Raw genomic sequence first — 68,705 nt, forward strand, 5'->3', positions numbered from 1 at the left:
GTCACCTGCACAGTGGGGTCTGTCCTGAGCCCCTGGGCTTCACCGGAGCCAGCCACTCCCGCAGGCTCAAGCACCTGCTGTACCTGCAGAGAGGGCTGGACTTTATCAAACCTGAGCATGAGAATGTGAAATACACCCACATCCTTCTAAGCATCCACAAAAGAGTTCAAAACACAATGTTCAGAGGCAAAAAACACTTGTGTTGCTTCTGTTCCAGGCAATGTAGGCGGGATGCAACATTTGCATGGAGAAGACCAAGCTGCTGTTTTGCTGTGTTAGGTACAGGGAGATGCAGCGGGGATCCTTCAGGCAGGCTGGGTTCCCATCCCTCCGCGGGCGGACGGGGAAGGCAGGGGTCCCTTCCCAGCCCACTGTCCCTGGCTCACGCCGACAGCACAATGAGATCCTGGGGAAGCAAAGGGGTTACTTCCCTCTAACCATCCTCCCTGCAAGCGACAGGCACTGTCTTTGCTCCAGAGTGGAGCTGAGGTGCCATTGGGGGAACCTCAGGACACAACTGAAGCACTTACTTGGATGATGTCAATGTCTGCATTGGTGAAGTCAATGTTGAGCAGCCTGGGGAGGGGAACCCCTGCTCCCAGCACACCTGCGGGTCACAAACCAGCCCAGCTCAGTGCCACAGGAGGGGGAATCACTGCCAAGCTTCTGGCTGGGGCTCGGTCCCCAGCTCCATCCTCTCTGTGTGCAAGCCCCTCCCTCCGCCAGTGCAAGGCTCTCCAGAAAGGCTTTGTGTCATCGGACTGAGTGGGTCAGCAAAACACATTGCCATTTGCTGCTGCCAGCAAAGCGGCAGGCACCGAGCAGCCCTGCAGAGGGGCACTGCTCCTGATGTGTGGGTTCACCACCTGGCAAAGCCCCACCACCCGAAATAAGCCCCCCCACTGTCAGTGCAGGTGGGTCCCGCTGGCTCCCATTTCTTAGGGCGAGGTGAGCTACACCTGCATAAACTCAGTGTTGAGAGTACAGTCTAGCACAAACGAATATGTGGACGAGGCGTAAGAGCTTCCTTACTGTTCATTGCAGGCAGGAAGGCAACATCTAAAATCTGGCCAACGAGCCCCTCCAGGAGCGAGACCTGTGACAGGGAGAGGGGTCACTCAGTGCCATCGCTGGTCCTGGTCCCGTGGTTGGCCCAGCCTCACCCTGCCCTCGGGCACCTGGGGTTGCTCTGCTCACACCAGCTAAACTCAACCTAAACCCTCGGTGTTCCAGCTCCTCACCCATCTAATGCAAACTCCCAGTTTCACAGCATTCTGTGGTCAATTTTTAGTCCCAAAATAAAGCCATTCCCCAGGCCCCTTCCTGCTGGCATTGAAGTTGCCTGTAGTAATCACCTCTGGAGACCAGATGTGCTCTATCTGAAGGTATCCTGCCACAGGGGAGCCCAGGATTCCTCCTGACTTCTGCCATCATCCCCTGTGAGGCACGGGAAGGAGCCTCCCCAGGCACATCCCCAGGGGATGTTGTGGGTATGCGCAGGATGCCCTGTGGTTCACCAGGGACCCAAAACTTCTCCCTCTCAGGGAGGATTTTTTCTGAAAATCACTCATGGATTATCCATGAAAAGAAATCCTTCCCCAGAGGTGAAAGAAAGGTGTTATTCAAAGTATGACACAACCCTTAGAATGTAACTGGCCCTTATTTCTCCTGAGCCAATATCTGTCAGTGCTTTGCTTTCTGCAATGGATTTCACATGTTGCTGAGGCTGCTCGTATTCTTACATCAAAACCACCGATGGATGAAGATGCCAAGGAGAGATCAGTCCTGTAGGAGGAAGCAGAAGTGAGTAAAATCCAAGCAGGGCCTCTGATGAACCAGTGCTGTAATGCCCTCGTCGTTGTGCAGCCCAGGAGGTCCCACATCCATGACCTCCCCAGCCACCCCCCAGATAAAGACCAATGTCCTACTTCTCCAGGTTGACGCCGATCTTCAGTTTGTTGTCCTCAACTGAAAACTGGGCCAGCAAGGAGGCATCCTGCAGCCAAACAGAGAGGGCAGGGCAGAGGTGGCTCCTCCAGCCCATGCCCTGTCTGCAGCCTGGCCATGTCACATTGGGTGCAGGTCCCATCAACTGGCACCCCCACACGTGCCATACGGGGAGGGGGAAACTGCAGGAGGAATATCTGTATGGGTTCTTCCTTCATACATACAATATTCAGAAGGCAGAGAGACTTCTGGATGTTGTCTGAGTGGATCACCATCACTTCTGCTGTAGCCATGAGCTGGATCATGCCTTTATTTTTCATTAAGGTCACTACTGGTGCTTCAGGGACTGCAATTTTCAGCAGCAATTCATGTGACTCAGGGTATGCCTTGAAAACCTGTCAACATCCAGAAATGGAAAGTCTCTGCTGGCAGGAGCACAAACAGTGCTGTGACCAGGAACCACAGAGCAGACTGCCTACGCTGGCAGCATTTGCACAGTGCTGTTCTCAGGGGGCAGATCTGATCCTGAATTGCTCCAGTCTGACAAGTCTGCATCTCAGCCGGCTGAAGCAAAGTTGAGCTAACTGTGAGCCCAGTGCCACGGATGCCCTGAGCCCTACGGAGAGCATCTCGCCCAGCTGGAGGAGCACGGAGAGCCCCGCATGCAGGCAGACAGGGCAGCTGCAAGGCTCATCTGTGACCTGAAATTGCTACAGAAGACAGCGACAACCTGGGCTCTGGCCTGCTGTGGTTTCCAGTTTTGAACCAAAGTCAGATCTCGTTCACCTCTATGGGACATCTGGAATGGTGCCTCTGAGGAGGAAGGGACAGGGCGACAACCCTGCCCCGCCTCTGGATGCTGCTCCTCTTACCAGGTTATTTGCAGTGCAAGGGGGAACCAGGACTCACCGCAGGAACCAGGGCTCCAAGCATCGATGTTGTGAGTGGCGGGAGCTCAGGAAACTGTGGCAGAGAAGAGATAAACGCTGCACATATGTGTGATGGTGCTCACCAGGGTCTGCTTTCACCGGTAATGAGGCTTTTACCATAGTCTCTCTCACTTGCATTTTTTGTCTAAGATAACTGGTATGGAGGTGCTAAAGCATCACTCGGTAGGACCAGCCTGCACGCCACCCGGCTGACGGCCCCAACTCCTTTCCAAGCCAAGCAAGGCAGTGCTCCCTGCTCACCATGCCGGTGGAGATGTCCAGGTCCAGGGCACCCTCCTTCTGCAGGGTGGACAGCACTGAGCTGAGGACGTTCACAGAGAGGCCCAGCTGGGAGGAGCTGGAGTCTGCCATCGGTGGCAGGGCGGGCATGGGGACCCGTGCTGCTGCAGGGACAGCTTCTGGCTTTCCTAGTGGGTAGTCCACCAGACCTCCTGCCACTTGCCCCACGACGGTCTGCAGTTACAGGGAAAGGAAGCACAGGCCAAAACATATGCAGTATTTGCCTTTACGGTTAACTTCATTTTCCTTCGGTGTGAAATCATTGTATGCACGACCATGCCAAGTCAGGACCCGTGACACTTCCTTCTCCAAAAGTTCACAAAATGCAAACCCTGCCGCACTCTCCCATGACGGCAGCAGCAGCAAGAACAGGGCACCAAGCTGGAATCTCTCAGAGCTCACTGCTCAGGTGTCTGTGGCCCAAGGAGACCTTCCCAAACCCAAGTGAAATATCCCAACCCTTGTACATAAATGGAAGGAGAAGGTCCAGGACTTACGTTCAAGTCTACCTCAAGGAACTGGCCGGTTACCAGGGGAAGACTAGACACAGTGTACTGGATACTGCCCACCAAACCCAGGGGCACCAGTGCTGGGGGGAGAAGAAGGGAGTCAGTGATTCCCTGTTGGGCTCAGGTGCAAATACCCCCACCCCTGCCTGGCAGCATTTTTTCCTCCAGAAGAGCCCTGGCTTGCAGGTGGGCTCAGGGTGGCCACTTGGCCCCAGCGCCGAGTGCTCTGTGGTAACGCTGCAGGAGATGTCACTTCCCTAATGAGCAGTGTGTGCCGCTGCTGCAAATGGAGGGGACAGCTCATAGCCCCTGTCAATGCCACCTTTATGGACCTGGGGGTCCTTCTGTCCATGATCAGAGGCAGGGAAAGGGGAGATATGGGGAGGAGAGTGTATCCCACAGCGTGCTGGGGCACTGCTCTCTGACCACTGCCTGGGGGTGATGAGGTCTGGGCAAGGAGCTGCTGGGGGTCCCTGCTCCTGGCACGGGGCAGATCTGGGGTCTGCGAGGGGTTTGCTTTTCTCACCTGGGGGTGCAGAAGCTGAGGGAAAAGCATCACAGTACTCATGCAGCCAGAGCAGAGGTGGCACAAGGGGCAAGGCAGGGCAAGGTGTGGGACCCACCATGTACTTACAGTTCACGAGACCCAGTTGGTCATTGACGAGTCCCAGGGCGATGTCGACCACCGGACAAAGCTGCAAGAGTTGGGCAGGGATGGTGAGTAACCAGCGTTTGGAGCCAGACAACAACACACAGCCCAGCTCAGCTCTGCCACCTTCTCCTTGGGTGCAGGAGCACCGGGTGTGTAGGATGGCAGTCCCCACCAGTGACTCTGCAGTGCTTCTGAGGCTGCATCAGCTCTGGATCTGGCCCTGGGCACCCCTGCCCTTCATCAAAGAAGTGGGGTTAGGACTGGGTCCCAGGAGCCAGTGAGATGGCCAGAGAGACCCTGGGGCTTTCAGGAGGGAGGAGAGATTCAATTAGCCCGTAGCACAGTCCAGGACATCACTAGAAACTCCCAGGCACTTGGGCAGACTTGCTGGGCTCACCAACCTTGCATTTGGAAGGAGGGAGCAGCTTCTCCCAACCAGACAGAGACATGGCACGTGTTCCCCACTAATCCCAGACCACTAGGCAGGTGGGTGGATGCAGCAGCCCTGGGACAGCGGCCATGCTCCCACACTGGGACAAGAGCAATGCTGCGGGGAGCTGCACCACAACTTTTCAGACTCACTCCTTTCTGGGGTGGAGGTTTTTCCTGACTTACCAGGTTAGGAAGAAGTCTGTTCAGGACACTTGCCAATAAATTATCCACAACTGGGAGCAGGCTGTGGAGAAATAAAGGAGCACCATCAAAAAAACTTGCTGCAAAGTAAATGGGTCTTGTTAAACAATTCCCTGTGAATAGCGCAGAGCGCAGACCTCCTGGAGTAAGGCAATTGCAGCAGCCAAGTGAATTGTGCACGCTTGGATTTTGCGTGAGATAAGTGTAATTTGCATCCCAAAATAGCCAGTGGCAAATTTATTGCTGCCTTTTATCTACTAGTGTATAGTCTCCTTAAATGAGCAGAAACAACCTCAGCCCAAATGCTTTGTATGATTTACATACCAAGTGCTTAGTCTGGGAAGACCCCTTGCAATGTCAGTTAAAATGACCCGTGAATGTGGCATGTGGCACAGAAATGTCCCCTGGGGCGGCTGTGAGGTTGTGCAGCCCTCTGGGACAACTCATTCATTTGTTGCCGCTGCATGAGGGGTGCACAGGGACCACCACCACCAGCAGCCCTTTGCTCAGCCTGGTGACATGGGCAGTGGGCGACTGTCACCTGCAGGGATGGCAGCTGACAGTGTTGCTGTCACCCACGGGACCGAGGGGAAATGCCCTTGTGTGTCTGTCATTCTGTGGGTGTGGGCTGGGGCTGGCAAAGCCCAATGGTGAGGTGGCTCACGCCAGCACAGGAGGACACCTCCATCACTCACCCTCTCAGAAGTCTGACTTTAATGCCACCGAGGAGGGTATTGCATCTTTCTGTCACCAGTTTGGGGTAGCCTGTGCTGTCCATGGTTAGTCTGACCCTTGATGTGATGTTCACTTCCACCGCGATGTCGAGCAAACCCAGGAGGCTGTGCAAGGGGAAGCAACAATGGCAAACAGGAACTGCGTCCCCCCTTGGAGACACCCCTTGTGGTGGTGCTTCCACCAGGGCTGGGGGCACGGCTGGCACTGCCAGCAGCAGCAGCAGCACCAGCCTGACCTACCTCTTGGCATTGAGGGCCACGCGGGTGTAGAGGTTGAGGTGGATGCCGATGCCAGGCAGGAGCTGCAGGGACACCCTGGGGAGTGTCAGCTCCACGATTCTCAGCCTGCAGGGACAGCGAGGGACATGGGGACACCATAAGTGACAGCTCTGGGTCCAGCACCTGCCACCCAGGCTCTACCGCTTGCGCAAAGCCACTGCTGAAGGGGTGGGCGAGTCAGAGGCCATTTAGACCAGAAATGGCAAAAGACACTGAGTTTTCTCAGTTGTTTTCCTGTTTTAGTTATTTTCCAGTTTTATCAGAAGCTCTGTTCTAGTCACCTTATTATTGCTTGCGCGTCTCCTTGGGGCTGAGCTTCAAATAAGAGTTAAAATGGGGCTGTTGCAAACAAGCAAGCACTGGCCTGGCAGCAGTGACAGGGGCTCTGAGGGCCAACGCGTGGTTTGGTGCACCCTCTATGGGCAAGCGCCTTCCAACTACTGTTTCTTTTAACTTTCCTTATTTAGCTCAAGAGGCTTTTTTTGCAGCCAAGCGATGCAAATCTGGTGCTGACTTCCAGGTAGTATTTATCTCAAAGCATCAGCTCCAAACTATCTGAGCATCTACTGAAGCATCACCATTGCTTCCCCCCCACAGCACTGAGGCTGCTGCCCCTGCAAGGAGACCAGATGGTGCTGTCCTTACCCGGTGAGCCCCTGGATGGTGCTGAGCAAGCCGCCTTCCCCAAGGATGCCGAGCACGCCGCCGCCTCCCAGCAGCCCTTCATTGCCCAGAAGCCCTCCTCTGCCAAGAAGGCCACCAGTGCCACCGAGAATCCCTGCTGTGCCGAGGACACCTCCATCACCTAGCAGACCTCCTTGTCCCAGTGCTCCTCCAGCAACCCCTGTGGGGATGCCATCTTTGGGGACACTGCCACCAGCTGTGGACCAGCCTCTGGGAGGGTTTCTGGTCCCCCTGATGTAGGCACCTTCACCACCCTCTCCACCAAGCAAGCCACCACCAGCATTGCCCCCTCCACCAAGCAGACCACCAGTAAGTCCCCCCAGCAATCCTCCACCACTGCTGCCCAGCAAACCACCAGTAATACCACCAAGCAGACCACCACCACCACCAAGGAGACCTCCTCCGAGGCCACCCAACAGGTCGTCACTTCCATCTGTGCCGGGACGTCCTCTCCCAAGTGGCACCTCTCCGAAGGCACCTTGGAGGGCATTGCCTTGCCTGAGCGAGTCTGTAAGAGCTGGAAACATCACCCGCTGTCAGCCTGCAGGCAGAGCTGCCTCCCCGGCCACCACAGCAGCTCTTGAGCAGGGGCCGGCAGGCAGCTGCCAGCCCCCTGCCCGCACCACTGCTCATCATGCTCCTCCAGCACAGGCTGTCGAGGAGTTTGCACTCTGGCTGCCTGTCCCCATCCCTCACTAGCGCTGTCAGTTTTTCCCATATACGATGCAACAGCAGAAGGGCTTTGGGATCTGGGCAGGAGGCACCATAGCAAGACTGGTGTAAAGCAGCTCAGGCGGATTTATCTGCAGCCGCTCCAGGTAGGACAGCAAATGGTGTGGCAGGGTCGTAGGGGCTGGGCACTGATCAATCCTGAATGTGAGATAGCTGAGGTGCCATGTGGCTCACACCTCCTGAGCGGTGCAGGCCCCCGGGAGGAGCGATCCCCCATGAAAGCGATGTCTTTCCCTTTTCAGGAGCCTGGCCATTTGAAATTTTAATTACATAAGAAAATGACTCCAGGTTCAGTTTGGAGCTGGGGGGCGGCGGGGGGGAGGGATTTGCATGCAAGCCTCATGCTCTTCCCCTTCCATGTGCAATTCCCCTCCCTTCCTCAGCTGATCATGCTGTGCTGGTACAAGGGTGCTGACCCCCAGGGACCACCACCATCGATTCCTGTTTCCCAGGGTCCCACTATGAGGTGGCAATGACTCACCATCACTTAAAACACCTTTACTGAGCCTGAGGATGGCATCTTTTGGCTGGCTTAGTGATGGGGTCATCAGGGCATACAAGAGGGCGATGCCCAGAGCCGGTGGCATGGTGTCTTCTGCTCAGCTGAGAGCTGTGGGTGCTGGCAGTACCTGGAGAAGGAAAACGGGAAAAGAGTGGAATAAGCTAGGTGAACCCCTGGAGATGAAGGAGAGTCAGATATTCGATCTGGGTGACATTTTTTCAGTGAATAGAAAGCATGAGCTTTAGGAGGACCAAAATAGTTCAGGAGTTAAAGCCACATTTGGCAAACAGAGCTGAACATACACAAAACAGGGGAAAGAAGGGGGTGCCTGTATCACATCTGCGGGGAACCTTTCAAGCCAGCTTCTGCACTACCCAAGCAGCTGTTTGCTTATTCCTGTTTATGGGCACCCCAGGCAGCCTGGTCCTTTCCATCCCTGGTCACCGTGACATAACTGTAAACTTACAGTATGAAATAGTTACTCATAACCTATAGCCTACACTGAGCTCCCCTTGCTAATAACCGCCCCATGAGTAGGTATGCAAATTAGTGCTGCAATTATACAAGCAACTCACATTTTGCATAAAGCCTTTCTTTTAAAATGGCATGTTTTAACCTTATAACAATAAAAATAATAGTAACCAACTTAAAAGGATATTGCGAAACAAAAAATCCCTAACTTTTCTTGTCAAATGAATGTGTTTTTTCTTCAGAGAAGGTTTTCATTTTGCTATAGCAACCACCTTTGCTGAATTTTTGGGCTGGTCACTATATATAAAATAGAATTTCTTACCTGTGTTTCGACCACTATTGGTATTATTCCCATGTTTTTTTCTTGCTCACCAGAGTACTTTGTAAGGCTCGTAGGTAAAATGGTGACTCTGTCCCTGGAGGCTTACAACACCCAATACCACTATTTTGACTGTCTTTACCTTGCAACCACCCGTACCAGCATTTTGATCATCTTTCTTTACCTGGCCTTATGCTGAGTTTCAAAGCCTGAATTTGGTCTTCAGCTCTTGGTCAAGGGGAGACCTTACAGCTCCTCAGGCACCTCTGCTGCGTACCATGTGGGAGCAGCGGGCCCTTATATAGCAAAGGTGATGTAGAAAAAGTGGAAAGATGCCTAAACTGTAAAAGCTGGGCTAGTGGATAAAGTGTATAAAGCAGCATTTGTGGTTTTAATATATTCCAATATAAATAAAGATTTGTAAAACAGGGAAAAGCATTAAGCAAGGGGTTATTGGATACTCCATTATCAGGCAGCGTAGTTACCCAAGAGCCCAAAAGCAAAGAAGGAGTCCAAGACTCTGCAGGCTGCAGCATGTGAGGCTGCTGCTGATCCTGAAAGAGCCATGCTGGAAAATCACTTTAGACTGGACAAATTCCTGCTAACACATGCACCCAGGCTGTCACACACAAACTACTGTATCAGGGTAATTTTCTAAGTTTCCAGCGAGCACATGGGGAGGCTCCAGAAAAGCTCTGGGAGACTTTTATCTCTTTTAATGCTCAATCCAAGAAGCAGTTCCTGAGGACCATCCCACCCATCCCAGCAGTTGCCAGCTGCTTCCCTGCAGATAGTATTGCCACAGCCTCAGAAAAGCCCCTGTGCAGTGGGACATCCACTCCCTGTTGGCTCCAGACAACATGAATGCTTTTGTCCTGGTGTCCTCAACACTTAATACCTTTGTGAGATAAAACGTGTTGGTAATGATCTGGTGCATCTTATGCAATAAGGGGATAATATGCTCCTAAACAAAGCAGTGTGGAGGCGTAAGCTCAGTTTATCTGTGCCTGGCTCTGTTACAGAGCCTTGCATGACAAGCACCACCAGGCTGCACTTGGGACATGCTGCAAAGGAGCCCCGGGCAGGGAGCTGCTCTACCTGCAGTGTCTGCGCCAGGGGCTCCAAATAAGTGGGGAATGGCAGCAAGCACTTTGCAAACCCTACGCCGTGGTTGCATTGCCAGCACCTCCTCTGCCCGCTGCCAGGCTGCCACAAGCGGCACCCAGGCAGGCAGGGGATGGGCTGCAGCAGGGTGCCCACGAAACCCCAGCTGCAGTGGGAGCTGCTCTTCCACACCTTGTGCCACAGACTGAGCTTCAGAAAGGCTTTCTGTGACATACCGGCTTGTTCGTTATAGGCACAGCCTCCCCATCAGCTGCACTGCCTGTCCGTGGGCATGTGGCATAGGCACACAGCGGAGACAAATGGGTGCTGGCAGCCAGAAACGCATATCAAATAAATATTCAGAGAGAGAAATGCTGAGGCAGTGAAAGATTTTATTGAAGGAGCAATAAGAGAGCAACCTTTATGCCTAAGAAATAGCTCTGCTTCCCAACTACAGATGTTAGAAGTGGCCACAGCAACTGCCCCTAACACCCACCAGCCCAGCAGCCTTCCCTACCCCACGCCAGGCCACCACCAGAGATGGTTGCCTGTCCCCCTTGGGCCTCAGCGAAAGCACAGGGCAGCACTCGAGGGAAAATGAAGTCAGAGGGAGCAGAGACGAGCAGGGTTCTGGGGCTGGCGGCACGTTGCCTGCCTCAGACAGTGAGCGGTGCCATGGGTCCTCCTGAGCAGAATCTTTTTAGATTGGTCTGGTCGGGAGAGTCATCTGCCTGGAAGAAGCAGCACAAAAACTATTCAGTTTTCTCATTTGGACTTTTCCCTGTATCCCATGGGAGGTTTTCCTGTGGGTCCATACTGGTAGAGGCACCTCCCAGACAGTGGGAGCAGCCCATGGGAAATGGGGCTGGCTGGAGCAACATGGGGCTAGGGGGTCTGCAGGTCCCTGCCCCAGGGTGGGAGCATGCCGCGCTCCCCGGGAAGGCAGTGCTGTGGGAAATGGGTCCTTACGTCGGTGATGTCAACCCTGGTGTTCCTGAGGCTGGTGTTGAGAATGCTGGGCAGGCGGACTGACACATGCAAGGCATCTGCAAAAGCAAGTGAAAGCATCTCATCATGGGGAGAACCCTGAAGGCAGGCAGCAAGGGAAGGGGCAGAGCCCCAAATCCGACTGAATTTGAGCTAAGAGAGGACCCAGAGCCCGGCCATACCGTTAATGGCAGGTACATATGCAGCTGCGAGGACTTGCTTGAGCCATTCTGCAATTGGGGAGATCTGCGGGGGAAGCAGATGGGTGTCAGTGTCAGAAGGAGAGCAATGGTTATGGCAATGAAAACAGCAATGTCAGGGTTATCAAGTTCTGTCACTGCAGGATGCTTGGAGCTATAAAACACAAAGGCTGGGCAGCTTCCTTCAGTGAAACTCCTCCAGGACTGAATGTGGGCAGATACACAGGGACAGGCTCTTTGGGTAAATTCTCCTCAATTATTCGTCCCCTGTTCCCAGCACCCTCGGTGCACTGCCAGCAGGTGAACATACAGATCCAAGTGTCACTGCTATAGGGCACAGGGGATCGACAGGGCAGACAGCAACTGGCCTCTGCCAAGAGCAGAAGAAACGTGAAGACTGAAGATTAATTGACGTTTTGGTTCTCTTTCCCTACACAGAGTCTCAACCCAAAGCAGCGTGCACTTACACTGAGGGGGTCAAGTCTCAGGGGTACCCGCGTCAGGTTGATGCTACAAAAGAGAAAAAACAAGCAGTCAGGTTGCATCAGATGCAGCGCTCCTCCAGCTCTCCGAATGCTGCCCAGACCCTTCCTTGGTCTGGAATTTGTCTCACCCACATGAAAAGATGAGGATTTTGAAAGCAGGGCAACTTTTTTACAACTCTTTCATCACTTTAGACGTGCACTTGCTTTGAGGTTGGGGCTGGGAGGAGGCAGGAAAGCTCCAGCACATCTTTTCCACCACATCTACATCACACTCCCTGATTGCTGCCATCAGCCCCATCTTGCCAGGCCCCCAGCAGCATCCCCAGGCAGAGCTCCCCTGCCCACAGTGACCGCAGAGCTTGGCTCTACCTGTCAAGAGCCAGGGAGGTTTGCAGTTTGCCACCGGAGACCGATGGCGTGATGTTCAGAACAATGTCCTGAAATTGGAACAACAGAAGAAATGAGGTTATTTCCCTGCATAGCTCCCGAGACTAAAAAGAAAACCCAGAGTATTTGTAAATAATCCATTCTGAGAAAAAACACCTGTCTGTGCCTAGAAATCACATTTTTTTGATGGATGGCATCTGTTTCTCTCCCAAGGGTTCACCCTTCTGTTTCTATTTTGTATTACTCCTTAAACATTTCACTTGCACTTGGTTGAGAGCATTTTTAAAGGCCTGGGCACCACTGTTCTGACAATGTAGTAAATTCAAAAATACAAAAATAGTAAATTCAAAAAACCCCAAAGTACAAGTACTACATGGCTAAGGGCAGGAGAAGCCGAGGGGATGCCAGAGAACAGCCAGGTTCACTCCACTCCCTGTTTCAAAGGTCTCATTCCCCGAGAACCCACTCACCGTGTCAAGGGAGAAGAGGGGCTGCTGGGCCGACTGCAGGGGAGGACTGAAGATGTCGATGGAGGCTTTGAGGGTGGCAGTAGCTCTTTTGTCCCTCACGGCCACCACTGGTTTGTTGGCCACCCGCACGCGCAGCTCCAGTGGCAAAGAGTCAGGGAGGATCTTGGCGAGCTGCACAGGGCAGAGGGAGGTCAGAGCAAGGGGGTGTTTGCATGGCCAGGGCGGTGGGGTTGAAGATCAGTGCAGGTGAAGGAGGGGGCTGACCTGGGGGATGAGTGGGAGAAGAGCAGATGTGGACAGCAAGACACTATCAGGCACCTGTGGGAACAGCACCAGTGAAATGAGCCATCAGGAGTTTGTGCCAAGCCCACGCTGGGCTCAGCTGGGCCCCGCAAACAAATACAAGCACATGGTGGTGAGCACCCTTGGGTCACCCGAGAGCATCCAGGACCCCACCTTGGACATGCAGAGGGGCATGGTGACCCACCATTGAGTTGGTGATGCTGAGGCTGAAGGCTCCCTGCCCCTGGACCAGCTCCAGCAGCTTGCCAAGGGCATGCTCGGAGAGGCTGAGCTGTGGTGGGCGACCAGTGGCCAGCAGCAAGGTGGCGGCAAGCGGTGGTCCTTGTGTGGAGGCCACCACACCGCTCTCTGTGTCCCCGACAAGGAGCTGCAGAGACAGAACAGTGGAGGGATGCTGGCAGGGCTCAGAGGGCTGTGGTCGCACTGGGCACCCTACTCGTCTGTGGACCTTGCGGAGATGCTCACGTGGGGTTAATCAATGTTTTAATAGACATAGGGCTGCCTCAGGCTGTTCTAGCACAGGCAACAGCTGCATCTGCTACAGCTTTCCCTTTAAAACACCATCACATCTCCCATCGGAAAGACACATTGCCAGTGTTTTTCGCCTGATCACGGTCCCCACCAATTACATGCCAAACTTTCACAAACCACTTATAAACAGAGCCTGCTTGTGAACGATGACCACTGGTCCTGTATGAAATCAAAATTTGCTGATGATCAACTATGAAAATGCTATAATTGTGCTTAATTAAGCAGCGTCAAGCCAATCTGGCTCATGCTACTCTCAAGGATTAGCAAGTGAAAAAACAAGGTAGAGCCCCAGTGGTGGCATTAGTACAGACATGGCTGGACCATGCTCAGCACCTTCCAGCGAACACTCTCCTGAAGACAGGTGGAATAAGAGGAGCCTTCGGCAAACAGTTGCCACATTCAGATGAATTACACAAACTCACTCACTCAGAGGTTCTTGGGCTGGGGAAGCAGTAGGACTTACGTTTAGATCCAGCTGGATAGCATCGCCACTGATGATGGAAAAGAGGGGCAGATCTCCCAGAGCCCCAAGCGGGACCGTGGCTGTGAGACACAGGGAGGAAAACTTTTAAGCTGCAAGGAGAGGGGGATGCTCGCAAATCCCATGGTCCCAAGAGATATTGGAACTGATGGCAGCTCCTGCCCACAGCATTCCCAGCTGGACAAGCCACTAGAAAGCACTGTTTTGCAGCCAAAATATTGTTTCTAAAAGCAACAGCTCCTGCAGTGGCTTTCTTCAGGAAAAACTGCCTGCTGTTGCTCTGGGGCAAGGGGAATTGAGTGTTGTGCTTGAGCTGAGAGTTGTGGTTTTAGGAAGTTGTTAAATTATTGTATGCACTCAATGTAAAAAAGCCAACAAACCCTAAGTGCAGGGGGTCACACAGGAGCAGAGGAAGAGGAGGGTGCAGCACTTACGGGTCCTGGAGCCAAGCAGAGTGTTCACTGTGCTGAGCCTGGAGTTGATGACGTTGCACCCCTGAAGAGGCAGAGGGAAGTTGAGAGTCCAAGGACCTGCAACACTCACGTGTGTGTGGTGTGTTAGCACAGTGGGGAAGAACTGGTTCTTCTGGGGTTGCACAGTGCGGGCAGGAGCCGCTGCCTGGCAGGGCTTGGTGGGACACTCCATTGCTGCAGCATCGGGCGGGCGAGCAGCCCCTTTAAGCGATTTGCTCACCACTTGTGACCACTAAACCAGCACATCTCAGAAACCTGCTTGCCAGCAAAGCCTGGCACAGGCAATGGTGCTGGTGCCCATCAGCAGGGAGGACAGGCTGACCGCCCTGGCTGAGCCCACAGCTGTGCAAACAGCCGTGTCCGTGGGGGCAACCTGGCCCGCTGCCTGCACTGCCTGCACTGCCTGCTCTCTGCCCTGCCTGCCCTGCCCACGCTGCCTGCCCGCCCAGCACTGTGCTGATGGCTCGCATGAAGATCGCTTTGCAGACTTACCACCTCACGCAGGACATCACTAAGGAGGCGTTTTAAAGGCTGATCCAGAAGTGGCATTTTGGGCCTGGATAATGGAAAAATAGGAAATAAAAAGTGATGTAGATTAACGGCTGGAAAATGAAAGTACTTTGCAGATGAGAAATATGAGGCCTCGCTTGTGCTGTCCAGGGCTATATTCAGTGCCAAAATATTGCCAAACACGAGCCCTCCGAACCCAGCTCAGTGCTAGGCTCCCAGCACAACCCAGAAATATTATTTCTTTAGCCCAGATTTTAAAAGAAAGTTGGCAGTTCTCTGAGGCCAGCAGCCAGCTAATTCAGCCTCTGAGGTGTCAGGCACAAAAGCGCTGCCTTCAATGGCCAACACCACCAGCACCAAGGTTTCCCACTGCTGTAAGGGCCACGTGCCAGCCATGAGCACCCCCCTCACACGGATGCTACCGCACACAGATGCCTACCTCAGACGGATGTTTATGTCAACAGTTTTGCAGACATTGTTCTGACGAGCCTCCCAGTTGTCCTGGACCACCATGGCCACATCTGCTTCCACCTGCACACAGAGCGCTTTGTCCAGAGCACTGCAAGGGGGGAAACACAGCATGCGGCTCAGGATATTTGCTGGCCATCTACTTCCCAAAGAGATGGTGACCTCCCTGCCCTGAGCCATGCCCATGACAGACATGCCATACCTGGTACTCTCTACCAGCAGCTGGGTGTTGAAGCCCACCTCGTGCCCAACACCTGGTAGGGAATGCAGACTTATTTTTGGAAGGGTGTTGTTCACAATTTTCAGCCTGGATGGTTGAAACAAGAAAAAGGCAATAAATAGCACATCTGTACAGTGGATGTCCTGTCCCCTCAGCCTCCAGCACTGCAGCTGATCGTAGAGCCGCAGTCTCAGGCCTTCACCCTGCTTGAGCAGGGATCCCTGACAGCCAGGAGCACCTTGCAGCACATACAGGACACCCTTGCATGACTGGGGCATATAGAAACTCCCAAGAGCTGAACCATCATTTATGAAGCTGCCCCACGAGGGGAAAGAGGGGGTCCATATGTTCAGACAGCAGGCTCCAGACCAGACCCTCCTTTCCCCAGTATGGCCCAGACTCACTGAGGGCTGCTCAGGGACATCCACCTCCCACTTTCACTCACCCTGTGAGGTCTCCACCACTTCCACCAAGAAGATTGCCAACGAGACCATTTTTTCCAAGAAGACCATTTTTGCCAAGAAGGATATCAATGACAGCATCAAGGAGACCATCAACAAGACCATCTTTGCCGAGGAGACTCCCAAGGACACCATCTTTGTCGAGGAGACTGCCAATGATGCCATCTCCACCGAGAAGACCCCCAAGGACACCATCTTTGTCAAGGAGGCTGCCAGCTACGCCATCTCCATCAAGGAGACTCCCAAGGACACCATCTTTGTCAAGGAGGCTGCCAGCTACGCCATCTCCATCAAGGAGACCCCCAAGGACACCATCTTTGTCAAGGAGGCTGCCAACGATGCCATCTCCACCAAGGAGACTCCCAAGGACACCATCTTTGTCAAGGAGGCTGCCAGCTACGCCATCTCCACCGAGGAGACCCCCAAGGACACCATCCTTGTCAAGGAGGCTGCCAGCTACGCCATCTCCACCGAGGAGACCCCCAAGGACACCATCCTTGTCAAGGAGGCTGCCAGCTACGCCATCTCCACCAAGGAGACCCCCAAGGACACCATCTTTGTCAAGGAGGCTGCCAGCTACGCCATCTCCACCAAGGAGACCCCCAAGGACACCATCTTTGTCAAGGAGACCATTTCCACCAAGGAGACTGCCAACAACACCATCTTTGCCACGGCCTCTGCCAACAGGACAATCTTTTCCAAGGAGACCACTGAGCAGATTGCCACCAAGGAGACCACCTTGAACCTTCTTGGGGTTACATTTGATTGGCAGATCTCCAAGGTCTAAAAAAAAAGGATGAGAGGACACTGTAAGCTATGTGAACTCAGTGCAAAGCATGTTGTGTCAGCCTGGCTTTTCCTTCCCCTTTGTTTCCCTCTTTATGCAATAGGGGTGGTGGCACCAGCCACTGTGAAGTATGTGAAGTGTCATTTCCAAAGTGCTTTTTAAATCCAACTGACCAACATTGTCCCTATGACTGAACAGATCTGGACCAGCTTCTGATTTCCTGAGCATGGTCAAGAGACAGAAAGAGTAGAACTGGTCTCAAAAAATAGAACATAAAGCTTTTCCATACACTTACCTTTATCAGCTTTGGCAACTGAAGAAAAAAATCCTGGTGAAGGGGTCAGCAGGCTGTAGAGAAGTAAAATAATCGAGAACGTAGTCATCTTCAGTCCCAATAACTGTGGAAAGTAATTTCCATCAGTACAATGCTGGGATAGCAAGTGCAAGCCAGTGGAGGGAGGAAAGAGGAGGATCGAGGACAGAAAAAGGAGGAATTCCTGTTAGAGAGGACAAAAACAGAGAGGAAGTTGCTGGCACCACTCTGGCCTCCTCGGCAGACTGGTGGGCATGGTAAAACTGCATTTTCCTGCAGGAGGAACCAGAACTTCAACAGCAGCTGCTCCAAAGACCAACCCTCATGGCAGCCAAGTGATAAGCAAGTGCTTGTTCGGTTTTTTCCTGCTTTAACCCCTCAGCGCCCGTGAGCAATGTTGGCGACTGATCAGGCTGATCTGGGGCACATCTGTTCTGGGTGGCAATTTCTCTAAGAAACAAGATCCTGTATCCTTCATGATGGGAAAACAGGACATATCTGACAACATGATCATCTCTAGTCACAGAAAGAAAAGCGATTGGTCTACACCGGGCAAACACACCAACATATCTAGGAAGAACATGTCCTTGTTTGAATGTCATGACCTCTGTGCAAACATCAAACATCTGAGGCTTCCCTCTTCATAAAAGCACCTTTTGGTAGAATTGTAAGAAGGAAAAGATAATTTTTAGAGTTTCAGTGTAATTGAAATATTTCTGTGGGTCCTACAACTTGAAGCAGTGGGTTTTTTTAAAGAACCATAATGAACTTCATTGCCCCAAATCTATTTAAATGTAAATAACACATCAAAAAGGGATCAAAACAAGTGTGAGAGGTCTAATTCACCTTAGCTAAAATCTAACTCAGATAACAGAGTTCCACCAAAAATAATTTAAGTGATAATTGGTTATGAAAACCATGAAATACCCTTTCTTCTTCAAGGACTGCAAGTACAATGAACATGCATGTCTGTTCTTGAGAAACTCGTAGTGAAAACCACCATGAATTTTACTTGTTGGAGCATAATTCAGGCAGGCAGCAGGCAAGAATAACAATTTTTGTTAAAAATCCAATACTCCCAAAAAACCCTTAAGGGTTCTCCTTTGGGAAGTATTCAGGTTTGCAGAAGCAGAAGCTAAGAGCACACTTTTTGAAGAATACGTTTGCTCTTACCTGACCACGCTCTTGAGTACGAGGCTCTCTCTAGCCAATGTGGCTGTCTTCTGAAGCTGACCTGCATCAAGCATCTTCATATATAGAGCTTTACAGCAGGAAAGAGGCAAGCGATGTCATCGAGGACACCCACGATAATTGATGGGGAGCAAAACAAATAATGTATGGTTTCTGCTGACTTCCACTGCAAATATTTCCTTAGAGATGTCAGGAGTTAGGTAAATCATTGAGCAACAACCCGTAGATGCAGAAGCAGACTCGGCCAGCTCTCGGTGCCAGTCCGCATGCCGCTGCCTGGTTTAGCGTATCATCCTTTTGGCCTTGTTCTCATGTCAAGATGCAAACATGGCTGAAATGTCATGCCCTGATAAAATACCTTCCCACCCCCCAATAAAATTGAAGTTTTGGCTGAAATATGTGTCAAAATGCTGACCACCCCTCACTGTTAAATATTTCTACAGTTCTTGGTGCTGTGGTACTGAGCACTTCACCCTCACAGTAAGCCCATGCAGTAAGGGGGTGCCACACGCTATGGGTGATAAATGAAGGAGCAGGCAGCACCTTTCTCCATGTAAAGACAGGCTGCGACAGTAACAGAGCCTGGTATTCACCAGCCATGCCCAGTGTTCCCATCCTGACTTGCCTACAGACTGTGAACTTACCTAAGAGTGGCCAAAGCCAACAGCACCTGCCCAGTGGCCTGAATGGCTCGTAGTCCATTTGATAACTGAGGAAAAGGAGGTATTGAACCAGGAAGGAACAGTGACATCATGACAAGGCATATTGATGGTGTGTCCCAGCTTTACAGATACCCCGAGCTGACAGACTCTTTGAGGAGACATCACCTGATTTGGAAGCACTGTACTGGTCTAACTGGCATGGCATTATATCCAGGTCCATCACCTCTGCCTCATGGCACTCCAGGAGGACCGGACATGGGATGGACTGGACATCTCATGGGGAGATACTATTGAGTGGGTGATGCCATTGACCATGGAGCCAGGGAGCTCCCCGGCTAGAGCTTGTCAGCTCTGGATCATTTTGAAGTCCTGGAGGGACTGTTTATCCCAGTGTGGGCATACCGGCAGAGCTACAACTGCCCAGGGTCTCCTGCCTCTGCATCACAGCTCTGTCCAGGCCCCTGCCCTTTCAAATTTCTGGGCATGTTTTCTCCATGCTGAAAAATCGTGTCCCACCTCGTCCATCATGGGTTATTTGTTGCCAGTTCATTTACTGCTGCAAGCAGAAGAAAAGGAGCAAAAATTGTTTCTGAGCCAACGTGTCATGTGCTCCCACAGCCCTGCTGGCTTTCCCCCTTTTGCCCTGCCTGGCCCTGGTCACCAGCACCACACGGATACATGGACCTGCTGCCTCGAGCTGCACCAAAGCAGCAGCTCTTTGGGGCAGGAAAAAGAAACCCCTCCTTTGTGGGCCACAGACCAAATGTTGTCCCTGTGTGCGGATCACATCCTGACAGGCACAGCAAAAGCTGTCCATGGCAGAGGGGAGGATGCATCAGCCCAGGGGACAGCAGTGAACTCTTCATCCCCGATGTGCTCATTAATGACAGGGGTGGAAGGGCTGCTCCCCAGCTCTGAGCAATAATAGTCCAGAAAAATGCTTGCTCAGAGTTAATACCTTCTGCAAACTTGGAAATAAGTATTTCCAGCAGATTAGCCAGCTTTTGTCACACATTAATTCCGGCTTTAAAAATTATCTTAGCTAAAGGCCAAGGAAGGGATGGTAAAAGTGCCAAAGTATTTAAGGAGTTGCCACTCTCCTTGCAACCTGATCAGCCAGGCACCTCGGGAGCACAAAGCCTTGCTGTCATGGCTAGATCATGACATTTGATAACTGGAAGAGAGTGTTAACAAGATGGTATTATGTTATCATCCCTCCTGAATCATTTCATACTTTGGACAATCACTACACAAAACCCAAATTACCATAAAGCCAGACTTGATAATGGTCAGCACACAGTAAAGGGGCACTCTGGCACCACAGAGAATAGCTTCTGTGCAGTGACCTTTCAGGCATGACAGTAACTTGGCCTCTCACCAGCTGTTGCTGAATGCAGAGGTCTCTGACAATTAAATATTTTGGATAAGCTGAAGCAGATTCCCATAAAAAGAATGACATTGTGATGTCCAGGTCTTGCTAAAGCAACTTTCAAAGCCCCAAGAACACGAAGCCAAACCACTGTGTGAGGACAAACACAGAGCAAGCCAGAACGGACTTGATCAAAGGGAGAAGAATAGACTGATGTGAACAGACACGGTACTGATGCTCAGATCACTTGGAAACTGGGACACAAAGGCAGGCAGTAAAAGGGATGTGCCCTCAAGAAGTGTTAAAGATCTTGACCTTAGCAAGAGGGCAGTAGGCTCTGGCCAGGGCAGGCAGAATGAAACTCGTTAGCCCTGGCTGAAAAACAAGATGGTTCTGCTCTGCTCTCCTGCTGATGGCATCGTCCCTTTTCTGCCTGAGGAAACCGTCTCTGTGGGGCCCCTGAGCCAGTGCAGTCTTGGTTCTCTTATTCATCCCTCCGGAACCAGTAACTGTGAGGGACTGGTACAGCCCTCACTGCTGGGGGGCTCAGGGCTGCTGGGGCCTGTGTACAGCTCCAGGGGACAACGCTGGTGTCTGCACATGTCTGAAGGCTGCACCTCCACCAAGTGCCCCAGGGCGTCAAATACCGGTTACATGATAGTGCAGCTTCACGGCATGCTTAAGTGTTTCATGAAAAATTAACAGGTGCCCTCTGTGATTTCCAGCCTTGATTTCTCCTGGGGGGCGCGGGGGGCTGCGTACAGCTATTTTGATTCATTTTTTGTTCTTAAGGAGGCTGAAACTGTTTGATTGTTTCTTAGCTAATGCAAGCACAATCAGGGAAATATCTTTTAAAAAAATGTGCTTGTCATTGACAATGTTTGCAATGAAATGAGGAGAGAAGGCACCATAAACACCAGTCCTCATGGGGAGCTGGTTTTATGGCTGCTTCCCTCATTGCTTAGGACTCCTGACGAGGACAATTCCTTACACGCGTTTCAGAACAAATGCCTGCTGGGTCAGGCAGCGCACACAACAAAACAAATGGAGTTCTCAGAGCCTGCCTCACAGCGAGATTTTCCTTGGGGACAATTTATTAAAAACACAATAACCTTTTCAAAGATATCCTTAATTCTGCACCAGCTACCTGTCACCAGGAAAAAAAATGTTTAAATCATATCGGCTTGCTGAAATCAGGATCAAAGCCGTCTATTGACTTGCTGATGACAGGTAATTATCCAGCAATCAGTGGACTATATGCTTGTGATCAATATCTGCAATGCAGCCGATAAACCACAGGTAAAGATGTCTAAATGCCCGTCTCTAACTCATTCTGAGAAGTCCTAATCCCCCCCCCCCCATGACTGCGGACACACTCCTCTCCTCTCCCACATGCACCCCAGGAGCAGGAGGGTTCCCTTCTTGCACCCTCCTCCTGTGGAAGATGTGGATGCTGCACCCCGATGACAGCCCACGCTGCTGCCTGCAGCACGCTAATGCACGTGCTATTTTGGTTGCAAACGTGATTTATTTAGGGACCAGTCCTCTCAAGAAATACGACCTCTGCCCAGGCATGCCTAGCTGGCTCCACCAGGCACACGGCAGGCCAGTCTTGTCATGGGGTGATGGGGTCTTTTTTATCTCAGCTTGTGGAGTTAAAGCCATGGAAAGAGGAAGAAATGCCCCAGGAGCCCCAGCACCCTCGCTGCTCTCCTGCCCGCCTGTTCCTGCTGGGTCCCTGCAGCAGCGGTGGGTTCAGCCGTACCTCCCCGTGCCTCAGGTCTCTGCAATGGGCACGTCCAGTACTAGAGCATCCTGCAGATTTAAAAATAAAAAGGACACGGGCAGGATTTAACAGTTGTTTTGTGCTCAGGTGTGATGGACTAACAGCACTGACGCCGGGGCTGACCCAAGCTACAGCAAAACCACTGCACGAGCATGCTTACCTCAAACCCACTGATGTTTGCCCAGTGAGTGATGCCCAGCACCCCTGGAGCGAGTGGGAGCTGCTCTCAGAGGCATTCCGGCCACTGCCTGCATCTCCAGCGCTTCCCTGCCTGCCCACCCTCGTGCTGCCTGCCCATGCCTGCCAAAGGGACTTTGGGGATAATCAGAAGAAAAATTAACAGGGTGGGAATTCCTGGGTTTGGGTATTTTAGCATAAACAAAATCTCTGCTTTTGGCATATTGTCCATATGAGTTGAGCAGCTAAATTGACGCTCCAGGGTGGGCTTTTTTACTGACACTTTGGCTGGTTTTTAGGTATGGTAAAGAGGGACATGTTGATTTTTGGAGACTTAAAGGCAAAAATCTGATGACAGCAAGTGGTTTTGATTTTGAGGACAGGAACAACATTCAAAGAGGCTTCAGAGAAGAAGCCTGCCCATTGCAATAGATCGGTTGGTGTGCCAGAACCCTGAGTGGGAGGCATTGCCGTCCTCCAGCTCCTGCTGCAAAACCCACGGGTGCAAAACAGCCTGCAAGTGATTTTCCTGGCAGAGTCACTCACAGCCTTGAGGGCAGGAAAAGCATGCAAGGTCAGCCAGGCAATGCCATTTCCAGAAAGAAAAAAAAAAAAAAAAAAAAAAAAAAAGGCAACAGTCTATAGGAAAAGAAATGAGAACTATTTCCCCTGTACAGATAGCGAATCCCCAGATGAAGCCATAGCCGTGCTTACTGTTGATCGATGGCACATAAGCCATGTGAATTATATCTGCCAAAACTCCTTTCAGCAGAAGCTCCTGAAACACAGAGAAGTGGTGTAAACTGCCCACCACTCCACCTGCCAGCAGCCTTGTCCACCCAGCTCACCCCATCAATTCATCCGGCACCTTCTCCAGTTGCAGGGATATTGTAAAGGTTCCCCCGAGCAGAATGGGAACACTTGAAAAATCCTCAATTACTATGAAAACTGCCCCAGCTGAGACTGTTCCCAGCCCCAGCAGTGCTCTGCTCTCCACCTTGCAGTCAGTGCCAGGCACCCTCCTCGCAGCCCAAAGCCCAAAGCTGTGTGCAGCTCCAGGGGACAACACTCTTACAAGACACACGTTACCAGCACTCGCCCACCCAAGTGTCTTGATCTCAGCATCAGGATTAGAGGGAGATGAGGAAAATTAACACCAGCCCACACTCCCACCATGCTGGTACCACACAGCGGAGAGTTACTCATGGCCAAAACTCTCCCACAAATAAACACGGTGCGAGCGGGGACCCCTTCCAGAGCATTCGTGCCTGTGGGTAAATGGTTTGGGCAGTTATTTGTCATTTGTTATTCCTTGAGATATTATTCCTTGAAATAACATCTCAATCTTCAGCATTCACTTTGGCTTTCTTGTTTTGGTTTGGTTTGGTTTGTTTTTTTATAAAAAATCTGTATTTGGTAATGCAAGTCAGCATGGCGATTCACAGCCACAGTGCCAGCCCCACGCATGGTGCAGACTGCCCAACTCACGTCAAACGTTCCCAGGGAGGAGGAAGCCAAGGCCACTGAGACAGGCTGCAGGGAGAGGAAAGGGGCGTCACTTGCCTCCCACAGCCCCCCCTCCCCCAGCAAGCTGCCCTGTCACCCTCAACGAACTCCTCACCCAGACCCTGACGTCCAGAAAACCTCCCCCTTGCACCAGGGGCCGTGGCTCCACCAGCCTCCTTCCAGAAAGGGGCCGCTTCCCACTGGGAGCATTTTCCCTACCCTGAGCCATCACAACTTCAGCTGTTCAGACTTAAAGAGAAAAAAATAAACAAAACAGGTTTGAGGTCAGCTGGATTATGTCACGTTCGTCCTCATCTGTTTTTAAATAGCTGTTATATAAACTGCAAAGTCGTCATGCAGAGACAGCAAAGGTTCCTTCTGAAAATGCAGGGGTGACAGGTAGCGGGTGGCCTCCCGAGCAGCCCAGGGACTCTCACTGCTGATGGTGGCACTGGGGACTGGTAGCTGCCTTACCTTTGCAGAGCGAGGGAGAGCCGCAGCTTTTCTTTTGCAATGGCAAACTGTGCCTCCAGGTTGCTGTGCTGCAAGGGGAAAGGGAAGGGTGTCCCCCCACCAGGACCCTGTTCCCCCCCAACTACCCCAGCCCGGCAGGACCCCCTGCCCAGGCACCTTCCCAATATATGTCCCTGCCCACTGTCCCACATCTCTGGCTCCAGTGTTGGTGCAGGTTTGCTGGGTCAGGACAGGGGTGACCACAGCCAGCCCTTGCCAGCTGCAAACCCCTTCAACTCACAACATCCAGGACAAGAGGGATTTTTGGGAGCAGAGTCTGAAGGGGAAACCCAAAACTCAGCGGTGCTGAAGAGCTGCACAAAGCTTTTGTCTGTGGTTATGGTCACCACCGGTGCTTTGACTCCCTGCATTTCAATCACCACTGGCTGTGATGAAGGCAGCACCCTGGAAATCTGTACAGTCAAAGCAAAAGGGTGACATTCGCTCTCCTGCCCACTTCACGGCTCTGGGGATTGTCCTGGTGGGTGCTGAGCATCAGTCACGTTCACCAAAGTCAGTGGCAGTCAAGCTGGTCCATACTGTGCAGTAGTATGTCCCTTAAATAATCTTATTAATAAAATTTTTACTAATAAAATTATGAAAGCACCTGTTTGACCTTGCAGTAAAGGTTCCCAGCGTGTCATTGTGAATGGAGAGCAGCTTTATCTGCTGCCCTAAGTAGCCTAAGATGTCACACAGACCAGTAGGATCAAGCCAAGTCCACCCACTTCAGTAACGAGGGTTCCAAGCATCATAGTCACCAGTGGGGGAAGCCCAAGAACCTGTTGAGAAAGTGTCAGGGGGCAGGGACCTAATGCACTCACACTTGGGGGAGTGGGGGAGTTTAACATGGGGAAGGGAAGAGGCATTGACAGCACATGGATCTGCCTTGTATTTGAGTGTAGATTTCTTAGTGGTGTCTTGAGGAAAATCTCAAGCCCTAATCACCCACCATGTTATTGCTGATCTACAGGTTGAAGGATGACCGCAGGATAGAGAGCTCAGCACTCAAGAAGTTTGCAGACAGGATGAGCCGGATAGCAGCATCCCTCTTTGGTGGCAAACAAGTAAGAGGTAGCTGCTCCATTGGAATGTCAACCTCCTTCCCCTCCTTTTCATGGAGAATGGTCTAAAAGGACCAGTAATAAGAGTAATGTCAGAGAGCATTTGTCTCTGCAAAATCCATGTCAGGATTTGCGTTTGGACCAGGCCCAAGGTACTGGATGCTTTGCTCTGTAGTCTCAACAATGAAACAGAGCAATAAACTCCAGAGAAAACGATGAGCTGAGGAGGCACTTAGGTGTTATAATGCAACCAGCACATCTGCACCCCTCCCAAAGCCTCTGCTGCCCAAGGCTGAGGAGGACAATGCTTCCTAGCAAATGGATGTCAGAAACATCACTGCTCCAAGACCTGGCACTAGACAGCAGCACTCAGCTTCAAATCCAGCTCTATGAAAGTTTCATTGGTCATGGGGGCGGGGGTCAGCAAAGCGTATTGGAGGGTCCCAGCAGACCCAAGAGGGATTTCGGCTGCATGGAAACAAAAAGGGATGCTTGACCAGAAGGTGCATGCTCTGTGGTGTGGGGAGAGTGCTCACCAGTGCCAAAACCACTGGTTCACCAGTGCCAGACTGCTGCGTCATGAGCACTACATGCCATTTCCAGCTTTGGTGGGCTCCAGCATCCCTGCCAGCTTCTGTGGTGCCAGGCTTTCCCGAAGCTGCACCAAGGAGGGGTTGGATACTTGTGTGGCCCCGGCTGGGGTTTGTCCGCACCTGCTCCTAGTCAGAGCTCAGCAGATTGCCTATCCTTGGTGATAGATCTGCACTTTCCCTTTGCCAAGGGAAGGGGAGGAGATGAGTGGGTGGGTGGATGGATGGATGGGTGAGTGGGTGGATGGATGTCAATTTACAAGTCATGGTGGTGAATTTTGCATTCACAAGATTGAGCGCTTCATCCACAGCTGGACACAAAGTGTCAGAAAACCTTGCACGGAGGCTTCTGGTGGGAGAAGAGCTTTGCCAGAACAGTGCAACTCGAACCCAGAAGCACCAGAACCCTCCACTATCAGTCACTCAGACAAGAGTTTGACTCAGTTTTCTCTGTCCCTGGTTGAAGTGAGTTACTCTGGAGTAAACCTGTCTTAAGCTGAGTGATGAACAGGGCCAGGCCCTCCACAGATATCTGACTAAACCAGACAGACTTTATGACACATTAAGAGGCTGCAAATCTGCCCTTTGACAAGCCTTTAGGATCAAGCGTGCTCAGCATCGAGTTCAGCTCTGCCTGGGCACCGCATCTCTGACCGCCGAGCTGGGACGAGGAGGCTTTAGGTAGTGACAGTGCCTTTGCTGCGGGTGTTGGCTGCATAAAACCAGTAATTGCTCAAAATGCTCCCTTTTACCAGCCTGCGAGCTCCCTTCTGCAGCAAAACTGTGAAACCTGTTACAGTGCAGTGAGGAGGAGGAGGAGGAGGAGATGATCTCCAGGAAACAAGGATGGGAGGAGGATTGGACTTACCAGAGCCAGCAGCACTTTCTGAAGGGTGCTGTCCAGAAACATGTTCATGACTTCAGGCAGCATGCTGGGCAGAGAAAACACGTCAGCCGACACAGCCACTATGCACATAGCAATAATTATTTACTAAAGATCAAAAGGCAAGGAAGTCAAGCACTAAAGAAACCTGTCTGGTATGGATTAGGCCAACATATGGCTAATCTGTGATAAAAGATGTTTTCTTTCTTTACAAACCTTTTCTCAAGAATGCCATCTTCTGGTTTTACGCAAAGCTAAAGAACGTTTCCATGCCTAAAAGAAGTTCCGATACCCCAGGAGTGCAGCCCTTAAATGAGCACTGATGCCAAAGACAAACACTGCATAGAATAACACTAAAGCTGGCCTGAATTTGTCCATAAAATATTTTGGTTTTCCTAGTGGAAAAAATTAACAGTAAGAACTATTTGTGTCCTGTAGAAATCCAAACTTAGAGACTGAAAGATTTAACAATGCCTCTCAGGCAACATTAATACTGGTATATCACTGATGTCCTTTGGGACTCACCTGCTGGGCAGGTTGGTTTTAACGCTAACGAGAGCAATGTGGCAGTTCTTGGAGCTGAACCTGGGGATGCCCATGGCGTCCTGCCACAGCCGGCTGCTGGCCGTCGGGTTTGCTGCCAGGGCAATTTCCATGTTTCCTCCTATAAAGCTGCTCAGAGCAAAGCTCAGTCACCGTGGGACAAACCCTTGGCAATGAGCAAGCCCACCCCAGCCTCAGCTCCTGCTCACCTTTTCCCAGCGATGGTCATTTGGACTAAGATGGCCACGAAGAGCCCCAAGCCCAGCAAGAGTGCCAGCGCTATCACCGGGGGACGGAGATCTTTCACTTTCAGCCTGCAGGAAAAAACCAGAGGAAAACAGCTGGGAAGAAGGAGCCTGCAGAGCAGCCAGGTCAGGCTGCTTATATCAAAGTCACCTATCACCGATATTGCCATCGCCATCTTCATTCTCCACTCCTTGTTTAAACTTTCAGTTTAAAACCACTGTTAAATTTAGAAATGTGTTTCTTCCAAACAAAAAGCTTGCACTGTTTAATTTTGAAAAAACTTGGGAAAAAGGTGTTTTGATGTTTAAAATATCTCCATGCTTTCACCCAGCACAAACCTGTGGGGTAGAGGGCCAGCTCTGATCCCCCAGAAATCCTGGGGTTTCCTCAGAACATCACTGGTAAGAGCTGGGCACCCCCAGCCTGGAGAGCAAACCCCACCGGTGCTGCAGAGCTGCTGCAGCCATCCCCGGCCAGTGCTGAAGCAGGAGCTGACGCGCTTTGTTGCCTTTAAGTTATAGTTTCTTCATGTATTTGTGGACACAACCAGGCAGAAAATCACCGGCTTTAATATCACACTTGTTAGCAGGGAGTGATTCATTTCTGCCTCCGGGCTGACACTTCCCAACCTTCTGCTTTTATTTTCTCATTCCCAGTCTCAGGCTCACGTTGTAAGGCTGCTAATCATCGCTCACCCCGAGATGCCTTTGATGGGTTTGGTGTTCGGCGCTTTTTTTTGTGGCTTCTGCCATTTTCTGCAGAACATCACTCTCATTCAGAGCAGTGGAGACTGTTGGAAGATTTGCACGAGACGAGGAGTTCAGCACAAAATCCCCAGGGAGGAGCCTGTGCTGGAGGGTGAGGGGACTCAGCATTCCCCACTACACCCTATAGAATGTTGTTATTAACAAATCCCAACAGCAGGATGTTTTGTGTGTTGTAAATTCAGATTACGAGCAATCTCCGCTGTCCCTGGGTAACAGTTGGAGCTCAGCAGGTACTTGCTGCACACACATCATGATTTTAGACACAAAACACAGGCACATTTTCAGGTTCCACCTTACCGTGCTGCACACCGGTGAGGCAACCTGTGTGCCCACATTGGGGTGTCACAGCTGAGGGGTCCTGCTTGCAGCATCCCACACAGGAGGTGCAGGCCACGGGGAAGTGGCTTCTGCTGTGGATTAAGGGCAGCTGCTGGAGCCCGGCCAGCCGGCGGCACCCTGCAACTGGGGATGTGCTGGGGATGCAGGCTGCGCGGGCCAGGGATGTGCTGGGGATGCAGGCTGCGTGGCACTGACAGGCAGCTTCCCCGCCGCACCGCTGCCACGTGTCCACGCATGGATGCTACCATGGCTGAGTCAATCATTCCAAGATCAATCCTGATGATTGCTCCTGGGCCAGCAGCTCCTCCTGACCATGCTAGCCAGCCACCAAGGAATAAAATGCACCAAACCCTTGACATCTTCCAATCCAGTACAGCTGCTCACGGAGCTCCAGAGGCTTACAGGAGTGTGCAGGCTTCAACAGACAGAGAGAGACAATGAGCTGGAGACTATTCCCAAACCACAGATCAGGGGCTAAACACTGCACTCATGCTGGAGGAAAGCAAACAGGGCTCTGTGCAAGTCCAGCAGAGCTGTACTAGGCCAACACACAGCCTAAATACAAGAATCACTTCCCAAAATTCAGACACCTATGGACACCCCAGAGCAGCCCCATAGGGGCGTGCCTGTGTCCTGCACCACCCACCCCACAGTCAGTGCCTAAACAAGATGCTAAGCATTCCCCTTCGACAAGCACCAGAGCTGCTCATGATGCCTAAAATCTGCCACAGAGAAAGGGCTGGAGCTGCCTGGTGGAACACATGGCCCACTGGATCTCAGGGCCACCCTGAGCCCTGTCCATAGGAGCAGCAGGAGACCTCATGGCTGTTGGCCATGACAGGAGTGGGATGAGCCTTTCCAGGGACTGTCAACACAGCTCCACCAGTCTGCTCTGGCTTGGCCCCTCATTTCTTGCTTGCACCAGAGGGAAATGACGTGATCTGCTGCACCTTGCCACAGCAGGGACTTCTGGAGAGAAGGACCCTGCCATCACCTCACCTGGAGAGTCCCCAGAGGTTGTCCAGGCTCTGCACTGACCTTCTGGAGAGAGGCAAGGAACAGCCCACATATAAACCCTGGCAGAGAAAGAGGAAAAACCTGAGAATTAAAGGGCTGGGTAACGGCTGTGGTGTAACCTAACCCCCAACTGTTTCTGGCAATACAAGTAATTTCACTAATAAATTCAAAAGTCTGGGTAAGCCCTCAGGCTTTGGGTACCAGGCTGAAGCCAACGCTTTTGCTCAATGCCCAGGATTAGCCAACAAAGACTTGCACATTGAGTCCAAAGAAAAACCTGATCTGTTTAATTACATGGTACAGACAGAAGCAGGGGGTGAGGAGAAACCTAAGATGTGCAATGGTAAATTCTGCTTTTGGAGACACCCGTGTAACTGTGGCTCTCACTCCCCAAAAGTTCATAGAGGTTGTGCAAATGCTGCTGGAGCATGTGGGATTTGCTGGTGCATAACCCAGTGGAAATTGTGAGAAAGTCAGTAATATTCTTAGTGATTTCAAACAGGGTTGACGTGAGGCTGAGAAGAGCTGTCATCTGCCCATAGAATGGGCTTCTCAGCCCTGTCCCCGTTCCACCACGGGACAGCCATGCATCCTACCAGACCGCAGACAGGCTGCACAAGGCTCACCTCCGGGCTGGCCATGCTGCTGCCATTGCTGTGGCTGCCCGTGAGCCAGACCTGCCTGAGCTGGGGCTAGCGGCCACCATGGTGTCCTCTCCTGTCCCCTCCCGGGTACCCCACTCTGCAGGACCTGGCTTTGGGAGTTCACCCCAGTGGGGTCCTGCAGCACTGAGTAATTTATTTCCTCTCTTCATTCCTGTATAAAACATGTAATGAGGTTTAATCTGTCATTACCTTCCTCCCAGTGATGTATTCGGTGGCTCTCTGCTAAGCCCGGACAGGGAGATTTACATCTTATCTAACAGGAATGTAAGATTCATAGATAACACCCAGTGAGGAACACATCATGCCAGAAAGACACTTTTGTGCTAGTAATTTGATCAGCTATTATGCTATAAGTTGACATCTAATTAAGGCTCCACAGGGATCATTGGGTCCAGAACGGCTCTTCAGGAGGAGAAAATCCACCTCTAAGCACCATGGTGCCATCTCCTCCCAGCAGCTTATCCCCAGACCCCTGCACTGCTGTAAGTGATACTAATGCCTCACAGATAAATCTCCAGTGCTACCCTGGGGAGAGCTGCCAATATTACCTATGCTCGAACAAGGTATAGCAGGGGCAAATTTCCAATCACTACTCTAAAACACAAAAAAAATTTCTCAGACACTTTTCTAGGTTGTGTCCATGTCCCTACCAAAGTTAGATGCCACAAAGCACCTCCTGTGACCCCAGGGGACTTGTCTGCAGGTTACAGCCTGTCAATGGATTTACTTTTCTAAACACATTTCTTGCCTCTAGATGGGCTGCATACATCAGCATGGAAGTGTAAATCCTGCTCTCCTTTGGTAGGCTGCTAGACATATGTCTTCATATTTTCTCTTGACACTGCTATCTGGATGCCTTCAATGGAAATGCACAATGTGGATGAAACTCTGCTTTCCTTGGCATTTCTCTGTCATGCTGAGAAGGAAAGCAACACAGCGCTGGTGAGAGCCAAAGGCTTTGAACGTGTCAAGTTGCACCTGGAACCAGCACCCAATAACTCACTTCGCCGATGCACAAAGGACAATGGTTGCCTCCCCGGGCAGCAGGTGTTTCAACAAGCACTGAACACCTTATCCCCTTGCCAAGGGACTCAGACCAAAATGGGCAACTCAACCCTCTCCAGAAGACTGGCCGTACCTCGAAGCTGAGAACACAAATATCAGGGTGGGGGGGTGGGGGAGTGGGGTGGGCAGCAAAAGCCAGAACACAGAGCACAAAGGAGAGCTGGGTAGACCACGGAGGATGCGCTTACACGGCATTTGCAGGTGGTCCATGTTCTGTCCTCCAGGCCAAAAAGAAGCCAGAAGTACATGATGGCCCCATGCGCAGGAAGGAGAGGGACTGTGGCTCCCTTCCACAAACACTTTCACTGCTTGTAGAGACATTATCAAAAAGGGTGGATATCACCCACCATTTTTTCTATCGGTTGTAATAAATATTGCCCATGGCTTTTGATTAGGAATGGATTAGAGAGGAAGGAATTCTTGCATGTGGGCCTTTCCAGAGGTTAGAGGAGATACCTTAAAAAAAATTGATCTTCTGTCAGGTTTAAAACTCACTGAACCAAACAGAAACATTCCTGTTGCCTTCAACAGACTTACCCAGACCTGAAGGAAATGGAGGACATCCTTGATGAATTGCCAAGACCTCCTTCAGCATGACACATGCAGGTCTCATCCCTTCTGGTCTGCACTGCTCAGCCAGGAGAGCAGCACAAACCACAGCAGCTTCTGGCTAGTGGTGGCGGCTGTCCCTGTGGTGTTCAGCAGAAAACATGGCAGCAGAGCAAAGACACTTTTCTAACAATGTTTGATTTCTTGGCACGCTCCACTTAGAGACCTTTTTGTGCTCCTCAGTAACACCACGATGAAGGCAAGCTGCCCCAGCACCTGCTGTTCAATAGTTCACCTCGCTAGGTCAACAGCCAAGTAATCAAGAATATGGGGAAACAATAAAAATGGTATATAAAACAAACTGTCCACCCCATGTCCTGGTTTCCAGCCCTCTTTGCCAATTTCTGCCCCATCTACTGTGGTTGTGAGGATATAAAAGGCCAGCCCAATCTCTCGGTGTGGCCACAGCAAGACACAGACTGACTCAGAAGAATGGGAAGACCAGCCAGGAAAGGTAAAGATGCATTTGCAAACTGAATAGCTCAATATCGGTGTTGATTGTACTTATTTCGGTGCCTCTCTGTAAGGGTCACTTCTCACCAGAAGCCCACTTTCTGCAAAGACTGATATAAATATGTATGTTTTCTGCAGGTTAAGCTTTCTGAATTACTTGTTTTCTTAATATTGTAAGAGCATTACAAACATTATCAACAATTCTCAAATGTTTTTCAGAGAGGTAGATAACACTTTCACCTTTTCATTTGATTGTAGCCTTCTCCATAACTTCCATTCGTTCCTGAATTAATTTTAGCTCCTGTTTATTTGCTAGTTTTATACCAGTTGTAAGCTATTTCATGCTCTTCAGGAGGCCTGGTATTGCTGCCAGCACCCTTCCAGCTTACAGACTCGCAGGGGGTTCCAAGGCTGAGCCTTCCCTTAGTTCTTTTTCCTGTGGTGCCTGGCATTTGAGCTGTGCATTGTTATTGCACAAAAGCTGACAAGCTTGGGACAACAAACGTGACCCAGGCACGGATCCATGGCTCCCAAGCATGGCTCTGTGTCTCGGTGGCTGGGCCAGGGCCATGCCACCCTGACCAGGCTACCGCCCCTCCAGGCACCAGCATGGTGAACCTCCTTGCCCCGAGCATCCTCCTGAGCCTCCTGGTCCCCGTGCACAGCCTCAGGTCACCCGACTGCGGGGGCATCCTCACCCCATCAGGACTGAGCTACCGTAAGTCTGGACCCCGGATCTCGCATGCCATTGGCGGGGAGGGCAGGCAGCAGCATCGTGCAGCCCAGTGACGAAATACCAATCACTGTCACCAGAATCACCATTAATCAGCTCGCTCACATCATCCCCCTTCTATAGCAAGTAACTGGGTGGGGGCAGGGGCGGGGGTGTTAAGGGATGGAAATGTGTCACCTAGATGGGTTCCAGTCTGTCCATCTCTCTGCTGTCATCATGACATCTGCTGCATGTCCATCATCTCAGACCACAAGCTCCAGAGTGTCTCATAAACTCTCTGCCCTATTTCACAGTTGCTGAAGTTTCAAAGCCACACACGGAGGCAGTCCTCAGGCAGAACCTAATGGCCCCCACAGTCCCAGACCTGTTTCTCAGCTCCCCAAAGCCCAGCAGGTAAGTCCCCAGCTCTGCTTTGCCCAGGCTTTGCTACCGTACACCAGTTCATGCTGGTGCTTAGCTGGAGCACTTTAAATATTGCCACAAAAAGCGTTCTGCCAACAAGGGCAAAAATCCTCCTGGAGACCAACAGTTTAGAAACAAGCTCCCGGCTCCTCCTTCAGGGTCTAAGGGCAGCAGCAACCCTCGGGACACTGATTTATCATTCAGATCTCATGGACTTTTGGGGTTTGCTCATTGTGAGTGCAGCCAGAGATCGCACATCAGTCTGTGCTGGTGTCCTGACACCTTCCTTTCGGCTCCACCAGGAATCAAATTAACTCTGTCGAAGTCTCCAAGCTGTCTCTGTCACTCATCCCTGACACCGGACTGCAGCTGAGCATCGATGTGGACCTTGGCATCACACCTGCCCCGTGAGTGCTGAGGCTGTGGGGCTGGAAGGAGCCCAAGCTCCCAGCCAGAGCAATGGGGCCGCATCCAGCACCTGCCTGTGGGAGCTGGGGCAAGTGGGACCAGGAGCATCCCCCATGCTCCATCCTCCACTTCTCCTTCCCTGGCACAGCTCAACCACCAAGGTGATCAGACTGTCCATCCTGGTGGAACTCCACACAGAAATGAACCCCGAAGGGTACCTGGAGGTGGTCACCCCTTCCTGCAAATCCACTGCAGAGGAGGTGCAGAGCACTGAGGAGACGGAAAGGTCAGCCCCATGGGTTTTCTTGTTACGGGATCTGGGTAATGGTGAAAAGAAGAAACTGAGGCAGAAGCATTGCTAGGCAGGGAGTTGATATGCCTAGGATCTGCTCACTGCCCTAAAAGCTTAGAAAGGTTAACACAAAAACATTATCTTCGTGGGAGAAACTTAGTTCTGCTTGCAGGATCGGTTTCTCCCATTTTAAGAGAGATTCATACTCTCTCAAGGGAGCGGATCTTTTACAGTAGTGCAGCAGGAGCATTTTTAATGCAAGTCTAACAGCATTTCTTCAGTGGTTTAGGATTCTGAATTGTAATTGTAGCTTAATAGGTGATAGAAAATAATGGTAATACTGTCTCTGGATGCCTTTGGGGTCAGATAAAAGATGCTCCCCTCCCCTTGGCTGAGCTGGTTCTTGCCTAACTTCTGTTCTGTTGCTTTCACCCAGCAAGTCCTCTAGCTCAGACATGGACAAGGAGATTAACGTCAATAAGGTAAGATAAAGCTTGTAAAGGCATGAGATGGGAGAAGACAAAGTTGTACAGTTCTGCAAGAATTAGAGCACTTCAAGTCAACCTGGTGCTTTTCCAGGTCTCCCCCGCAGTCCACATGCGGGGCAAGGAGCAGCAGCCCCGGTGTCATTGACCACCATCCCCTGTCCTGGCTGCCAGAAATGGCCGCGTCAGAGGCGTTCCGGGGATGCTGGCAGAGTCCCTTGTTCACCCACCCCCTCTCTTTTTGTTCTTATTCCATAGATTTGCCTGGAAGTCTCCAAATTGCTGCTTTTGCCAAATGAACAGCTGGTGTCTTTGACAGGTGAGCATTTGGCTTTCAGTCTCGTTATGAACTGAGGGCTTCAGGGCTCATTTTTGGAGCAAGGCATGAGATGCAATAGGCTCCCACCCTGCCACAGAAACCCAGCAGCAGCAGCTCTGCTGCTGTCATATCCTCAGGTGTTGTAGTCAGAGTCCAACTCAGCCTCACACAGGGCACCCACTGTTGCAACACAAGCAAGCTATCGGGCTGCAACATGGCTTTTACCATCGGTCAGATTCTACTGTCCGTGCTGTTTGTCCTTCCTCCAGAGGTCAGACCACACCACTCCCCCTCCATCCAAGCCCCTCTCCCACTTAGCGGGAACGAGCTACACCTGCACATCGTCCATGTCCATCAACCCACTGCCCTCGAGGCAAGGCCACAGCTGCATGTTATCAATGCTAATCAACCCTCTGCCTTCATTCCTCTACACTCGGGGATCCCCTCCTTCCACCCAGCTCTCTTTCCCTGTCTCTTTACTTGGGAAACCCAGATGCTTCCCAGACCCAACCTGCTGTCACTGCTCCCTTCCTGCCTCTGAGCATCTCTCTGCTCGCTTTGCAGCTCAGTTCCCCATCACGCCAAGCTGCCAGGTCCAGTACCTGCCCCTGGCTGCCCCCGTGTTCTCCGAGCAGGGAATCACCATATCCTTGCAAGTAAGTCACAGCTTTCCAGCACTCACAAGCCAGTTCCAGGCCTTGGGAGAACAGCTTCCTCCCAGTGCCATGTGCCCTGAGACACAACAAACTCCTCTCCTTGCCTGTGTCCCTGCAGACAACTTTCCAGGTGGCAGGGATGGCGATCCCCTTGCCAGTCAGCCCTGTGCCGTTCAGCATGCCTGAGCCGGCGAGCTCCAGCTCTTCCCACCTCACCCTGGCTTTCTCTGAGCACTTCTACACCAGCCTCTTCTTCGCCCTGGAAATGGCTGGATCCTTCAACATGACCATCCCGGTGAGTAGAGCGAGCAAGGAAGGAATAGAAAATACATATTTGGAGGGACAGCCCTGCCCCACAAATGGCTTGGAAGAGCTGTGCACCCTGCAAAGAAATGACAGTGGCTCTGAGTGCCCATGGAAGTTGCAGCCCCTCACCCCCAGGCTCTCAAAAATATTGCCAGTCTAATGATGCACAGAGAATTTGCCATGAAGCATAGCTGGCACGCTGCCCTTGGCCCATGCTGGCATGCAGGAAGGCTCCAGCATGTATCCACAGGCATCCAGGCGCTCACCGCAGGGGCCGTGCTGGATGTGACCCCAGAGCAGCAGCCCCAAGCAGCCGCCAGTTGGACCACAAGCTGTGCTTTGTTTTTCAGAGCCCACTGACCACTGCCACCATGGCACAGAAGATCACTCAGGTTCGTTGCTGTCACTCCGAGAGGCACAGTCCCAGCTCAGGCAGTGCCCCCCAGCTGCCTGCCCAGCACCCTGGGGGTGCAGGGGGACAGCTGCTGTGACCAGAGATAACCCCCCTCCCTCGGCAGGTGGGCTCCCTCTTCCAGGAGGACGTACCGGTGGTGCTGCAGGCTGTGTTCAGGAGCTCACCTCAGGTGGTGCTGGAGGAAGGCAAGGCAGCCCTGAAGCTCTTCCTCACCATCCATGTTGGGGCGGGATTGCCAGCTTTCCAGAGTTTCCTGAGTGTGAACGTGGTGAGTGTGCCCTGTGAGCACGCCAAGCATGCCCTGCAAGTGTGCCCTGCAACTCGGGCAATGCCCTTTGCTCTGAGACCCGGTCCAATTGCAGCCATTGCAGGGGGCTGATTTAGCCTTTACCTGCCAGAGAACCGATGGTCCCGAGCAGCGTTTGCTTCCATTGCGTAGAGCAGGGCGAGGAGCATATTGCAGCACACGGATGGCTCGTTGCATCCCACTATTCAAAGCTTAAGCAGGACCATTTGCTTGCTCTGATCCTGTCCTCTCTTTTCTTTCCCCTTGCAGGATATGTCTGCAGGACTCCTCCTTAGCGTCGTCGACACCAGGATGATGATCTCTGCAGCAGCGATAGAGTAATGAACCCTGCTATGCTCCAAGTCCTCAAAGGGGAGGCATCCCAGTCATAGCAAGGAAAAGAGAGGGAAACTGGTCTGGGGAAATGGTGCAACTCTGGTAACACAGTCGGAGAGACAAGTGGGAACCACCCCCTCCCACTCCTCACGTTCTGCACAGGCATACACAGGCGACCAGCACATGCCAACACCACTCACCTCTGCCTGTTCCTACCACTCCACTGGCACTGCTGCCGGGAAAAGCACACGCTTGGCTGCCGATCTGCAAACACAGCCCTCAGCTGGGTTGGCTCTGGCATGCCCATCGCTCCAGACCCCAGTCCCACAGCATCCCACTCACCCCAGCACAGGCTGCCCACTCCCGCAGTGTCCCACAAACGCTGCTCAGTCCAAGTCCTGGGGGCCAAAACATCCTCAAGCCCCTGCTGCTGTCAGGCTCCGGCCACCTGCTCGGATGCACCCAGGCACCAAGTTCGCTGCTGGCTTGGCCCTAAACCCAGCTATGGTATTTGGGGGAACATGAAAGTCACTGCTGATTACAGCTTATCACAAGCAACTCCTGTGCCACTCTTTGTTTTCCAGGGATACTGTGCTCAGCCTGGCTGCCTCCAACGTGGGTCCCATTCCGGTAGGTGCCCCCAGCCACGCACCCCACAAGTGACTGAGGGCAGCTGCATCCCCTCCTTGCACTGTGCTGCTGTGACTTGCTGAATGCAAGAGCCCGCACCTTAGCACCGTCTTCTAACAGCCTGGTCACCCCCAGCTGCACCAGCCAGCTCAGAGTGCCCCAACCCAGCCCGGGCAGCAGTGACCAGCAGGGAGATACTTAATTTGGGTGCTCGCTGCACCCTGCAGAGGGGAGAGGCAGGTCCAGGCAGGATTAGGAGAGGTGCAGTGAGCCTCAGGACCCCTCTCTTGCTGGCCCCTGCCCCTCTCCTCCTGCTTTAGAGTCACGCTGTGAGCTGACCGGGGGGTTCCCTTTGGCAGGTTGCCTTGCTGGAGGAGCTATTTCTGCCCACAATCCGTGAGGAGGTACCGGCTCAGATGAATGGTGAGGAGCTGGGAGTTTTGCAGTGGTGCTGCCACACAGGTCACAGGATGAGGACAAAGGCAGCACCCAGCTGGCAACTTTCCTTCTTCTTTTTCCTAGTGGTCCTGAGTGAAGGCGTATTCCTGCCCCACATCTCCAGCTTTACCTACACTGACGTTAATGTTATTATTCACAAGGTAAGAAATGAGACATTTAAATTGCTCCCTGCTATGTTTGGTTTAAAGAGAACCTGGGAGCAACGCTTACCTCCTGGCTCCAGAACAAACTGGACCCTGCTCCCCAAGCCCTGTTAACACACAGAACCCTGTTATATCGCTTTAAATAAGCATAGATCCTCCCTAGCCCCACTGACATGAGCAGTAGCCATGTTGGAGTGGCCAGTGGCTGGTGGGGAGCGCTGTGTGGGCTGGCGTGAGCCACACAGGCACCATGCTCAGCCCTCATTCCTCCCTTCCTGTAGGACTATGTCTTGGTCCCCTGCAACCTCAAGCTACAGATGAAGATTGGAAAGTAGAGACCATGGGCTGAAGTCTGGTGCCCAGAGCACAAGTGTCAAAATTGTTCTGTTGACTCTTAAATCATGCTTTGTGTTTTGTCACTGCTTGAAATGTTGAAAATCTTTCTTGCCTTACTAGAACAACACTTTCTTGTATTTAGGGTAACAGCATTGCACTAGCACCTTTCTCTTTCAGTCCTACTGTTGGTACTTTTGTTGCACAGAGAGAATAGGTTGTAACAATGTGCCATGTTTTAATTAAACATTTCTCTTTAATGCTGCATTTTCCAGTATGACTATTGACTTTTTTCACCTCAATGATTTGTACCTGAAGACAGATGAATTTTCTTTTGCTAAGTGCCAGTACAGATGTCCAGACCTTACCTTTAATTAAGGGAGCATGAAAATTCCACTAAATTAGATGGATGCAAAGCAACCCTGTGCCTCTCAGCTGCAGAACAACATGGTGCCTACCAACAAGAGATCTCTCATCTGCTTTTCCTCCATTTCTCGTGTTACTATGGGAACATTCCGGCTGCTGGTTTTCCCTGGGTCAGAAGGAAGAGGCGGGGGGTGGGGGGGATATTGGAATCAGTCTGCACAATGGTTTCTAATTTTAGACTTGAAGGCAGCTATATTTTCAGAACTATACCTCTGACAAAGCTCATCATGGAGAAAATGCTGAACGCACGCGTACAGACAGTGCCACGTGCCCACCCAAGGGCACCAGCGGCTGCATCTGTCAGCGTCGGGATGCTCTTTACCGCTGACCAAACATGTCCCTATGCTCGAGAGGTTGTTCAAGAAACTAAAAGGTGGGAGAGTGGGGAACCCACAACAGACTTGAGTGGGCAGAATGGAAGGGTGGGCTGGTAACTGACCTCTGAAAGCCGTCTGAGTTTGTCAGTCGCTGGGTGCTGTTGGCAGCTGCCTCTGGGCAGGGCAAGCACATCGCTGTGCCAGGGCCTGGGAAAAGCAGCCTCACGGCTGACTGTGCAGCTCTCCCGTAAGCGCTCTGATGGTGACGCTTCACATAATACCCCAGCCGTGAAGCCATATTAATTACATATACATCTGCTTTCACTTGCGACAGCTATACACATAATTTCTAGCCTCTGGAGCTGCTGAAAAGCACTTCAGAACATCATATTTCAGAGACTCAGAAATAGGAAAGCAAACAAAACAAGCCAGGTTGATTTATTACAAGGAGTAAAAAACCCTGAAGGTTTATATGTCCAGCTTGGGGACCTGACTAATGATTTTAATGCCCAAAGTTGCCAATAGTGGGAACTGCTCCTAATAAAAGTTTCCTGGTAGAGCTGCAACCATTATTCTTTGACTAATATATCTTAAACCAGTTTCCCAAAAGGAGTAAGCTACAGCAGTAAAAAGGTGTATTTCTTTGCCAGTGGATATTCTGGCTTTAGGCTTTACTGCATGGCTCCACATCTCCCACAGAGGGCTGGGGTCATGGGAGCCACACACCCCCACTCCCAGCACATGTCCTACCTGGGACCAGCTGTGGGCTCAGGGCAGAGCTGGCTCACGCTGGAGAGCTGGGGTCTTCTGCTCCTCTCTCCCATCACCCAATTCACTGAGCCCCCCAGCACAGCTGCATCTGCAGAGGACGGCCGGTGTTGTCCCCAGCAGTAAGTTTGGGCTCACCTGGAAAAAGAAATGCCAAAAAAAGTGTTTGTATTGGCATCTTTAGGATAAACGAAATTCATAATTTTCTTGGGCAGTGCCTCAGGGTCCCACAGGGAGAGCTGCCTGGTGACACACAGCTTCCCCTGCCAGAGGCACATGGAGCAGGACGTAACAACCAGGTGGTTCAGACACTGGAGAGATGGAGACAAGCCCCTTCGCCAGCCCCGAGGAGCAGCAGAGGGATGAAGCTTTGCAGGAGACATTCCTGGAGTGAGAGCTGGCGAGCCCAAGGTCCGGCACACAGCCTGGGCAGAGCAGCCAGCCGCTCCCACTGCTCACCCATAAAAAGGTTTTCCAGCATGCTGGGTGCCGGCACACTGGAAAACAAGTGTTCAGTAGTTTTTCCACTGTGGACAGGATTTACCCAGTTCTTATGAGTTCTAACTTGCAGATTCCTGCTCAGGCTGTACTCCTGAATCCACCAGCATTTCAGAGCATTAGATTAGGAGTCGCAGAAGTAGCGAGTTACACAGAGAAGGTGCTGCCCTTTCCTTTTGAGAAGGTTCCTTTGCTCTTTCCCACTCAGCCCCATGTGACAAATGGCACAAGAGAGGCCAGGCCTGGGAGGAAAAGCCATTTACAGATGCAGAAAACGACTTTGCCACTTTTCTGTGATCCTAGGCTCATGTAGCCCTTGCCCCAGATCTGTGAGACAGCAAGCCCTTGTTACACACTTCCCACCGTCTTTTCTTTCTCAAGCCAAACAGACCTCTGGGACAGTGACAGATCACAGATTACTCTGTAGCATGCCAGCAAAATTAATCCCCTCCAGCAAACTAGAATGCACACAGAAGTGCTGGCCAAAAGAGCGTGCAAAAATGATGCTAAACTTTACTTACTGTACAGAAGGCATTTGCCCAGGAACCAGAATGAAACCTGGTACAAACAAAGCCTATTGTGCCAACCTGCGGGCAGAAAGGGTGGCTGGAGAAGCCCAGCATGATCATCCAGTAACCCCGAGGCGGCACAAAGCAGCTGCCAGCGGAGGTCAGAGGGGCTGCTCATCCTGCTCACCGGGTCACACAGCCCCCCGAAACCCCACTCTGCCATGCCAGTGTCAGAGGTAGCAGTGTCACAGAGCACAAGCAGTGGCACCTGAAGCTCCCGAGCATGGCCCAATGGTCCATGGCATCCCCTCTTGTTCATACTTTGCTTCACCACAGACACTCCTCACCCGTGTGGTTCAGCTGGGGCTGCCCACAGCTTGCTGCTTGAGCAAGGAGTCCCATCACCATGCAGGAGAATAATTTCTGCCCAGGGCCAGGGCCTTGTTGCCAGTGGCTGAAAAGCCTTTGGAGAGCATGGTTCCCCCAGCACCATCAGCCTGCACAGGGCTGGGAACCAAAGGAGCCGTTCAGACTCACCAAAACAGCAGTTTTCAGCATTACAGAGTACTTCAACCCACCCAAAACCCTTCTGCTGTGACACGAGGCACGCCAGCTCATGTGATGACAGGGAGCAGCACCAGGTTTGCCACTTGGCACAGCACAGGAGAGCTCTGGGCTCTTTACATCAACCGGGACTGCCAATGGGTCCAGCATCTCCTCTGCTATGTTCAGTGATCCCTCTGCAACATCTCATGGTGATGCTGGAAATTAATGCAACAGTCAAGGACTCTTGCCTGGCAGATACCAAACTGTTCTTACCTTCAGGCAGAAATGCAGAACAGGATCATCACCCTGCCTGTTACCTGCTCGGTGCCAGCCTCCCTCCACGCATCACCCATGCCTTAACAGTGACATACCACCACTGGCCTCGGGACACTAGCAATAAACAACACACTAGTAATAATGTCTGGGGAAAACAGGTGTTTAAGAGGCCATTTAAGACCTCAGATTTATTTATTTTTTTACCCAGAACCATTTGTTTTTCTGAAGTCAAAAATGCCTGAATTCTTTTCCCTGTAATGTGTAGAGACCAACTGACTGTTACATCCATCTAAGCAGACGTGGACTGTTGCAGGCAGATGGGTGTGCTCCGGTGTTCTCATACTTCCCAGTTATCCGGTAATGACATTTTCCCTTCAGATTCTACTAGGAAATGTTTCATGACCTTTGGAAATTTGACTTCGTTCTGATTTCTGCTTGTGGATTAGCATTTGGTCAGTAGGTTACCTGGCCAGGAGTAGCCACTGAAAATCCAAGTGTTTTTTTCCTCTGGAAGTTTGAGTGGAAGAAGTTTTCAAACCAAAGACCAAAATACAGTTGTCACAAAGGAATCAGATGCCATAGCAGAAGGCAGGACAGACACTCTGCCTGAGAAGCACCAGAAACCAGAATCTCATTCCAAGAACTAAAAAAGTAGGAATATTTATTCAGAGTTAGATGGCAAATGTATCCTAAGCCCCCACTCAGCACTTCATACTCTTTTGAACATGGATGATGACATTTACTTAGAAAACCATAGGCAACAAGTTTTCTTTTTCATTATATCAAGAACAATTTTCCCTCAGCACAATTTTAACAATTCCACTGTGGTATCACATAAAACTGCTATAACTGTGACCCCAAAATCATGCTCATTTCTCTAAATAAATATTTGTACACAGAGCTGCCTATCGGGTTTTGGCTTATGCAAGTATCGTGGTGTTCACACGAGCCAATTAACTTCAAAGTTTCTTAAATGTTATCAAGGATCTTGAATCAAGTTTAGAAAAGAAAAGTAGATAACGCCAGTCTTGATGTTCCATCCTCGCTGGTCTGTCTTTCTGCACAGGACCCCTCCGTGCCTCGCACTCTCCAGCTCACACAAGAATCACCAGCAGGCCCTGAAGGAGTGCAAGGGGCGACACCATCCACGTTATTTCCTGACTGCAAGGGATGCTGTTTCACAACAGCTTGTCAGCAACACACAAGGAACAGAAAACCCTCTTGCAAAAAGCCTCTTGCAAAAATCTTCACGTCAAGTTTGTAATAAGGAGGGCATGGTGCCCTCTGGGAAGTGTGGGGGAATATCCCAGCTCCTCTGGGACATCGTCAGGATGCACAGTGCTTGAATTTGGTGCAATTCAAGACTCTTTGACGGCTACCATTCAAAAGGGCTTGCCAGACCCCCATATCAGAGCTGCTCACACAGAGTTCTCTCCAGAAAGGAAAGGCAGCCTGGAGGGGGGAACAGGGACTTACCCCAGAGAGGCCGAACTTTGCTCACTGCATACCTGGTTTGATAGCTCCCATAGACATGACGTACTGGGTCACCATTTTCTGACCTGAAGGAGGTCAGACAGAGGAACCCTTTCTGACCTTAAAATCTAGGGCCCTTGCACACCAAACGGGAACTGGCAGGGGCCTGTTACAGGAGCCAGCTGCTGGAAGCAGCCCCAGTGACCTGCGCCGGTGCCCTGCGGGAGGAAATCGCCTTTCCGAACACTTACCGCTAATATCTGAATATCCACCTTTATTAAGGGAATGCCCAGCACGTTTGGCAGAGGGATCCCAATGTCCAGAGCACCTGGGGGGACAGACAGGTCCTTACATGCTGCCAGAGGGGTGAGCCCAGCTCCCACCCCATGACACAGCTGCTCCTGGGGAGGACGAAGGGAGCAGAGCCCCACAACTGCGGCAGCACCACGCACAATGTGCTGTGACGTTCCTTATGTTCTTTGCCACTAACTGCTGCCAGGGTCCTTAGAGCTGAAGACGGGGTGGGATGGTGTAAGAATAAGGTTGGGACTTCTAATTACAGCCTCAAAATGGGGATTGTGGACCTTTAACTGCTTCAGCTCTCCTGCTACAGCTTTCAAATATGCACACGTACCCTTCGCACCTCCTTCCCCAGAACTCCGGCAAAGCTCTCTCAAATGTTACAGCCGTCCAGGCCACCTTACAGCTAACGGTCACCTTACCATTGATAAGAGGCAGTAACATTTCCACCAGCAGAGTCCTGCAGTGTGGCTTCAAGTTCGAGATCTGAATCAGAGAAGGAAGAAGTACGTGAGCGGCACTGCCAGGCACAAGACAGCGCAAGCACAGCCCAGCGCTGCGGCTGGAAGACAGCCTTGGGACTGGAAATCATTTCCCACTGACAGCAAAACAAACAATAGTCCCTCTTTACTTTAAAGCAAAACTACTTTTCCTCCTCAATTTGTATTTGGTGCTTCATTTAGGAAACCTTCTACCAGGTAAAACTCCCGCCGGGCTGGAGTTCTGAGTAAGATTTGCCTGAGTAGGGGCGAATACACAAACCAACTTCAGGCTTTACATTTGCATGATTAGAAAAGGCAGCAGGAAAAAAAGAAAAAAAAAAACAGCACAAGAAGAATTGCGGCAACCCACAAAGTAGAGCAGCTAACATCTAAGACCATCGGCAGATGTAATCCATCACAGCCAGGATACATTACAGCATCACACAGCGACTGTGTGTCTCCCTCCTTCCCTGAAGCTGCAGGGCACCGCGCTCGGCCACTGTGCCCACCCAGTAAAACCCAGACTGGTACCAGAGACTTACGTTACTGATGCCAATGTCAGAAGACTCCAAGGAGAAGGAAGTGCTGCAGGGAAAGGAAAGCAAACAACCTGTCAGACACCAAGGCACCGAGCAGAGCTCACAGTGAGACCCCTGCCACCTCCGAGGGCAGTGTTACTCAGCCCATGGGCAAGGGACCCCCGTGAGGCACCACCGGGGTGGCCATAAAGGGATTACTATATGGTGACATAAAAAGCAGGCACTGCCGTGCTTCCAAGGAAGAAAAGAAAATAGGAAAATAAAAGCTTATCCTAATGTTTATTTGCTTGTAATGGAAACCGCACTGCACCAGAGCACACACCAGCTCCCGGCTTCCCCTCCCCACGCCCAGGTAGTTACCCACTCCGGGAAGGAGTCAGCTCCTGCCTCACTGAGGGCAGAGCTTCTAGAAAAAGCATCCAGTCTGGATTTAAAGAACATGAACTCTGGAGAACTTGCTACAGCTCCTAATCAATCACTGCAACCACACAACTATCTCCATAGCTAAAATGTGTGCTTTATTTCCACTTTGAATTTCTCTTTTCTACTTCTATTGAATCTTGTTATATCTTTGTCTATTGAATTAAAAGCCCTTTGATGCGTTTCTGTTCTCTATATTGCTGCACACAAGCTATGCCAATTTTGCTTCTAAATCTAGCTCTTTGACAAGCTAAATGGCTTGAAAATCTCAAACTTCACACTATAAGGAATGTTTTCCACTCTTTAATCATACCTTGACTGGCATTAATGACAGTACTTTCCTTTACTCCTTTATCAGTCATGTCCAATTTCAGACATTTCCAACTACTGCCCAGGATCAAAGTCAAGCTGACAGTCTTACAATTATTCAAGTTACCTCGTTTCTCCTTGTTATAAAACTGACACAGACTTTTCCTCCAGTCTCCTAAAACTTTCCAACTGCTGTATTGTTTCCTGAAAGTCAGCGATACCTGTCCACCTCGTGCCATCAGCCAGGTATGAAATTCTCAGATTCAGGAAATGAAATGTCTGTTTTACAGACACTGAAAATCACATTCTGAGCTAGTGGCCCCAGCGCTAACTTGCGATGCAGAGACCGTTCACCAGCTTGTAAGAGGGCAGCACTGCCTGGCTTTGTCACGGCTGGCTTTGTGCCACCCTCCCATCCCTTCTGCCGTAGTTCAGGCAGCTCCAGCAGCACCGTGTCACTGAGGGACATGCTGTTATGGCACTTGGAGCATCCCTGGTGAACTGTCCCCCTTCCTGCCATCCTGCTCTCTTCTGGCCACTGCGTCCCAGGATACCAAACCTGTACCCCAAGCTGTAGGACAGCTGGAGTCTCCCAGTGACACTGACCACCCAGGGCTGCCTCAGGGGAGCAAGCAGGCTGGGTGTTGCAGCAGGCTTTGCTCCAAGCACCCAGCCCAGCCTCTGCAGGGACAGCCTACCTGCCCAGGGACAGCCCCAGCACCAGTCTGCCTCCAGCAATCGACATGCGGGCGTTTAGACCGAGGTCCTACAAGCAGACAGGGAGAGGATCAGCCCATGGAGACGCCCCCATCCCAGCTGCCAGTCGCTCAGATGGCTGCATACTTCACCAGTTTGAGGTCTTTCCGTCCACACTTACAGCCTTCAGCAGCAGGAGGTTGAGGATGGGTCCATCTAAACGCTTAATGAACACCTGAATCATGACCGAAAGCTCAACGGTGGCTTTGTTTTCTTCCAAGAGGATGAGCGGGTTCCCAGACAACGTTAGCCTAATGCTCAGAGGACTGGTCCCATGGCAGGTGGAGCACTGTGGGAATCAGGGACACATGGAGGTGGCACCCCCCACACTGGCCAGGCACAGGACCAGCAGTCCTTTGGTGAACTCTCACAGCCCCTAACTCTGTAGGGCTCCCCCCAAGGTCACACAGACCTTGGACAAGCCAGATGCCCAGAGGAGCCAGGGCCGGCAGCACAGGCCAGCACTCCTTGCTGCGGGCAGGAAGGGGCTGAGGGAGCAAAGGTGGACACAAAGGGGGCTGCAGCTGCAAGGGGGTGCCCGTGGTGGCCAGGAAACACATGATGCCAGACATTGATCAGCTCTTCCTGACAATGGCTGTGAGCTGCGAGACAAGCCATGCCCCTGCTTAGGGAGCGGGAGAAGGTTGGCTATAGTCGACGGCACCCAGGAGAGCGGGCACCGTGCAGAGGCTGCCGAGGGCTGGGCGCAAACCCCCAGCCCCTCCACCTGCTCCCACCAGCCGGCTGGGCAGCAGGGCAGCCTCGAGCTGTGCTGGCGTGGCTCAGCCGTGCTGCATGCTCAGCATGGCCAAGAGGAGGGGAGCAGAAGACTGGACACCTTTGGCAGCAGCACGCTGGCATATCCAGGTGCATCGCTTGGATAGCCTTGGACCCGGAGAGGTTTACAGAAACCCTCACACCAGCAAAAGTTACTCACCGCAGCAGGAAAAAGGGTCCTGATGGCTTCTTGCAAACGGCTGGCACCAGAGAACTGTTGGAACAAAAGCACAAGCAGCCCCAATGAGCACTCCAGCCAATTTCGGCAACACCCGTCCTGCCAGGGCTACCCTCTCCCACTTGTGTCCGTGTTCCCAGCCAGCTTGTTCACACTCCTGGGGCCAGTCCCCAAGCCCTCATTCACTCACTGTCCCAGCAAAGCCCCAGGCAGCTCAGTCCCATACAGACCTACATAATGGCAGCACCCCGAGCCCTCCACCTTCTCCATTCCTCCCCAGCTGCCTGGGTGATTCCTGGTCAGTCGTTAAGGTGAGAGCCACCAGCAGTGGAAGGAGGTGTAACCCAGAGGCTATCAACATTTGTCAGTGTGTAGACTCCTAATATTTCCCAGTGGAAGTACAGATCAGAGGTACAGAAAACGCATACACCTAGAGAATTGCATTGCATATACCACGTTGCTTTTCCCAGTGACATTTTGCAGACCCTTCAAAATGGATTACAGACCTCCATGAGTCTGTGGCATAACCAGGACGCAGGGTTTCAGACAGGGATCCCTGCGGGTGCCCATACAGAAGCAAGAATGGCTGCTCGTTGCACGTGCTGTTACAGCTTTCTGAAGAGAGCAGCAAGGAGGCAGCGCTGGGGCCTGAGCATCCGCAAACAAGCGCGGGCACATGCAAGGCCCAGCCCGGCTGCATGCCGGGGCCAGAGGCTGGGCATGCCGTGAGTGCCCTGCGCAGCCTGCCCCCTGAGCTAAGGGCGGCCTGATGCGCGTCCCTTGCCACCTCCTCTGGCATGAAATACAGGTGCTGCTACACTCACGACTTCTGGCGTGCAGGTGAAGGTCTGTGGCGGTATCTGGAGCAGGAGGGACAGGACTGCACTGAGAAAGCTCTGGCGCAGTCCCAAGACCAGAAGCTTGTCCAGCAGTGGAGGTAATGCAGAAGGGGACGAGTCATGGGGGATGATGCTACCTCCCACCTGCTTCACTGCACCCTGCAAAGAGATATGACACAGGCATTAAACTGATCTTTCAAAGCCATGAGATGTGCCCAGATCCTTGAGACTGAGCGTGCAGGGTCTGTGCCAGCTGAAGAAGCCCTCCCCTCACCAGCAGCTTAGGGAGAGCATTGCACTCGGAGCATTCCCTCTATATTTAATAGACAAAAGGAGCTGATAAAGGCCAGAGTGCATAACGGAGGCCTTTTTAGATAATAACACACTTTGTCCAAATCACACTTCACTGCTTCAGTTCACCCTTGAGATTTCACTCCAAGAGCAAATGAGCGGCAAGATGCTGCCAGCGCAGCGGTGCCAGCCCTGCCTTCCCTCCCTCCAGTGCCCAGCCAGCCCTGAGCTGCCCTCAGACTCTACAACAAACTTGCACCAATACCATCTACTTGCTAAGGAGACCAACTCTGCCCATCTGGGTCGGGGGACACACAAAGACTGACCCCAACAAAATGTCTGCACTAGAGCAAGAGCAGCTGCGCTGATCATACAGACTGTGGTGTTTATTAGCCCTTGCTATTCTTGATTGCTTCTCTCCCTGTTGCTTCTTGTTAGCCACTTTCTTTTATTTAAGTTCTCCTGTTTGAAAGTATTGTTTGTTTTTTGCTGGGTTGGTTGTGGTTTTTTTTCCCATAGTGAGACAGAAGTAAAAAACCACATCCATTAGCTTGGTTTAGCATCACCCACCACAGAGACTGAATAATGGAGGCAAAAAGCACTGACAGCCAGTCTGCAGGCAGGGCAAGGGAGAGGATGAAAACTGCTTGTCCCAACAGTTACTAACAGCAGACACAATCCCGGGATAAGTTTGCAAACAGAACAAAAGAGGGCTTGAAGAAAAGTGCACTTTGTGATGATTTGGATAAGGACCTAAATTTTTAGCTAGCATTTCCAGAACAAGTCATTAGCCCAGCTCCTCCATGTGGTTGTACTAGGAGACAACTGCTCCAACAGAATGGGGTGAGCGGTCTGAAAGGCACCACGCTGCAGCCACACTCAGAGGGTCCTGCTGCCCAGCATTAACTTACATCTAAATCCAACCCAAGGAACAAGCCAGAGGTAAACGGGAGGCTGGCCAGCCGGTAGTGAATCGTTCCTGCCGTACCGACTGGTATCACCGCTTCACAGAGAAAAAAGATCATCACAACATCAAGAAATGAGCAGCAACACAATCTCCCCCACCCTGGCACTGCAGGCCACCAGCCAGACCTCACCCCCACAAACCAGCTCCCAAGCATCCCCTTCGATGGGATGCTTGCTGCTACTCAAAATGGCCAAAACGTCCCCAAATTCAGCTTTGTGGGATCTGCCTATAGAATATAGCCCCAAACCAGCATCAAAGATAATCATCCCAGGGTGACGTATACAAATGGCATAAGGAGGGCCAAGGTGTGAGCAGCTCACTCGGACCGCTTGGGTGTGAATTCAAGGTTCAGTAACTGTCCTGCAGAAGTGCAGCTCCTCCCTGACGCACTTATGGACTAGACGTGGGACAGGGCATTTCCCACCGTGGGATCGCAGGGAAGCGGCACCTCATCCTCCCCAAGGAACGCACCGTTGAGAGTGCCCAGCAGCTGGATGTTGACAAGGTTGACCACAATATCAACGACTGGACACAGCTGCAACACAAAGCAGAAACACAACCACTCAACCCCCCTCGCCAGCCCTCCACAGGGAGCCATCACCAGCCTGATCAGACCCACCCCTTTTCATCTAAATCCCCAGGGAAAAACTGCTGCATGGCATTAGGCAGTGGCTGGGATGCTGTGAAGGACTTGGGGGCAGTGGAGCATTCCTGGAGCTGTGGTACCGCACCAAAGGGGACTGCTTTGATCTGGGGAGTATTTCAGGCTTCGCTCTTGCAGGCAGAAACACGCCGGCAGCAGCCAAGCTGGCCACGGGCAGCCCTGCTGAGCGGCATGCCAGTGATGTGGGAAAGCAATACAGAAGAACCATGCAGCTTGCTGTGGCCTCACATGTTGTTCCTGACATTTCTGCGTTTCGGCTGTGAAAGAAGGGCAATCTCCAGGCTTACCAAACCGGGCAGAGTCGCTCTCAGCTGGTTAAGCACTATCTCATTTACTGATAGGGAGAGTAAGCTGGAAAGGAAAGAAAAAAATTTCCAGTCACTACAAAGACAGCCCCCAGATAGCAGACCAGAGGATCTCAGACTTCATTTTACACGCTACTATGTCCTTAGCCATCCCTTCAGGGACACCGCTGCAGCTAATTCTGTCCAGAGCAGGAGCTGTGCAGAAAGCAGGGAGGGCAAGGACCTGCTTGTCTCACCAAGGGGAGGATTGGGCTAATTTTTGAGTAGTGAAGGTGTCAGCACCTGGGGTGTGCAGACACCATTGCACAAAAGGAGTGACCCTCTCACAGTGCAACCTGACTTTGGTCATCTCCCTCTGGTATTTAAATGAGTGCTGTAGTTAAGGGAAGGTGGAGTTGTTATCTTCATGTTAGTTATTGGAAACAAACAGTTTGCATGTGGAATAACAAGAGGAGAAATCTGCTGTGTAACATTTCAGCACTGCTGCTAAATAGATCACTCTGGGATGTGTGATGCTTGCAGGCAGCACAGAGCCATTTACTTTTGATAATCAATATTTTTCTGGATCGTTGAGTAGAATATGCAGCAGCACACTTGGCAATTCATAATGCATCTCATTATTTATGCCCAAGTTCTGCCCGTAGATGCATCTGAGGAACTGCCACGAAGTCAATCACATAGATCCCCACTCCCCCTTGCCCCACAGGGTGCTCACTTCCTGCACACCATCACCTGATCCTGCTAAAACTTAAAATATGACCCTCAGAGTGGGCAAGCCGTGGCCCCCTATTCACTTTCAGAGTCTCTTTCAAACCAGCTGCCGCACCGATTGAAATATAATGCATAATGCAAAAATTAATTAGAAGTTCAATGAACCTGAAAAGTGAGTAATTCAAAAGCAATAAAAGAAAATATTCCCCATGATCAATTTACTGTTGTATTCATCAATACATGAAGTCAGCAAATCCTTTCTGCCAAGACTTTAATAAGACTGAGCAAGAGATGGGACGCTTGCATGGAATTACACACACTCACAGCGATCAGACCGAAAACCCATATGCCCAGCATCTTTCCACGACAGCAGCCAAAGGCAGAGCATAAAACCAGAGCAAGCAATGGTGCTGTTTTCCTGCAACACTCCCTGCCCTATTAGTCCTACCCTTTGGATATCAATTCACTAGCTAAGTCTAAAGAAAGTACATTGGAAGAGGTACCAATTTCAGATCTTGAAATTTCCACAGGCAAACAGGGCAAATGAACCCTCATCTTCCAACAACCAAATTTTTTGCCAGTTCAACTGAAGCACCTGGCTTTAGCAATGAGAAAGAAATGACTTCCCTGAGGCCTGGCTCTGTATCAGCTTAGCACTGTCTGTGTCCTGGCAGACTGTCTAGATCATTGGATAAAGAGAAGAGGACTGCATGCAATGGAAAACATAAATCCACAGGCACTTACCCAGAAAGGAGCTTGATCTTTATGGCACCAAGAATGCAGAGGCAGTCTTCAATGACAACCTGGACCGTGCCCGATTCATAATTCGTGCATTTAATGTTTGCAGTAATGTTCACATCCACTAAGATATCAATTAGTTCTGAAAGAAGGCCAACCAAGCTGGAAAAAGTAAACGGGTTGAACAGATTTCATCTCTTGGCCTCAAAGAAACTCAGCAAAGCCAGTAGCAACAAATGGCACCTCCAACTCCTGCCATTCATCACAAATGCCACAGGCCATCTTTTGGTGCCTGTTCTGCTCTTTGACTTTATTATAGGTAAGAAACACCTAGAAATCTACAAAAGATGCAAAATGCCACCCAGAAGGAAGCCTGTGTGTAGGGATTTCCCTTGTCAGCCACCCTGAAACACCACACTCACCACTTGCCACTAAGCTCCAGCTTTGCAGCAATGGTCAGCTGGACCCCGATTCCTGGCAGCAGCACCACCGACAGCTTGGGGAGTTGAACCCTGACAAGGTGTAGGCTGCAAACAACAGAAAAAGCTGGCACAAAGTAAAAGCATCTTCTAACAGCTGAGCAGCTGTACCCACTGAGGAACCTGCAGTGCCCACCTCACCATGGCCACCTCCAGCTGGTGGCACGAGTATTATGAGCAAGGGATACTAGCTCCAGGATGAGAGACAGAGTCTGCCCAAAAGAAGGCAACCTAGAGTCAGACTGGGGTGGAAGCCAACTTTAGAGAGCAGTCAACCTCTTCTCTCTGTGACCCCTTCCTCCCTCTCTCAGTGCTGTCAAGCATCTCAGATACCAACAGCAGCATCAGAGCCGTCATTCTGCATCTGCATCCATAACCTGCAGTGCACTTCACCGTCCGCCTTGCTACCACACAGAAAACTTTAATTGGATCAGAATTTCAGCATCAAAATAAACTGAGGATAACTACTGGGGGCACTCAGGCCAACTGCAGCTCAGCTTTTGCTGCTGCAGCATTGATGGTGAAGGTGCACTCACGGAGAAGCGCTCGCTCTCCACTCACCCAGTGATGCTGGTGGGAGAGCTCAGCAGACCCCCTTCACCCATGATGTTCGGAAGCACAAGGCCCTGCAGGTGCTTCTGGAGAAGCCCGTTGTGAAGTATGGCACCTGAGAGAACTGGAAAACATCTCTGCATGAGAACTGGCAGCTGCAGCAATGACCTCTCTCCACTCAGACAGATCTGTCCTGGCAAAGGCGTCCCACAACAAAGCCCCACCACTCCCCAGAACTCTCATAAAGTCGCTCGCTGTCTCAATGCAGTCAAATCACACGGGGGATGATACTAACCCAAAGCTGCCCTTAGTGAACTAACCAGGAGGGGTAGCAGCAGAGAGCATCCCAGACTTCCGATTTACAGATTACAGTATGGTTGTGCACTACCAGAAATGACAGCAACCCCACTCAGTGGTTGTGTGTCAAGTCACAATTTGTATCTGATTTGTAAAGAGGTTTTGTTTCGGTTTTTTATGGTTTTGTTGGGGGTTTTTAATAGCAGCAACTTGAAACAAGCATCTTTTTTTTGCTGGAGCATTGCAAATATTAACATGGCTGCTAAACTTCACAGCAGTTGTTTGCCAAATATCAGCTGCTCCCATATGGGAATTGGCAACTAAGACAAAGATGAGGAAATAATTCAGATTTAGCCCTGTAATTCTGTAGGGCTGCTTGGTGCTGAAATGCATCTCAGTTCTGGAGCAGGGCGATTTCGCTGGCCTGTGAACCCAGTGATGGCTGTCAGAAGCAAAGTCTGCAGCCCTAAGGAATTATAAAGTAAAGATGAAGACACTCAGGAGCTTTTACTCCATGTCACGGTCCCACGCAGCTTCCCAAACAAAGGTAACTCATGTTCCCCAGTTACCGTTCTGCATCGCCCCGGGACTGACGGCACAGGACAGACCAGACAGGACTTCTTGGGAGGGTGAAAGGAGGCCACAGAAAAAAATGATTCCAAAAAGCTTCAACATCGTCATCTCCAGAAGATTCCCCTGCTGGCAAGGAAGACATCAGGGTGAAAAGCAGGGGAAAAACCTCTAGGAAAAGATCCCAGGGTCTTTACAAGGAAAGAGGTTGAGTGAGAAACCAAACCCATCCTCTATCCTTGACCGAGCTCAGGTAAGACCCTGCTGGAGCCTGGGGCAGCACGCCTCGCTCATGGCCGCACACACTGACAGGCTTCAAGCACGGGTCAATAAAAGCCCTTTCCTGGTCCTTCGTGACTACTCAAAAATACTCTGTGTTCACACAATAGAAAGCCAAACTGGTTTTCCCCTGAACTGACGTTTAAGTGGCCTTTATTTCTGTACCCTTTAGATGAAGTTATGTGCGTTTTGTTGAGGGCCTTTGCCAAAGGCAGCAGCTAAGGGTTATTCTTGGGGTTTTTAACTTTCAAAAGCAATTAACTAAAGCTCAAGTGATAAAAATCAGCTAGCCATAAAGTTATAGTTTACTAATTATTAACATGAATTTAACTATGAAATAACAGACAATGAGGAGCTTGAGGCACAGCGATATCTCAAACTAAAGAAGCCACACACCAGGCACACTACACGCATCCTTCCAGAGCGGTGACACTACCAGCATGCACGTCTCCCCGCCACCACGCAGCCTTCACCAGCCGAGGCTTTGATGCACAGACAATGTTATTAGACGATGTTATTACCTGCATCAGCTGCAGCCAGCTGGGAAGGGCTCTTGGGTCCGCTCAGGCTCTTCTGGAAGTTGTTGAGACTCTGCGTCGTCCTCTCTTTTTTTGCTGCAGCTGAGATAGAAGTTGCCCTTATATAAAATCTGCAGCCAGCCAGACACGCCTTTTCCTCACAGCCTCCAGGTCTCATGAGCAGGCATCCCTCGATACTCTTGCTCTTTGCAAGCAACACCCAGCTGCCACCTCTCATGATTTATACGAGGTAACGTCACCACTGACCTGATGGTTGCCATTTCCCTTTGTGGCCTGGATCACTCAGATGCTGCTTTCCCCCCCCCCCGGCTCCATCTTAAAAAGGATGCTCTGTAGTGGTAGCCCCAGTGGGGATCCCTGAGCTTTGAGGAAACCAACTTTTTAGGAAACTGTGAGAATTACTGAAGCATCTAAATCTGGCAGGAGGCTGATGGGGCTGCCTGTTCAGGAAGGCAGCACACGGAGTGTGGGCACAGATTCAAGGAGGCTTATCATAGGAAACAATCTACTTTTGCCAATCCCCGAGGAGTTGTGAGACTTACAGTGCTCACTCCCATTTCAAATGCAGCACTGGGAGAAGATTTTCTTGACAAAAAGCAACGTGGAGAGGTTGCAGAAACCTGATAAATGTTGGCTTTGTTAATACCAAGCTTCAAATTCATTTCAGTTACATCTGTAAAGAGTGTCACAAATTGACTGCAAAAAATGAAGTTGTGTTGAAATGTATAAAGCCAACAATAAATATAATTTGAATAACCATACTTATGCTAGCTGAATAAGCCAAGGGCAGCAGAAACACGTACTTCAAAGGAACATCTCATCCCGCAGGGATGAAAAAAATCTCGTCCCTCCACAGATGCCTTGGCCGGGCTTTGCGGAAGTTTCCATTGTGCAGGGCCCCAGGAAGATCTTATCTGGGGACTTTGTTCGGGTCTGGTCACCCATGTTCAACAGGGATGGACCGCGATGGAAACCAGGCAGCAAAGGGCTGCCGAGATGACTGGGGAACTGGTGAGGGGCCGGTGTGCTCAGCCTCGCAGAACAAAGACGAGCAGAGATACGATCGTTCCCCACAAACGCAGGAGAGGGGTAAATACCAGGGAGGGAGAGGAGGGGAGAGGTGCTCCGGCTCAGGGACAGTATTGGCACAGGAACAAACCCCAGCCAATACATTCAGGTTGAAGTTAAGAGAAAGCTGCTGCCACCACGGCAAGTTTTGGGCTAGCTTTCCCATGGGAATACAGAAGGCAACAGAAATAGTCTTAGGATGCTCTTCAACACCACACAAGCTGTTTTCTTGAAGTAACAGCGACACGTTCTCACCAAGCGGGAAGATGCTTCCAAGGGCTCAGAGCCAGCCAAGCAACCCCGTTGCAGAAACGCTGTATGAGCTCTTATTTAACAGATACTCAGTCTGGGCTGCATTTGGTGTGCTGATAACAGCCTAGTCCCAAAACCAGGGAATGAAGTTAGGCCCTCTGAGAAGACTGGAGCAGCAAAGTCAAAAACCATCTCCTCTGGGAGCTGCAGCCCAGCTGCCCGCTGAGATCGTGACTGCAGTGCTTGGTCAGCGGGGAGAAGACACAGAGCAACATTGCAGCCCCCCCCCGGCCCTTCACGAGTTGCAATGTGCAGAGCCACACCAGCAGGGTCCTCCCCCTCCGCAGCTGACCCCCAGGCAGCCCATCCCTCCGGAGCGCATCCGGCCGCCAGCTCTAGTCCTGCTTTCCCCATTTTCTCCCCAGATGTCTCAAGGTGGTTTACACTTACTGGGTTGGGTGGGGCTTTTTGCTGAGTCTGCTGCTTGCCCTAATACACTTTTACTGCCTGGGGCAACTTATCCATGTTTCTCCTTTTTTCTTCCCTTTCAAAAAGTCTCATCCTAATGCACAAGGCCAAGTGGTCATCATAAGTACCCACAGCAAAGTGTTCAGGAGACTCTGCTCTGGCCTTGTACATGCTACAGGAATATCGCTGCTGGCAAAGGTCACCCACTGAGCACATCCAAAAGCAGGTTTCCAAATAGCTTCAGACATGTCCCTGTGTGTGCAATAAACAAACACGAGTCGTTGCATATGCACAACATGATTGCCCGCTCAATTCTGATCATCTTGCCATTTAATGGCAAGAGGCAGACGCCGGTGTTCATACCTGACACACACGTGTTGTACCAACGGCAGCCAGCAGAAGCCGTGAGGAAAGCAGCACATTTCTGTACACCGCTGCAGATATTTCTTCTTGCTGTGTGAGTTTCTCTTATTCAGTCATATCCTTTCCCTCTCTCTCACACACCTATATTTCATTCTCTCCTTGCAGCAGTGATTTAGATATCACTTACTGGGAGGCTGAATTCAGTTCTGCAGTGACAAGGGAATATATATTAAAATGAAGCATTGCAAGAAATGCTAGAAGAGATTATCACCACACAAATGTTGGAAAGTGGAAGGGCTTATCGAAAGACTAACGCCCGCAGAGGAAAGATGCTCCGGAGCAGCCTCTGGCATCTGAACGGCCCTGAGCTTGTGGCTTAGAAAGATGGCAGGTTAAACAGCAACAGGAACTTTAGAAGAGTAATATTAAAGAAATACTGTAATTTATTAAATATGCTTACATTCACTGATATTTTTTCTCTAATGTTCCAAACCATAGAAGCCTAGGGGAAACTTTGGTGAATTGCATACATCTGAAACTAAGATGTCAAGCAACATTAAAGAACAACAAAACCAAAACACAAACCAAAAAATCAGAATTTTTTCACCACAGTGAAATAAGAACACTACCACATTTTTATAACAAATGATGGGTTTGAGACATTCCAGAGGTGGTTTGTAAGCTACAGGAGCACAAAGCTTCTTCATTTTTATATGGTGAATATATATATATATACATATTTAAAAAAAAAAAAAAAAAAAGAGTAACCTCAGCCTGTAAAACTTCTTTAATGGGCAAATAGTAACTCCTTATTAAGAATATACATAAACTGAATCCTGCCTCTTGAGGTGAAAAACCTAAATCTGGAGGCATGAATTACACCCTGTGATGGAGCTGCCTTGTGCAAATATGCAGCCTGTTCTCTTGGAGCGAGGCTTCCTAGAAGTACGTGACTACTTCCAAATGGATGCTGTGAACATTAATGAAACCGCTCAGTTCAAACATTGATGGAAAGTAACTTCCCTGATGTCAGCAAAAAGAAGCCAGCTCAAGAGAAAGCACTCAGGGAGGAAAATAACACAGCAAACCTCAAATTAAATTAGGCTGCTAGAACAGAAACTGGAAAAGGAAGGGGGAAAAAAATGCAGTAAGTTTTAAACTCTGGCTGCACGTGGGCTGTGAACCTCCAGCCTGGTTCCCAAATAGCTGAAGTTCAGCTTTATGAACCATTTTCCTCACCTGGCACTTTACTGGAGAATACAGCAGCGATGGTGAAACGGTGGGACTTGCACTGCAGTGGGTCTGACATTTCAGCCGGCGTGTTGGTCAGTGGCAATTCAGTCTGGAGACTGGAAAAATAAATGCATGGAAAAGTGTCACTTGATGCTGTATTCACCCTGCCTCATTGCAAGCAGCCTTGCTCAGAGGAGATTTTTTTTCCGTTCCTGTCGATGGAATTGCTCAGAGAAGCAGAAGGAGGAAACATCTCTCTGCACTACCTGATCCAGTGTAACATGTGCATCATGCTAACCAGAAACGCTGCGTTAGCAAAGCTTCTGTCTTTGTAAAGTTACCAGTGTTCCCGTCTGGTTTGGGATGGATGAATCCTCCCAGAGCCAGTCTTAAAAGCTGATTTCTAGCAACAAGATTCATCAAAACATGAACTAAAATCTCTAGAAAGGAACTGGAGGGTTTTAGTAAGAACTGAAGGAATCAAAACCTCCTCAAGTTTTGGGACTGGACTTTAGCCCAGGATTGTCAGAACCCCACAGTCCGCACGGCCAGATTTACACTTGGTTTAGCAGCTTCTATTGTCAGCAGCCCACAAGGGCAGAGCAGCTTAATTAATACCAATCACTCTTTATAACAGCAGCGAGCCTTGCCAAATCGATCCCAGGCTCGCACTGACCCGGGACTCCTGCTTAGCGCATGTCCCAGGGGCCAGTGGCACCTTGTGCGTGGGCACACGTCAGAAGCATCCTTTCCAGATTGGCTTCTGTCTGATCACTCATCCATGCAGTCTCCTACATAGGCAACTTGAGAAACAGAAACATGATCTCAGGGGAGGGCCACGCAGAGAGCACGGGCAGGAGAAACATGGAAAAGAACACGAGACTCACCGGCAGCTGCTCTAAGGAGCTGCCTGTCAAAAGGAGCAAGAACAGCAGCATTGATTTCTGGATCCGCAATGCCGAGCATAAACAGCCAGGCAGGGTAAAATCGCTGCCATGAGATAACAACAAATCAATGTCTCAAGGAATTTTATAGACGGGAAACTTTCTGCTTCCAAGATGTGCATTGAAGTAGAATGAGCGCAATGCTATCGGCCGCAAAAAAAGACAAACTTCATTAGCCAGACATAACGTGACAAGTTGCAGTGTGCAAGCGGAGGCGTTTCTGCAGTCACGCAGCGCGGGCAGCAGCGCTGGCCAAAGGGCTCGCAGGGGGCCGGAGCCCCAGCAGGCAGGGGTGCCCAGGAAGCACTGCAAGTCCTTCCCCAGCCGCTCTGGTCATCCGTTGCTTCCACTGTTTTGCAATGTTTTGTGAGTGCCTGACTTCAGCTCTGCCTGATGATAAAGTGACACCCCGAGCATCTCTTCTGGGTGGACATCTCGCACCTTGACTTTTCCAGGTCTGGCACATCCCAGGTTTCCCCTGGGCATCCCTTTTCACCTGGCCCCACACAAGGCAAGCCTGGCTGCTTGCCCCAGATCACCTGCAGTTTAGAAGCCTGGTCAGGTCAGCCGAAGAGCCTGTAACCTTCCCTGGGGACTGCCAGGAGCCTTCAGCGAAGGGCCCCCAGGGCACGCACGGGCTCGCTCCGCGTCTGGGGTACGTGGCCATAAGAAGCCCCGTGGCCCATCCGCACCATCATCCCTGCGCGTGTGCTGCCCGGCGCTCGCCCCGCAGGGCAGCGCAGGTTTATCACTGATGCAACGTGCACCTCAAAGTCAAATCGAGTCCCATATTTTAAACAAATGAATCCCTTTCCTGCCTTCTTCCCATCACTTCCATTCACTTGCGCTGCGAGCGCTGTGAACGCCTCAATTCCTCCTCGCTCTTCATTCTTCTAATTTATTTTTTGCCTTCCTTCCAGCCTGGAAAATAGATTTCTGTCCATTTCATTGTCTCAGGAAGTGTCAGCACTGTGGTGCCAACAGAGACTTCTAAAATAAAGACAGCTATTTCCATTTGACTGAAAGAGAGCAACACAGACCCAAAGCCATGCTTCTGTCTCGCCTCAGATTTCGGGAAGCTTCGCTTTACAAAAAGAAATGCAATATTGAGTGAAATTGTCCTTGATTGTCTCTATTAATCCCTGGGAAGAATTAGCAGCAGCTTTATATTACACACATAAATCTTCTCTAAGTAAAGATTTTAGGCTTTCTATCTTATTCTCAGCTTTTAATAGAGATTTGACATGGTCTCTCTGGACACATCATCAGCACAGGTGGCAGAATTAGTGCTGTGCTTTGTCCAGACGTTCCTCAGGGGATAAATTACAGCCCCTACAAGCAGTCAGGGGTTTGGAGTCAGCATTATGTAAATAAGTGCTTACTTCTAGGAAGATACCAACTGCTTTAAAGAAACCACAGCCCAAACAGAAGAGAGAGTTCATGTTAAACAAACCTTGCTAATGAGTTAATTATCCTAATGAGCAGGACAGGTCTAACTCACCCATATGCTATTTCCCCTTCCACGGTCAGTGCGGTGCCGGTCGGAGTGTGGGTCCTGTCTCAGGGTAGGAGCCTCGAAACACCAGGGCGGCACTGGGGAGGCGAAGGGACGCTAGAGAGGACACAACGTGGGGCAGGCAGGGCAGGACGGGGTCACGGCGGCCGGGCAGGCAGCTCTGCCGCCTCCGGCCCCGTGCACTCCGCACCCACCCCACGGCTGCAGCTGGCGCGGGGGGTGCCGAGCACCCAGCCCCTGCCCAGCTCTCACGCCCCCGGAGACCCGGCGGATCTCACACGCATCTGCCCCCGCTCCCTGCTTCCAAACCGACGGGCAACTTCCTTGCAAAAAACGGGCAAGGACCTCAGCTCTCAGGTGAGGGAAGGGGAGCGAGCAGGAGCCCGGTTTCCTCCCCCACGGTGGGGCAGCGCGGGGGGCCCCGAGCTGGGGCGGGAGCGGGACCCGCCGCCCAGCCCCGGTGCCCCGGGGGAGCGAGCCGCGGCGCGCCTCCCCGAGGCTGCTGAACGCATCCAGCGCCCCGCCGCGGGTGGAAGCACCCGGGGGGGACACCCCGGGGGCAGGAAAAGGGCCCGGTGCATGCCCAGCGCGGGGCTAAGGCGGCCGGGGCTCGACCCTGCGACCCGGGGCGCGGCGGGCGGCCCCGCTCCGGGCGGGTGCTCCGGGGGGCGGCGCAGCTGGCGTAGTACCGCCCCCTGCTGGCGGCGGCGCGGCGGGGCAGGGACCCACACACAACCCGAGGGGGCAGAGAACCCCTCCGAGCCCGGGGCCAGGGACCCCCGCGCCCCCCCCGCAGCATCCCCCGCAGCGGAGGGCAGCCCTCCGCGGCGGGGCCGCGGCAGAGGCGCTTTGCTGGAGCCTGGCCCCGTCCAGCGCAGCGCTGGAGCGCGGTGGCCACCGCTGGGGCTGGGTTTGAAGCGGTTGGGAGTGTTGTGCAGAAAATGATTTCAAAGACACGCATGGGATAACGCTCTTCTAAAGCGACTCACAGTAGGGTCAGATTGATTCCTGTGCACAAAAATGCAAGATAGACACCCACAGGAAAAAAGAAAAAGAGAAATGTCACTTAATTCTCCTTTAAGTCTGAAAATCAATTTGATGCGTATCTGACCCGTTGCAAAGAACTAAGCAACAACCCAGAAAATAAATACAGCACAGCAGAGCAAGGCACACACCCGGCCCTGGTATTTCACACTATAGAATGAAGCTGAGGAAAAAAAAAAATAATAATTGGTTCAAGGCCAATTTCACTCACTCAGTAAAAACAAGACTCCATTAATGCTGGAAGAGCACAGAGTGATCCATTAACAATATCCACTAACGAGCCCCACAGCTAGAGCTCCTCACACCCGCAACGGCAACACCCCCAAGGCAGCCACACCGAGGCCCCTGCCACCTGCGAGCGATGCCCCCCGCGCCACCGCACTCAGCTGCATGGCAGGGAAAAACAAGTGTCACGGTTAAAAACTTCCCGCCATCTAATTAAAACCTAAATAAGGCTCCACAGTTGCTTTACCAGCCTATCGTTTAGCCAGAGCGCCCCTTGGTAAACATTTGGGGGCACAGGTGCTTCCAGCTGGAATCTGAGCGTGAAACTGCTGCCGTGGTCCTGCTGGAATCAGCCTCGGCATGAGGTGGCCGAACCACGGCACGTGGCCGTTCAGACTGTCCCCGAAATGAAGAACTGGATTCTTCAAGGCGTCGCTAGGCTCTGGTAATTTCCAGCAGCCTCTCCTGACTGCAGATGCTCAGACCATAAATAATCACTACACATTTTTGCTGCCACTGATATTTTACTGCCTGAGGCAACCGCTCCCTGGTCTGCCTCCAAGATAAGACCGGGCGAGCTTCAGAGAGTTTGGGTACTTTGAGTGGAATCTTCTCAACATCAAAGTCCCAGTAGGGTTTTTAGTGAGACTTTAGAAACAAGTTAAGGATTTTTAATGTGCCATACACCAACTAGCATCAAAGCGACAGCTGTCTGCAGGGAACCGCTGTTTAACAAAGTCACCGATAGCATGGAAATACAGCTGAACTAAACAGCTTTATCACCAGCATTTTGAGAAACTTTTATGTACAGGAGATGAGCACTCTGGAGGTTTACTTGGAGCAGAGAGCCTGAATAAAAAAAATTTACTTCCTTATTTGCCACATAAAATTACTCAGATGAAAATGGGGTCTTGAGATTCTTTGAGCTTGTGCCGCACAGCTCAGAATAAGTATTTTCACTGAATTATGATACTTCACAGCCCTCACACATAGAATCAAGGTCATCTCTAGCAGTCAGCAAAGAGCACTCTGCTCCCTGATCTTTGCTATTTCAGCAGACAAAACCTTTTTCCTTTCCAGGAGCCGTTACTCTCAGGCAGGAGTGGTCTGGGCTGTCAGGAGAGGGACCACGTTTAATATGACCATGGGCACCAGCAATATTGCTGTTGCTGCCATGCTGTTCAGACTCAGACCCTGATAAGACCAGCGACTTGTAAATCATTTTCTCCTGTTGTTCATTTCTTCCCAGGAACCACGAGCAGCTTGTCACTTGCACGAATTCTCGGCGTGCCTGTGACACTGCGCCCTTGGGAGCTGGCGCGGAGGAGCCGGTGATCAAGCACCCGGGACTTCAGGGTCACAGTGCTGCCGGTGCTAAATCCCGCCAGCAGCGAGGGCAGTGCCTGTACAAAAAGCATCTGTTTTGTCAACCAAAATGCAATTCAGCATGGGGGAATCCGGGCGCTGCTGTTGCATCGTTACCTTTAGCGCTCTCAGCGACACAAGCTGCTTTTCTGGAAGCTGGAGCCACTTACACGTTTTCTGCCAGTTATTTCTATTTTATAGAGAATCATTAAGACGAGCAAGGGCAAAGAAATGCTGCCATGGCAGAGCGGGATGCATGGCTCCCTTCTGCAGCATTTCACACCCAAAATGACTGTGAAACGCCTGCTGCCTCACTCGGGAGACCGGGCATTTAAAGACATAACACACAAAGCACAGTCACGGTGGCTGTCTGCCTTGCCTGTGGTACGGTAACGGCTTTGGAGCCACACGATTCTCTCACTTCTTCTCACCATGCCATGATGCAAGGAGGAAATGAGACATCTTGAGACTTCATTTTCTAAGGAGAAAAGCAGGATCCTGATTAGATGCCTATCCCTTATGAAAGAAAACGTGCACCCAGTCCTACATTGCAACACTCTGTCTTCCTACTCCTTCACCTTTTTTTCCTTTTCATTCTTTCGAGTAACAGCCTCTAGCATCTTTTCAGATCAGCAGGCAACATGCCTGCAGATGCCACAGCCCCATTGCTGAATATTAGGCTGATGACATTTGTGCAAAGCAGCAGGTCTAAATTCAAATGCTTTGGACAGCTTTTCAGAAACCATTCTGCTTGGGCAAGAGCAGCTATCTGCTGCAAGCCAAGAGCTGGGCAGAAATAGGTTTCCCAGATGCCACACAGCTGAAAAAAAATCAAACACCGTTAAGTTAATGCCAGCCCTGGGTGCTTCCACCAGCTATCAAAGCCACCTTCGGCTTTACCAACATGCAGTGACTTGTAAAAGGCTGAGCTGAAACAGTATTTTGTGGCTTGAATTGCTTCAAATCCCCAAGGAACAAGTGTCAGGACTTTCAATAGCTATAGTGTTAATAATAAAACAGGGACCTCTTCCAGTATCAGAGCACAAACAGTAGTTATTTCTCTTTCAAAGCTTTGATTCCTAAAACCTTTCTTACATTCAGCTTGACATCAAAACACCCATCTCATTCACTCAGACTGTCACAGGAGAATTGTGTGCTGCTATTAGAAATAGCCCTGAGGTGAATTAAGAACAGCCTGTAATGATGTTCCACTACAGCAACTTTATTTCTACCAAACTAAATAAATGAGCAATATTTTATCTGATGTGCCTTGGCTCAGCAGAGAGCGGCAGCTGCTCCCCATATGATTTATTGAATGGATGTTTTCTAAATAGTCAGAGTCGGGCTCTGAAGCCAGTCACAAAATCTGCTGTTCATAACAGCCCAGCACAGAGATATGGAGGGAAAAATTCAGATTCTGGATAGTGGCGAGTTTGGGCGTGAACCATTTTATTTGCAATTTTTTTCCCCTATAAACAGAACGAACATGCAAGAAGCTGTATAACAAAACCTATAAATACTGATGCTTAACCACTGGCAGCAATGATACAGGGCACAAAAAAACCCTTGTTATACGAATACAGAAGCAACCCAGGCCCTTTCGGTCCAGCAAGAAATCAAGGGAACACTGAGTGTTGGAAGGCACACAGAGTGCCTCCAAGAGACGGGTGGATGGAGGGTGAGGAGAGGGTGGAGAGTGGCAAGGAAAGATGGACCTTGCTATGTTTTTGGAAGTGGCACAGGCAGCATCTCCCACCATGGCAGTCAAGCTGGGGTACAATACCATCACGCATTGGTACACTGGGTTGCTGCACCAGTTGCCCCAGACTGCGGTGAGGTAAGCAAAGACAGAAGTGAAATAAGGGAAAAGAAATCACACAACCACAAGACTTTCAGCAAACAGGACTGTGGCACGAACAGCTAGAGCAGGGATTTTTGGCTTTTGGAGAACTGGCAGAGGAAAAATGTGTTTTCACATGGATGATTCAAATATGGGATATTCTGCCAAAGGACATCTCCGAAGCCAGGAAGTTAATTAGATTCAAAAGGAGGTCTGGACATTTATGCAGACACCAAGGACACAGAGAAACATCGCAGTGACTGGTGACACATTTCAAGGATATTACACTTTGGGGGGCTCCAGCTCCTGCTCCCAGGGACTCTGAGACCAAAACCATGAGGGGAGGTGGACGAGTGCTTTCACACGTGCTACAAAGAGCTGGTACTTCCCTCTGAATGACCTGAAAGCAATAGCTGTCAGCAAGAAGTGCCAGTCCTGAATGGACAGCCATGATCCGTTCAGGGTGGTTTAATTATTTTAATGCCAGAGCAAAGGGAAAAGCTGACAAGGGCAGAGCAAAATCCTGACAAGGCAGCAAGTGCCCAGCGTCTGCAGTGCTGGGATTCCTGCCCCGAGACATGAAAAACGCCCAAATATTTATAGCCCGAGGAATGCCAAGCGCCTGATTCCAGGCACTGGCTGAATGCTTGCTGGGGAGTAGAACCGCCGTCCCTGAGCTGCCAGGGTAAGGGAGCGAGGGTCCTGCCAGGCTGCGCCGAAGAGACACCAGCTCCAAGAATTACCATCTGCAGAACTGCTGATTAAACGCGACCCGACTGCAAGGAAAGCTCAAACAGCACTGTTTTGTTGGCTTGTAGTTAGCGCGTGAGCCCTGTCTTTAATGAAATAGCTTAAAACATTCACAAAATGCTGCAAAGGCTTGTCCTGATGCCAGTCCGCATCCCTCTGCGCAGATTCACAAACCAAAGAAACCTTTGATGCCAGCAGGGTACACGTTCACCACACGTTCACTTCATGGCTATTAAAACAAAATATATATATATATTTCTCTGATCCTTTATCCTCAACTAATGTGCTTAAGAACTTAAAGAAATAAATAACCACCTGGCCTTGGTGTTGAAGAATGGCACAAACATTTCTACAAGCAGATTATTGACCAGAAGTACAGAAGCCAAGTTACAGACAGGTTAGTAATTCAATAAACAAAACAGTAAAGCATTTCAGAACAGACCATACAAACCTCGTTTTACCTGCCCTCCTACAAAGGTAGTCAAATATCTATTTATGAGATTATAACTACATATTTTCTATGCCGTTCAACAAAAAGAAGAAAAAGAATCAAGATAAAAAGAGGGCATATTTTAGCTGTAAAGGATTTATTTCTTCAATTTACATTTGAATCAATTATCCGGGCAAAGCTCAAACACTGCCAACATGATTTAGGTGACTGAACACACATCATAAATAGTGCAGCGTTCAAGTCATATAATCCATATCTGCAATTTCAGGATAGCTTCACGAGCAGGAAGAATATCCTGACTCACAACGTGCCTTTATCTCTGAGTAGCAGCGTGCTTTGCTGTAGTTAGGAACAGAGCCTCTGAAATCTCTTGTTCAAAGAAAACCCTTCGGTTTACATTCAGCCCAGTGGACTAGGGATAAGCTCCAGGAAGGCTGGGTCAAGCACACCAGCTAGGACTGGTGCCGGGCGAGCTGAGCAGCCATACGGGAGCAGGGCAGGGACCAACTTCCATGCTGGGCATCCACCTTCCCACTGAGCCAGCCACGGAGCCATCCTTGCTGACCGCTGCCAGGGCACGCTCCTGCCAGGACAGCCCATTGCTAGCACGGCTGCTTCTTGCAGGTTTGGACAACGATGGATGTTATCTACGGAAATTTTGTACAGGATGCTCGACAGCAGCAAGGATGCTGACTGAAGCCCTCGCTGCCTTCCCCTGTGTCACTCCCTGCACCTTCAGCCCAGCTCTGCGAGGTCTCTCCCAGGCACTCAGGACCAGACCTGCAGGCAGCAGCTTCATATCACTGAGCTCCAGTTTTGCAGGGAAGTTACAGACCAGCCTCTTTGAAAGACCTACCCAGCTGATCTCATCTACTTTTTGAAAGATGGCAGGGAGGTTTTGCAGCTACTTCTTGTCCAGAGAAAAGGACAAGAGGTGCAGAGCCCACTGCTAGCCCTGCAATACCAGCCGCTGCCCAGGCAGCCTTCCCAACCACCTACCAACGTGCTTTGATACACATCTGTTGGGCTTGCTCTCATGCCAAGGGAGGTTGAACATGGCCAGTTCACAGGGGTATCTGTGCAGCTCTGCTGCTTGAAAGGGTGGGAGGAACCCCCGGCTACCCTGCAGAGCATCTGCTGCTCTGCGCGCTGTTTCTTGCGGTCTGCATGCAATGTGCAGCCACTTGCTCCCTCCCTGGAGAACAGCAACAAGAAGGAACAAAGTCCTGTTATGGGGAAAAAGATCACAAGGAAAATGCTGCCGAAGTACAGCCATTTACACAGAGCAACCAAAAGAAAGCAGGAACAATGGTCAGTGTCCCAGACTTTCCCTTGAGGCACAAAACCAAGTAAGACCCTGGTCTGGAAAGCAGCGCTTCCAGCAAAATGTATTTTTAACAAGGAGACCTCCTTGTTTACAGAGCCTCTGTACTTCCTTAGCTGTAACACAAAAGCAGACAGTTTCTCCCACCATTGAAAGAAAGTAATCACAGTTTTAGAATAAAGAATTATGTGAATTGAAATATCTGCAGCCCACAACAGTCTTTCTCTTTACTGTTCAGTATCAGAGACACAACAGCAAGCAACTCATCCTGTACCTCAAGATTTCCTTTTCCTTGGGGTAGTTATGGCACACAATACATCTCTAGGGGAAAAACAGATAAAAAAGCTCAACTAATTTCACAGCTGATGAGTGAATCCTCTCTCTTCTGCTAAGTTTTTCTCCAGTAGAACATACCTATTCTGCAGTAGAGTTTAGCCTTGTACCAATGCAAGGAGACAAAGAATTATGAAGCTATGTATCCCATTAGCATTAAAATGCAGCTATGGAGACAAGAGACAAGAGGATTTTAAGGAGATAAGGTATTTTTTGAAAGAGTACTAGGAGAAGAAAAAATTTCTTTTATGAAGCATGCATTTTTCATAGACCTGGAATCCACAGCACGTTATAAAACCAGATTTGTGGCTGTTGTTTTTACTTTACAGCATTAATCACTAAAAGCTTGCTTAGGTGGGCAGGAAAAATCCATTTTCCATCGTATTCACACAATTTAAGAAGTCTTTCAAGACCACATAAATGCAAGTAAACATTCCTGACTCTAGGTGATCTTGTGCTGGCCTGGGCACAGGGCTGCATAGGGGCACAGCCAGCTGGACCTGCCTTCTGCAGACGTACCTGCACCACTGCTCTGGAAGGCAGAAAGCACTTAAATCACGGCAGCTCCATCTACCAACCTTTGATTTAAAGCCCTTGGGAAATTAACATTTCCAGAAAACCATTTCCAGTATTGCAGGGTGCAGTTCTGTTTAATCCTAGATCTTTGCATGAGTGGTAGAACTCACAGGTGTAGCAAACGTACTGTGCAGAGAGGCACAGACAAAAGGGACCAGCAGACATGACAGCAGGGAGAGGCATCCATTAAGCCACGTCCTGGCTGTGATGCACAGGACATGTTTCTGAGGACAATGACAGCCTGTCCATAAATCCTCCTGGCAGCCAGCATAACAGGCCAGCTACCACTTAGGGATGGGAGATACCTCCTCAGAGGTATCTGGTTCTGTGCAGCTTCTGCTGGACATGGTATTTTTAAAAAATTTGGTATTGGGAAAAGCCACTGCACACTGAGGTACTGCAGGGAAGGGGGAGAGTGGGCTTACCCTGTGTGCCAGGGGATTACCTGTAGGGGGGACATTAAATGTCTTTATCTCTCAGACCCAGGATCCCGAGTGTTGGGATTTTTCCAGCTTTGAGGTATGCTGAATTAACAATCACAAAGATCCCAACGCCCTTGGCCTGCCCAGTCTCCCCATCAAGGTTCCACAAGAACAAGGATGCAAGGCGAAGGGAAGTACCAGAAAGGT

General features: G+C 50.8%; 5 protein-coding genes and 1 long non-coding RNA gene across 6 annotated transcripts in view; 1 reads left to right on the forward strand and 5 right to left on the reverse strand.

Annotated features, from left to right (window-relative positions):
- Positions 1-382: 382 nt before the first annotated feature.
- BPIFB4 (BPI fold containing family B member 4) lies at positions 383-7,986 on the reverse strand. Its single transcript, XM_037403155.1, has 16 exons — positions 7,881-7,986; positions 6,753-7,184; positions 6,629-6,692; positions 5,945-6,049; positions 5,666-5,809; positions 4,953-5,013; positions 4,320-4,380; positions 3,674-3,765; positions 3,138-3,350; positions 2,857-2,910; positions 2,172-2,342; positions 1,929-1,996; positions 1,743-1,785; positions 1,033-1,096; positions 531-607; positions 383-406 (listed from the first exon to the last, which is right to left on the reverse strand). The coding sequence occupies exons 1-16, from the start codon at positions 7,984-7,986 to the stop codon at positions 383-385; spliced, it is 1,779 nt and encodes a 592-aa protein (XP_037259052.1).
- Positions 7,987-10,170: 2,184 nt separating this feature from the next.
- Positions 10,171-17,109, reverse strand: LOC119154698 (BPI fold-containing family B member 3-like). The gene is made up of 15 exons (XM_037402572.1): positions 16,854-17,109; positions 15,756-16,554; positions 15,293-15,397; positions 15,062-15,181; positions 14,605-14,668; positions 14,074-14,134; positions 13,622-13,701; positions 12,812-12,994; positions 12,589-12,642; positions 12,325-12,495; positions 11,837-11,904; positions 11,450-11,492; positions 10,965-11,028; positions 10,765-10,841; positions 10,171-10,526 (listed from the first exon to the last, which is right to left on the reverse strand). The coding sequence occupies exons 1-15, from the start codon at positions 16,939-16,941 to the stop codon at positions 10,452-10,454; spliced, it is 2,052 nt and encodes a 683-aa protein (XP_037258469.1). The 5' UTR covers positions 16,942-17,109; the 3' UTR covers positions 10,171-10,451.
- Positions 17,110-22,821: 5,712 nt separating this feature from the next.
- BPIFB6 (BPI fold containing family B member 6) lies at positions 22,822-30,165 on the reverse strand. The gene is given in 12 exon segments (XM_037402659.1): positions 22,822-22,834; positions 24,037-24,104; positions 24,317-24,334; positions 24,336-24,488; positions 24,804-24,857; positions 25,028-25,204; positions 25,501-25,607; positions 25,990-26,078; positions 27,138-27,284; positions 27,365-27,469; positions 29,507-29,583; positions 30,151-30,165. Coding segments are annotated over 12 exon segments (1,023 nt in total).
- Positions 30,166-32,925: 2,760 nt separating this feature from the next.
- BPIFB2 (BPI fold containing family B member 2) lies at positions 32,926-38,521 on the forward strand. The gene is made up of 15 exons (XM_037402660.1): positions 32,926-33,034; positions 33,343-33,442; positions 33,754-33,858; positions 34,008-34,145; positions 34,588-34,633; positions 34,895-34,955; positions 35,520-35,611; positions 35,730-35,906; positions 36,268-36,309; positions 36,436-36,600; positions 36,889-36,956; positions 37,539-37,584; positions 37,944-38,007; positions 38,107-38,183; positions 38,468-38,521. The coding sequence occupies exons 1-15, from the start codon at positions 32,926-32,928 to the stop codon at positions 38,519-38,521; spliced, it is 1,344 nt and encodes a 447-aa protein (XP_037258557.1).
- Positions 38,522-42,560: 4,039 nt separating this feature from the next.
- On the reverse strand, positions 42,561-54,398 carry LOC119154810 (BPI fold-containing family B member 4-like). The gene is made up of 16 exons (XM_037402733.1): positions 54,307-54,398; positions 53,506-53,635; positions 52,649-52,763; positions 52,031-52,135; positions 51,615-51,770; positions 50,142-50,205; positions 49,662-49,725; positions 49,135-49,226; positions 47,918-48,091; positions 47,076-47,129; positions 46,260-46,427; positions 46,081-46,148; positions 44,657-44,699; positions 44,055-44,118; positions 43,584-43,660; positions 42,561-42,977 (listed from the first exon to the last, which is right to left on the reverse strand). Exons 1-16 carry the CDS (start codon positions 54,310-54,312, stop codon positions 42,954-42,956), a joined length of 1,404 nt encoding a protein of 467 aa, XP_037258630.1. The 5' UTR covers positions 54,313-54,398; the 3' UTR covers positions 42,561-42,953.
- A 3,222-nt stretch (positions 54,399-57,620) lies between these two features.
- Positions 57,621-68,705, reverse strand: part of LOC119154930 — a 13,486-nt gene continuing 2,401 nt past the window's right edge. The window contains exon 3 of the long non-coding RNA XR_005106559.1: positions 57,621-57,824. This is a non-coding gene — a long non-coding RNA (uncharacterized LOC119154930). The remainder of the gene's footprint in view (positions 57,825-68,705) is intronic.

Source organism: Falco rusticolus, chromosome 10 (genome assembly GCF_015220075.1).
Source record: "Falco rusticolus isolate bFalRus1 chromosome 10, bFalRus1.pri, whole genome shotgun sequence".
Lineage (NCBI taxonomy): Eukaryota > Metazoa > Chordata > Aves > Falconiformes > Falconidae > Falco > Falco rusticolus.

Excerpts from the sequence above, each read along its gene's own strand:
- BPIFB4 (XM_037403155.1), bottom strand. The coding sequence starts at position 7,986 with ATGCCACCGGCTCTGGGCATCGCCCTCTTGTATGCCCTGATGACCCCA. Across the intron at positions 3,351-3,673 it reads TCCTTGAGGTAGACTTGAAC|ACCGTCGTGGGGCAAGTGGC; the intron begins GTAAGTCCTGGA and ends CTGTAACTGCAG. Across the intron at positions 1,786-1,928 it reads ATCGGCGTCAACCTGGAGAA|GACTGATCTCTCCTTGGCAT; the intron begins GTAGGACATTGG and ends TTCCTCCTACAG.
- LOC119154698 (XM_037402572.1), bottom strand. The coding sequence starts at position 16,941 with ATGACTACGTTCTCGATTATTTTACTTCTCTACAGCCTGCTGACCCCT. Across the intron at positions 14,669-15,061 it reads GACATAAACATCCGTCTGAG|GCCCAAAATGCCACTTCTGG; the intron begins GTAGGCATCTGT and ends TCCATTATCCAG. Across the intron at positions 10,527-10,764 it reads CCAGGGTTGACATCACCGAC|GCAGATGACTCTCCCGACCA; the intron begins GTAAGGACCCAT and ends TGCTTCTTCCAG.
- BPIFB2 (XM_037402660.1), top strand. The coding sequence starts at position 32,926 with ATGGTGAACCTCCTTGCCCCGAGCATCCTCCTGAGCCTCCTGGTCCCC. Across the intron at positions 33,035-33,342 it reads CCCATCAGGACTGAGCTACC|TTGCTGAAGTTTCAAAGCCA; the intron begins GTAAGTCTGGAC and ends CCTATTTCACAG. Across the intron at positions 36,310-36,435 it reads TGGCACAGAAGATCACTCAG|GTGGGCTCCCTCTTCCAGGA; the intron begins GTTCGTTGCTGT and ends CTCCCTCGGCAG.
- LOC119154810 (XM_037402733.1), bottom strand. Across the intron at positions 51,771-52,030 it reads CTGGAGCTTAGTGGCAAGTG|CTTGGTTGGCCTTCTTTCAG; the intron begins GTGAGTGTGGTG and ends TACTTTTTCCAG. Across the intron at positions 48,092-49,134 it reads TCCTTGGGTTGGATTTAGAT|GGTGCAGTGAAGCAGGTGGG; the intron begins GTAAGTTAATGC and ends ATCTCTTTGCAG.